Below are 72,089 nucleotides of genomic sequence, written 5' to 3'. Positions count from 1 at the left end.
ATAGAGAAGCTGCTACAAGCCAAAAGAAAGCTGATTCTTTCCTACATTTGTGTTGATTTTCAGTATAATTAATCCCTGTGGTATAAGTGGCGTGGGACTGGATTTTGTTCCTTCTTTTCAAATTTAGCACCTACCCTTGCTGAAAAATCATAGTCTTATTTTAGTTTCCTTTAATTTGGCAGTCCAATAAATAGTGAAGATGGTGTTCTGCATACAGCATGGTTCATCATTCATCTCTATAAATCTTGTTCCAAAGAATAGTAAACATCACAGTTTTTACTGTATGAGAAGTAATAAATATTACAAAACCAGAGGATTATCATTCTGCAGATTATCTGGAGTAAAACAAACAATTTCAAATTCACTTTATCCACTTGTAATTATTCTTTCAGGCTTTTAAATCTCACTCATCTCTTCACCCAGCTATTTCTCAAATACTAAACTTACTGGAAAACAACTAACAGGAACTAAAGAAGCAATATTTATATATTTCACTAATTATAACTATAAGAGAAGGAGAGAGCAGCTAATTAAATGACAATGGGATCTGTGAAAGACTTTAAAGACAATGAAGAGGGACAATGCTTACAAATTGATAAGTGAAACCCTACATTTACAAGATTTTCACAATTTTTTTGTAATCACAAAGCAATAGTTTTTTTGCACTGAAATATGAAATTTGCAGAACTCTAATTCTAACAGACGTAGTGAGAAAATATTTTTTTTAAATATAAAACATTAATTTAATAATAGAATCATTAAGGTTAGAAAAGGCCCCCAAGATCAGAGTCCAACCTTTAACCAAACACCATGTCAACAAAACTATGGCATTATATGCCACATCCACTCATTTTTTAAATACTTCCAGGGATGGGGATTCCACCACTTTGCTGGGCACCTGTCCCAATGCTTGACAACCCTTTCAGTGAAAAATTCTTCCTGATGTCCAGCCTGAATCTCCCCTTACACAGCTTGAACCTATCTCTGATTATCCTAGAGGGTTCCCTTGGCTCAGGATATTCAGTTGCTGGGAGGAGTGCTCAGTGTTGGCTCAGTTCAATGTCATGTTTGGTGCATATGGACAAGGGAAAGTGAGTAATACAGTCTGATCTGAGAGGTTAAAGGTATCCACCCATTGGGAACCTGAACTAAATGTGCCCTGTTATACCAAGGAAGGACAAATTGAACTAATCTCTGCAGGAGATATTCAGCGCCTTTAGGAAAAGTAAAGCTTTTAAATTCTCTTGCCCAAATATGTTTGGGAGCTTAAAATAAGTTTCCATAACCTGGCCAAGATGTCTGAAAACACATAAAAGGTTTCTAACACTTTCCATCCAGAATCAGCAGATCCTGACTTTTGAAAGTCTCCAAAATTTCCACCTTTTCCTTGCTGCTGATATTGCCTTTTGTCAAATTTTGCATTTAAGGGCTCTCTCTCGAAAATAATGTGTGGTTTTCTACCCTTCCACCAAAGCACTGGAAAACAAGAAGCAGAGTTTGTAAAACATGACCTGATACTGCTGGAAACTGCACAGTACAGTTGTCCTACAATCCCCTCCCCAGTAACCTCATTCAGCAAGACAGCCTCCCAGGCAGCTGCTGTGACTCCATTGCAACCATTTCTGCCCTGAATTCTGCATGTATTGAAAACCTGACTCATGGCAGGTTCCACTGCTGCTACCGGTGTCCACACTCACTGTGTGAATGCCTACTAAAAGAAGGCAGCATGTCAGATTCCCACAGCTCACATCAACACAGAGGCAGAAGTTTCACTGCAGTCACCAAGAGGAGGGAAGTCCTGCTACAGGGAACAAAGCACACCCAGCCACATTACCAACACATATATGTATATGTGTCTGAAAATAACCCTAGCCAAGACATGCCTATACAAATGAGGTTTTGCACTGTTTCAGTCAACGGCTGAAAGAAAAGAATATTTGTTTCAGCAGAATTAAAATAAAGACCAAAAAAGCTACCCTGACAATATAAACATGATGTTTAATTTTGTTTAGTTTATTTAGGCCTTATTAGCCTATCTAAGAAAAATTGTCTTAATTTGTCTTTAATTTTCCAAGCAAAATTCCATTCATTTCCTTGGCTTATAGCACTTTCTCATCACAGTATGAATGTGTCTATTTCTTTGGTCAGGACAAAAAGAGCTACCAGAAAATAACATCAATGCCACCACTTGTTTAGTTGTGACTGCTCCCATCAAAGTTTCTTCAAACAGACATCTGTTGGGGGAAGTTCAGGAGGGGAACAGTGCCAAACACACTGCTGACAGTATCACGACCTTAGTACTATTTTCTGAGATATAGCCCTACAGCTTTGATTCAACTGCCACTTTTTGTTTGTTTGTTGTTTGTATGCTTTTTTGTTGTTTGTATGCTTGTTTTCCCAAAGAACTTGCAAAACTCTTTCTCTCTTCTGGAATAAAACCAGTCATCAGATGTATAGGCAAGCAAGACCAAATGCTGACATGGTTGAGAAGCAGTACATAACACTTCAATAGCCACCCACGCTCACTGGTCTCATCCTTGTCTATCTCAAAATCAATATACAAATGTTGAACAAAAGCAATCACAAATAGCCCAGTAAAAAATAAGGGTAAAACAGCAGGCCAAGAAAGACATTCTAGTTTTCACTGCTAAGGCACACCAGTGATTCTCCTGAGAAAATGGACCTGTTCCTAAATATTGTGTTGGAAAGTGTGACCATTTCTATTAACATATTCAGATTAATGAGAGAAAAAAGAAAAGAAGATTTTTCCAATCAAAGAAGGACACAGCACTGATTATTAGAATTTGTAAGTTTCTGGTTGATATGTTTTTAATCGACTGCTTGCACTAAGGCATGAAGTAGAATTTGTGGATATTTCTGAAGTGTATATGAGAGCTTGCTATTCAAAAGCTCTGGGTGTACAGGGGGATTTTTTTCTTTGTAGAAAGACACATTACAAAAATTTCTGAGGCCACAGACCAGGGCATTTTTTTTTTCTACAACCACATTATGGCTCTAACTTCACTACTTGAATAACTGTTCTAGTTTCTGCTATTTATAAGCCTCGTTGTTCATTGCATTACTCTAGCACAAGTTGCCTTGACAAATGCAGAGTGAGAATTATTCTGAGAAGGTGTTACCAGAACCATCCAAGTGTGGAAAATATATTAAATAAAAGCATTATTGAAATAAATATACAAGATTAAAAGCTACAATAATGCCTACCTCACTGACAGGTTAACAGCTCAGTGTTTAAAGGCAGAAAAACAAGAGTGGGCGAGAACAGCTGATGGGCTGCAAGATGCCATGCTTGAACCTTTCTGTGCCCTGGACTCACATAACTCCTGTTTCCAGGCTGTACAAAGTGATGCATTGCCCTCTGAAAAAAGTGATTACTTTTCACTTACAACACAGCTGAGGAACTCAAGCCTCTTATCTCGGGCATATAATGCTTTGAGTCCTACAGCCTGCCGGGTTTACGGGTCTTAGCTCTACCATCAAGCCATACCCTGAATTTACTCTGCTTAATTTTGGTCCCCAGCATTCCAGAATGATTCCTTCCTACATGATTGCTTGTAAATGAGTGCAAGCATTTGACTCCACATTGTTGGCACTGGAGAAAAAACCTCTAACTTGTTTTGTGTGCAGCTTTTGCACCAATTTGTATCTTGACCTCCCCCTAAGAAACACAGGGAGGGAGGTTGGTCTAAATACCAACAAGGAAATGTTCTAGAAATAAGCTTGAGAGTATTTCCTGAGATGTGTAAAGTTTGCTGATGTTTTCACTCAATTCTGGCAAGAATTGACCTAAGTTCAACATATGCTGTAAAAGTGATATGTAATAACACTAACATTACTAACATACTAACATTTTAGGTTTTGGGGTTTCTTTTTTTTTTTTTTTTGTTTTTTTGGTTTTTTTTTGGTTTTTTTTTATTTTTGGGAGGGTTTTTTGTTTGTTTGTTTTGCTTTTGAGGTTTTTTTTTTGTTTGTTTCTTTTTGGTTTTTTAGGGGAGACAGTTAATATTGTCATTCATAGCACTCAAATGGCTCTGTAAGGGACTCAGGTTCAAACTCTTTATCTAGTGAGTTGAAGTGTACAGGAAGAGCTCTAAAAAGAAGCCTAAATACTCACCTCAGAACAGGCAGTACACCTGAAAGCAGTAATGATGGAAGAATAACGTAGAATAAGAATTTGAATCTGAGTTTCTGACACTGCAGAACCCAACTTCAAATTTTTTAAGGTATCCAAAAATTTTATGGGTGGGCAGAGCAATTTCTTCTCCAGACTAGATAAAGGCTGACACAGCTCTCAGTCTTAGAACATCTACTTGCAGGAGAACAAAAAGGAACTGGAAGGCTCCTACCAGCAATGACCTTGCCATACCCCCTGCAGATGTGCAGGTCAATATGGTTCAATATCACAGTCTCTAATGGATTTTGTTGTTTTAAAGCAAGAGCTGTAAAGACATTTGCTATTTGGCTGAGAGCCTCGGTATCTAATTGTCCCAAAAATGGTAAATGGCAAAATTTAGAAGTCTACATGAAACACCTCAAAGATATTGAAGTATGACCCAAATTTGGTAAGAAAGAAACATACCTTGGTGTAAATATACCAGCAGCATTGGTATTTAAAAAAGAAACACAGTAACAACCAAAAAAAGCCCAAGTCTAAGTAAATTAAAAGATAAGGTGTGGGGAAAAAAATACCAGACCTTACACTCATAGAGATGGCATTCATTCTGTAAAATTAATTAGTTATTTGAGCAAAAGAAAATTGCATATTAAGGCATACAGACTGTGAGGGGACTAAAAGAGTGAGACTGAATTGGGTATTTCACCACTGAACTTCTTTCCCAATAATAAGAGCAGAAAAATGCAGGTTTCCGGAGCACCAACCATATTGTTAATTAGCAGTATAATTTATTCTGCCTCTAATGATGGCTTATTCTGCTCTGGCTGACAGGACAAGAAAACAGGAAGAGAATTTGGAAACCTTATGAAAAATATCCACAGTTTTAGGGCATTTGTACTTGAAAAATGTACAATTGCTGATGGATTAAAACACACACACACAACTTCTATAAGCATTTGAAGAATAATAGATGGAAGCAAAATAGGTAATAAAAGAGTGAAATATTTTGTTTATAGACTTGACTGGTTGACTAGGGTATAATTATAGGACCTGCTTCCAATCCATCCTATGTAGAATAATTGGTGTGTACAGGAGAGACATTTTTCTCATAATAAATGGATCTCTTCATGATGGGGCAGAATGATATTGGTGTGAATACACTAGAATGACAGCATAATTTAACAGCAGTGATGCTGGAGGATGGACATTATTAACTTCAGCATTTCTGAATGTTCTACTCGTAGGCACATCTTACTTTCACACAGAAGGAGCACAAGGTGAAAGGAGTGGCAGTCTTATAGATCAGAAGCTTTAAGGGAGTTAATTAGATTGCACTAATCTTTCAGCTGTAACACTGCCAAGCTGTTCTAGGTGCTGCAGAAAGAAATGCGTCCAGCAAAACTGATCATGTTTGTTTGGAGAACAACAATAAATTTGGAGAATGCCCCTATATATGCTCTGAGTTAGCAGTAACTCAGCATTTGCCATCATTATATGTGGAGAATATTCTCATGGACAGGCTTGGTGAAAGCTATCCCCACTGACCCCAACCACACTCCCACAAATCTGGTGGGTACCGAGGCCCTGGAGATGGCTCTTCCAGCTAAGGAGAGTGGCAGATCACATTTCCAGTACTGCCATCACTACTAGGTGGTTTTGGGTGTTTTTCTGGAAACAGTGAGTAAAGCTAATTAAAATTGAATCAGACTGTTAGGTCTGGGCTGTGCAAAAGTGAACAGAACCCTAGGCTAGGAGTTACTGTGATGTACTGGGTTGTACAGCATACTGGGTAGCCCTCTTTGTTTTTTGGCTTCCTGCTGTATGACAGAGTCAATTTTGCCTCTCTTTCTTAGGTGTTGCAGACCAAAGAAATAGACACCATCATTATTATATTCACTGAAAAGTTAGCAGACACAAGGACTAAAAGAAATCCAAAAGTTCACTGTTCTGCAGTGTGCAATAAATAGTCCCACTGTTACAACTACTGACAATTAGTTGCTGAGCTGAGAGTTGCAAATACTTACTTCAGGGTGATATACTATCATCTATACCTATGAGCAGTGGAAACAAATAACAGGATATCTCTGTGGAAAAGCCATTTAAAAATGTAAGCTGTACAGGAGAAAATCTGATGAATTATTTATGTGACACTCTAAAGACATAAAAATGCTCAGACATAATTTATTTATTTTTGTTAAATATCTGTAATTTCATTTTAGAGGTCTTCATCCCCTACTTCCAGTGCTAGGTTGACAAATCCTCCAATGGCTGGCACAGACCAAAGCTATAACTTATATTTTAGTTAAGTATTTCGAGATACATGCTCCAATTTAAATTTATTAAGAATAATTAAAAGTGTATGTTGAAAGCTAGAGGACATAAAACACACCACAGCTCAGTCACAAGCCTTGCCAAAAGTTAAATAAAAACATTCTCTTCCTCCAGTTTTCAATGAATAAGAGCCAAATCTATCTCTGGAGCAGCTACACTGAAGTCAATAAGGTGGCACAGGGAATACATTTGGCCAATGCCACCTGGCATGTGGCCTTCTAGGGAGCATTCTGATTTATTGACAGTTTGGCCACCTTACTGTCTCCAGTCTCTCAAGTGCATCATTTCTATTCTGTAAAGGAATGAATAAAGGATGCTTTTCTCCACTGTGCCATCCCACTCACACCAGCAGAAAACCAGCAAGGTATGATGGACCATAAAGCCAGTAAGGTAAAGCAAGTAAGGTTTTAGTCAGGGGATCTTCTCTTTTCCCTATATCCCACTGGTTTTATTTCCTGGTTTGAAAAAAGAAAAAAACAACTACATTTATGTTGACATGACTGGTAGCTTCAGGCAAACTCTTGGCTCTGGTCTATAAGAAGGTCAGGTACATGGGTTGACATGTCGCTTTGCAGCCCAGTCTTTCCTGCAGAAATGCCAGAACTGCTCATGGTACAGCTCCTGAGCCACAGTAGCTTACAGTGTGCCATCTTGAGACAACACAAAATCAGTGATCATTCAGTGCAATCTGACAAGTGGCAGGGATAGCTGACACAGCACACAGCGCAACCAAGGAGATTCCCAAGACAGCACTTCCTTATTTTAGAACAGTGTTTGCTGCCTTGTTAACCTTAAACATCACTTAACCTTAAACACTCCTCCCTGAAGGGAAACACCCAGATCATTTCTTTCCCATGTATTTGTCTTTTCCCATGGATACTGCACTGTGGTTGGCTGGACGGGGACCATGGCGCCACGTGGCTTTCAGGAATGGCCACAAACAAGGATGCTCCACCCCTTGCTCACACACAGAGTGGCTGTAGGCAGCCAAGCCACAAAAGCTTTTGTAGACATGAGCAGCAGGCAAGCCCAGTCTCAAGGAGAGTCTCAGTCCAACTCATAACATTCTTTTGGCTACCCACCAAAAGTCACTCTGAAGCTTACTCTCTTTTTATGAGCAGGTGAATTAGGAAAGTATTTTATATACTCAGGTCAACAAAATGGGTTAGAAATCAGTTTGCAGGTAGCCTAAGGTGGGTTTTACCTGGCTGATGCTTAAGCAAATTATGGCATAATTCTTAACTCTCCACAAGAAACAAACTCCTTACTTAAAGTTGCACCTTTTCACTGCATACTGTATTTCTGAAGTAGATAAAAGTCCATAACACATGAGTAAACTCTTAGCTACATGAAAACTGTTTTTAGCTGTCTTTGAGTCACATGAATGTGGGTGAGAGAGAAAAGGACTTATGTTCTGAAAAGCTTCACCAAGAAATATTCTTGATTCAAAAGCCTACATATTACCCCTTCACAACAAAGAGAATATCAAGTTCAATCTAATGAAAAGTAGGAAGACACCTAAAAATTAAGGATGAGGTAAGTTAAAACTGTAAAAATCACACATTGAACTATTTTTGTATAGGTTATACAAAACCTCAGTATCTTCTGTAGTTGATCTTGGAGTAATCTGCAACATTGCCAACAACTGTGCCAATGGTGTTTACAGTGTTTACAGTGAAGGTGCTCAGATTGCCTCTGAAAAACTGTGTACAGGGATGTTGCCATTGATACCTGTTCTCATATCTTTCTTCCCACACCATCTCTTATACCAGAAATAAAGTAGAAAGAGTTATGGATAAAAAATGAGAAACCTAGAGCAACAATAAATACAACAGGAAATGCAAAAAGAGATAGCAGCTGACTCTCCATTGCTTCATAATCTATATAGTAATTTAGATCTATGCAACAAGATCTGAAAATCCAGCTGTGCTCTTTCAATTACACTGTCATCAATAATAAAAAATCTGCATTCAGGATTTATCTTGTAGTTTTGTTGCCAATGAAACGTGAAACAGCAATGTACAGCTTGTTTTGCCCTTCTATCAAGCATTCATACTATGCAAAATCTGAAGCATGGGCTCAAAAAAGAAATATTTTTCAAATAAAAAGCGCCCTTTAAAACACCTTTCTGAGGTGAAAGTTGTTTGTTTTTTGTCCTTTTTGTGTTTCAATTGTTTAGATAAGCAAAAAGGACAACAGGCTATAATAATCACTGTAAGTACTACTGGTAAAGAAAGTCCACAAGTATTGCTGTATGTACAAAAACAACCACAGCAATGGGAGTCATGGTTACTGCTCATGAAAGATTTTGATTAACTGTGAGGCACATTTCCCAAATACATATTTTCAGAGTTCTGCAGAAGAAATGCACAAAGATCATGGCTTGATCAAAGGGCTAACATGAATGCACCAGCAGGTGGGAATGGGGAAAAGACAGCTGCCTGTAAATATGCCAAGGTACAGAGAGTGACTTGTGAAAGAAATGAACCTGTAGCATGTCAGATTAAATGGGCTGAATGCAACAGAAGTTGCCTAGAGAAAGAATATCTACTGGAAGCTAGAGAAAGAGAAGCTATTTGCACAGCCAACAGAGTAGGTTAAGCAAATATCAGTTGTGTCAAGTGCCATTGAGTTAAGACCCAAGAGAGGATTGCAGGGTTAACTTCTGCTAAAGGGCAGGAGGATGGAGGCTGGGGCAGGTAACCACAGTGGACATGAGTCAGCTACATTGACCTACCATTGTGTACCTCCTTGACCCAGAATCGTAGGTTTCAGCTGCAGAATGAGCATTGTAGGAAGGTTCAAACTCAGTGATAAGCACGGAGGGTTGATCATACTCACCCCAGTCCCTCTGGCAGGGCACTCCAGGGCACGCCCTGCTCTTCAAATTACACCCTGAGGAGGAAAGTGTGGCCTTGCTGTGATGTGAACATGGGTGGTCCACAAGACTCCTGTGCAACCTGGCAGTTTCTCTCCTGCTTTGGTTGCGATATCCTCCAGATATAAATACCTTCCTCTCTCCACAGTTCAAGGAATTGCCTTAATAATGTACAAATTTCACTTGGTTATGAAAATCCTTGTAATATTTTGTGACCATGGTTATTTATTAAATACCCTGTCAGACAGATCCCACTTCAGTGAAGTGCTTTTTGTCCCTCTAATTTCCTTTGCAGTTGTAGGAATACATGGCAAATCTTGAGTTTCACCTGCACGTTCCCTGAGTGCAGTTGTCATGCTTTATGTTAATATTCTTTCACTGGTGAGTAGAATGACATGTGAGAGTCAGTTATTATTAATGAAAACTCGTATTATGCATCCCTTATCAAAGAGAATCACAGTTTATCACCTAATGATCATAAAGGCTGAAGAGAGATTTGAACAGAGAGATGCAATAGACTTACAAAGAATTGAACAGAAAGGGAAAAGCAGAAATAATCAAAATTATATTTGTTTTGAAGGGAGAACCATTTCAATTGCATTGATTGAACAGTGGATTTCAAGAGAATTATGTTGTGCGTGATAGTCAGCCTGATTGAATTGTCTTGTAATATTCCACTTAGCTTATAATATTTGATGTTATAAGAGCATCCGGAAATTTTCAATTGACAAAGTTGTTTGGAAGCCCACATACTAGCTGAAATGCTAAATATAAATATATTATAAACCAATGAATAGAAATAATCTTTAAAATCCATTTAATACTCTTTTTTGAGCACTATAAATATCCTGTGGTTCTCAGTTGGGGGTTTGAAAAACAGCTGATCCACAATTTACCAAATTTTACCTTCAATTTATCACAAGGAAACTTCATTGCTTGCTAGACACAAATTCATTTGAAGTTTCCTTTAAAAATAAACCAGTCTGACAGTCAAAGTTAACAGGGTGGGAACTTTGTAAACAAATAAAGGAGTTTACTGGAATTACAGATTCTTTGTGTTTCAAGATTAAGTATAAAACTATCTCTGTTTAAGATAACACTGGATTTTAAAACAGAATATAGAGAAAATTGAGATGGTCCCTTTAAAAATATCATGGCTTTATCAGTCTTTGTCTTCTATGAAAACACAGGAAGTTGCCAGGGTACTGCATGAAAGGGATATGCTAAGCCCTGCTTTTTCTCTTGTGTTATTTCTGAGATACTTCAGAAAGACAGCTTCCTCAGGACAGCTTAATGACTAGAGAACAGCAAAGCAGTAGAGAAAGTTCTGGATGATTTTGGCATTATAGATCATGCAGGCAAGGCATAATGATCCCTGGGTAGTTTATGTTTTTAGATTTAGAAGTGCAACTTCTAGGCAATTTTTCAAAATATAAGTAGTAAGTAAAATAAACATCTTAAAAGAGCATAAGGCATGGTACTCTTCTAGAAAACTATTAACTGAAGGGGAAAAAAGACTCAGAATATTCTTTCTCAATGAGTTCATCCTCGTATCCTGCACTGGTTTTGGAACTGCCTCCTCAGACTCTTATGCCTATGCTGGGCCTCTTGCAGACACTTCAGGTTGCTTGTATGACAATATTCTGCCTCAATCCTCAGCACTGTAGGAACCAGTGCAATTTCCTACTCTTCTTCCTCCCCAAATCTGGGGGATCCTTGAAAGCACAGGGTACTCAGCATTGCAATATGAGTGATACATTCTCGTGAGAGAAAAATGTTTTCCTCTCTGTCCCTGTTTTTTGTTCCTTAAGTTTAAATCTCTCTGTTGTGTGGGGCCTGCACTGTAGTGCTGTAAGGCAGAGCCCAAGCCTCTGGCTGAATCATGAAGTCCCAAATAACACTGGTCAGTGTGGAAATTGAAGCTCTGGTGTGCTGTGTTCCCACCTCACCCACACTGCTGGGTTGTTGCATCACCTAGGGCAAGCTCAGCTCTCTGCATGTATGAAATGATGCAGACAGCAACACGTATCCATCTTACAGGGGGGCTGCACAGGCTGATTAATTAATGAGCACTTACTTCCCACATTTTGGGAAACTTGGATGTAGCCTGCTCTCTAAAACAAATTTGGGGGATGTGTTATTGCTTTCCAGACTACTTCAGTTTCATTTCCCTTCAGTATTACATGACACCATACCCAAAATATGAGATAGGGAAGAGTCAGTTTAGCAGCCCCCTCTATAGAATCCATTATGACACAGGGATTCTCTTTGCTCAGCCAGTAGGAGTATATTTTATAACTTCATCACACACTCATTCTTTTTTTGCTGTTGCTTGGTAGGTTTTTTAAATATATTGTGAATTTATGAAGGTAAAAAAATAAATGACTTATCAACCACTTATAAATCTTACAGGCAAGGAAGCACTTTTAGAGACCTAGGAGAAATACACTGGTACAGATAAGAAAATTTAGATGTATCTACAAAGATGTCATTAAAAGAAAATAAAAAGGAAAGCCTCAAGAAATTTCAATCTCAATCCCTCTCACAGAATATCCTACTGCACAATCATTACAACTCCCTTACGCACAGGTAAGAAAGGAGACCTTTGAGTAAGATACATTGTCCATGAACTCTTCACAGACGATCAGTAAAAGTTATTTAGCACAGATGTTGCTGTAATTGTGAGATACTGGGAAAATCAATGCTTAATGGCAGGCTCCCAACTCCACCCTGGCAGTGCTCTTCAGTTAACATCACCAGGCTAGAATTTAAAACATGTAGAACAAATTTGGCTGAGTCCTCCAAAGTTGTTATCATCATTCAAAATATCCCATGTTGTTTTGATCTCCATGTCACTAAGAGATAAATAGATCATGATTTATACCCATGTACTTCTAACCTTCACTATCCACTGCCAGTTTGGCGACAATAATTTTGTGAAGTGATGTGAATACCTATAACATTATTCTTTGGGTAGGAAACATCTTTTTGTTGTGTTCATACATTATGTATCACAGTGCATGTTTTTTCAATATGAGGAATTATCCTAAATGTTAAAAATCTCAGACAGGCATTATTAATGAAACACATAATACTTCTGCAAAAGGCAAGTACAGAACCAAGCACAGAGAAATAAGTGTAAAGGTGAAAAATCTGCTAAAACATTGCCAGTGTAGCATTCTACTCATACCAATTCTGCATAAGGGATGAAGCTGTTTATAACACAGGTGACATAATGCATTCTTTGTTTTATTTAACCTAAATAGGAGAACACCCTCAATGCTATCCAAGTGAATTTGTTTCACCTCATTGTCATACATGGCCTCACTGTTGTTCTTGCTCAAACAATATGCATATAGAAAAGATATATAGAGGAAATATAATTTTGTAACCTTATTGACATTCCTATATGGCATAGAGGAGTCTTACCAAAAAATCACAGATGTACACGCCACACAAAGGGATAAAATGTAATTTGTAGGCATGATTGGCTGATCTGCACTCATTTGTATATTCAACCCAGGAAAGGAACTCCATCTGCTGCAGATGCTAGCTACAGGGGTTTTGCAACATCAGCTTTCAAGGTAGGGAGGCATCTAGAGTACACCTAAAGGGCAGGCTAAGAGAAAAAGTTACAAGGGTGGTTGAGTTGCACCCCAGGGCTTTAAGTGGATCAGCCATCCAGCTGCAGAACTGCATGACATATTCCATCTGAATTAACAACACTTAAAACCTGCATAATCAGGAGAGCACAGAGAGGAAATGTCCTCTGCTAAGCTTCACTCTTTTTTGGTGTTCACATTCAGAAAAATTCTGCTTATCAGAGAGGGACTAGGATCCTGATCTCTCTGCTCCTTTATCCCCTTGTGTTCCCTGTAGAGAAGCGTCAAATATGTATGACCTGTCTGTCTGACCTTAATTCTGCTGAATCCCTCTCCTTTTTGCTCTCTGTTCCCAGTGAATTAAAGGGCATGCTGGAAAAATGCTGGTGCTATTGACTAGGATATCTATCTGCTGCCTGGAGAGCTTGTGGCTTTACTTATTGCAACAAAGGTGGGCTCTGCTGTCACATGCACATGGAGGTACTCAGGGCAAAAAGGAGAAAAGATAGACAGAACTGAAAAAGTGCTTCAGCTATCAAATCAGCAGCTGCAGTACTGAACCTCACGGGCCCCCACTCTACAGAGTGCACCACGATGTTTTTACAACCTGGAACTTGAGCACCTTCCAACGCGGCACAAAGTGACTAATGTCTGCCGGGTGCTTTGCGTTTTCTCTCTCACACCCACGCCCACGCACACATGCACAGACTGCGTGACTCAGAAAAAACCAAACCTGGCACGGCAGAATGTCTCAAAGCTGAGGAAAAACCAACTTGGGCACATCTTGATTGGTGACCAGATTTTATGGATTAATGAAGCAGCCACTGTGACTGTATAGACACATAACATGTTATGCACACTTTTTTGGGGGAGTCTAAGACATTTCTAAAGGTGACACAAAACTCCAGACTGTTTCTGCTGCAGGGAAGGTTACATTCTTCAGTAGACAACAGTCATTGGTATAAAATGTAGTGAAAAGACATATAAGGAAAATATGCCAGTAATACAATGCTTTGCATGTGGAACCAATTCCCACAATTAAAGTCTTATTCCAAAAGGTACTTTTCTGACCTTTGGGGAGTGTTCAAGACCTAAGATGCATTTCAGTGGGCACAGTTTTTTACTATCTGGAGGTCACAGAAATATCTGGGTCATTTAGGGCAAAAATTTATAGTTAGGAAATTGCTAGTTGCTGACCTCTTCCCTGATGGAACTATTTGTATGGATAGATATAACTTTCTTGTCCATTTTTGGAGTAAGGGATTAACCAATGAACCTTGCCAGAATGTCTCCTCTAACAAATAATCTGTTCACAATCATTAAAGCTGTGGAAGAAAACACACACTTTTGAACAGTAATTTTCCTTTGTCACAACTAGGCCGCAGTGGAATGTGTTCATGCAAAATTCTTCAAATGTGTTAGGGTGCCCACATTCAGTAGGCTTCAAAAGAAAGGGAAAAAATTATTTCCTTAGCAGTGAAAAGAAAAAACACTTCAGATCTTTTAGCTGCTCTCACACACTGAGCAGTGCCTTACCAGCTGCCAGGATGAAAGCTTAGCACAAGTTCCTAAAGGGGCAAGCAGCTACACAGTGTGACTGCTGATTACACCTTCCCCAGACAGTCTCTGCATGGAAACCTTATTAAAACAGGATTATGTTGAGGCTGCATTCCCTGGCTCTCCCTAGGGCTGAGTTTATGCAGTAAAAGCTGTAGTTCATGGCAGGAGTAAGCCATAGACTGAGGTACACACCAGATAGCCCTCACCCTGACCTTTAATTATAAAATTTTAATCATAAAAATTCCAGCCAGAACATTTAGTTTGGAAATATGGGTCCCTATTACCAGATACGCACTGGTACTTTGCACTATTTTCTTTCTTTCTGCAGTTGACTTGTCTAAGTTGGACTCATGGTGCCCATCAAGCACACCCATCCCAGGGGCTGAGGAGCAGCACTGTGAGGATTGGCATCGCTCACAGCAGTGTCCCCACTGGTGCCAGGGGCCTTGCAGGGCCTGCAGGCAGCATAAGCAGCCATGCCACAGCACAGACAAGTGAAGGGACCCCTCAAAGCTCTGTCCTGACTGAAACACACCGAACCTGTCAATAAACAGGCTTTCACCTCTGATGTCCACAAATGTCTCCAGCAAATGGAATGTCTCCTTGCTTTTAGGTTAAAACTGAATCCTTGGCAATGGGGGAATTGTACAAAGTTTCTAGTTTCTCAGAGAAACTCATTAAGTTAAACCACAAAAAGTTAAAACCCTTGCAAGGAAAAAAAACAACCCAACATAATTGGAATTTTCCCTACTTTTAGTACACCCAGGCATATTGTAGGGAACAACAAGATTTTACAAAAATTTTTCTTCCCTTCTGTCCCAAATGAAACAAAAATATTGAGGAAAAGAGAGCAGAAGAGAAAAAAAGCTCCTCCCCCTCTCCCACGACACCCAGTTCAGAAAGAGTTCTTTATTTGTGGAGGGAGAAGAAAAAAAATGACAATGCCAAATCCCATGAAATTAGAGGACACTATTATCTTACTTGAGATGGTAGGTAGGACTGTGATGGTGCTTCTATCCTCCACTATAAAAGAGTGTTTTGGGAAGCTGCTTCTACATACCACTTCTGAGGAAGGAGCCCTATTGTCCAGAGGACTCCAAAATTTCTTTAAATATCTTATATTTGAATCCAAGTTCTGGCAAGGCTCAAATGCACTTATCTTTCAGAACCTGATAGGAATATATCCTGAAATTCACAAAACCCCATAATCTCTATATGTGGAAAAGACCTTGTATATTTTCTTTTCCTGTAGAAATATGCCATATGCTTAATTCTTCTCAACTCTCTTTCCAAATATTTCAAGGGATAAAGTTTTACTACATCCCTTGGGATATTGTTAGACTCATAAATGTCAATGTCAGGAAATTTTTTGAAGATATACCACCTGAACTTTCACTTGAGTTGACTCCATCCCTCCCTCTACTATGCCAAGTAATTCTTTAAATCAGGGATACACTCTTCAGTGTTTGTTTGTTCTCCATTTTCAAGTCTGCCATTGCCAAAGCAAATTACAGCTACTCACCCCAACTTTACATCATAGAGTAATCCCTCCAGTCCCGTCAGTCTTCTCAATGATTTATTTTTAATAGTTTTTGTTAGTAGTGTGCAGGGAGGTTATATGTCCTTCAGCTGTTTTCCTTTTGAGCAGAACATCAGCCACTACAATTACAGCGTAGTATGACAGAGTTTTAACTCTTTTCCATAAATAAACAAACCAACATATTTTTTCCCTTCTGTGTGTTAAATTTAATTGCACTTGCAACTGCTAGTGAGAAGCCAGATTGACAAATTATTATCATTATATTATTATTATTATTTCTTCTACACTGCTTATTTGCAGGCACACATTATTTCAGTAACTTTTGCACTGCAAAATACAGAACTCCACACTGCTGATGTGACTGAGCTCAGACCAAAAGGTTCAAAATGTCATTTCTAACCACTGCAGACTTCTCTGATGTTCCCTATGCCGAGGGGCAAAGCAACCATTACAATTTTCTACCTGCTCTGTGCACTCTTCTGATAGGAACAAACCCTGCTTCCTGACCCATAACAGAAGTCATATAAAAACTACATCCCAAACAGACACACTTACACATTCACTTTGGAGCTTGATCCTTAGAAAGAAAATGTCCAGTCTGAACTGAACAATTGCTCTGCTCAAAACCCATGGACTTTCTATTTTACATTTCTGAAACAATGCTAGCAATTCCTCCCAATTATTAACCTAATGCACAGCAGCATGTTTCCTTATGCTCTGCAAGAATGCAAATACTGCAAAGTTTAGCAAGTTCACTTACAAAATCCAGAATAACATTAAATGAGTGAAGACATGCAATAAAGAGGTGATTTGTGTACCTGAGATTCAATACTTCTAAATGAGTAAACCACAATATTTTTGAACATTTTAAAATATTGTAAGGATTCTGTGGGGAAAATGGAAGAACCTGAATGAACACAAATTACACCAGTTATACATTTAACTTCACAGAAACTTGAAAACTGAAGGAAAGAAATGAAAAGTTCATTCAGCTGTTCATTTTACTCAAGAATTGGTCTAGAAGCAAACTATAGGTATGCATATGCATTCCTATAAAAGACATCCTTATATCTTTGGTCTGCTTCTATTATTATATATTCTGTCTTGGAAAGGCCCCACTATAGGATCGTCTCTTCCCAAACCAGTCACAGCATCAAAAAAGTCATTTCATAATAAGATACACTTTCTTCTTTGCCAAAGGTAGACACAACATTTTGAAGATATTGCTCAGTAGGGTCTGGGAAGTAAAAGAACAACTATGTATGATGCTGTGAAAAGGGAGAGGAAAAAATGATCCTTACAGGAAAAATAGACATTAAAAGCAGTTTGCCTGAATTTCAGCAGCAAATCCCATCGCATCCCATCTGATCCCATCTGATCCCATCCCATCTGATCCCATCCCATCTGATCCCATCCCATCCCATCCCATCCCATCCCATCCCATCCCATCCCATCCCATCCACTGGTCAGGTTCAATTAACCTATCCTTGAAACCCCATATTATGCTTTACTATTAATTAGTTACTTATGAATTCTTGTTATTTGAGATTACCCTGCAGACACCCCAGTTCACACTTATTCAGATAAGTTTTGAAACATAAGCCCAGAAGCACATCTGAAGCCCCTCTCCCCATACATCTGCTCTGTCCAGCTTTATGGCACTGATGCAGTATTTGCCTTGACACAGTAAGGGTTTCAAAAGGTATAAACCTAAATGAGCTCAAACTCTAACAATATACATTTTAATCCTCCTCCAGGCACATTCTTGGATACTTTTTGTTGTCAAATCTAAGCATCTCCCTGGAATGTTTACTTAATGACTTTAGTATTAGCATCAAGAGATTAATCAGTCAACTGTAAACAACTCCAGACTGTCCCCAAGAGTTTAAATTTTATCAGAGAAACTAACTATAATGAACAATAGAAAATTGTTCGGGTTATATTCTAAAAGGCCAGAATTCAAAAATACTTTGGTGGGGGAAAAAAGTCTAATCCCAAATGTAGCCAACCATGTTCATTTTGTAACTTCAGCATCTCATTTAGCTTATACCTCTGATAGATTGGTATGTCACTCATTATTTCCTGCCTTCTCATCCAAATACCAAGATAGCTAATTTACTTTGGAAGAGCTTTTATTTATGACTCTCTCCCACCCTGCTTTAATTTCAGGGGGTGGGACCGGTAATGTTTTTTTTAATGGGTTTGTTTTAATGGACTACAGGATATTGTTGTAAGGTCACTGACCACACTGACAGGAGAGAAAAGACCGTGAATCTGTATTATTTTCAGGTCACTGAGTGACTAGGAGAGAATGGGTTGTGACTGGGAAGTGCCAGCTTTCATTATTCTGCATTGGTCTGCATGACCTTTCATTTCCAGTGTCCTTTCCCACCTCTGCTGTAACAGCCTCCTCTATTTTCAGCTTTTCTCTGTAGTATCCCTTTTGGGCTGTAAACTCCTCATTCCAATGCAGAGCACTGTCGGGAGTCGGAAGCAGTTTGTTCAGGGCTGGTTGTGTGTCAGGCCTCTCCCAGTGCTGTTCCCAAGCCCATCTCTGCAGTTGTCATGTATAATTTATCCAGCAGGGCTGTGACACACTGCAGCTCCAGCCCGTGGCAAACATCCATAAGGCTCAGGCTAACCCTGGGTGAACAAAACCGGCTCACACGGTTGCCTCCAAGTGCTGTATTCACTAACCCATATAAGTACAACCTATTTTTCAAATAATATGATGCTCAGCTATTGTGAAGTTTGTTTTTTAATATAATGATTGTGCCCATAAGTGCTCTGCCTAAAATAGAGAATGACCTAGCAGCAACAACACAAAACACAGTGGTCTGGCATTAGGAGACAGTGATGTGCAAGAGATTATGTCCTGCCTCTGGGTTTACAGAAAATGCCCTACTCCTCCAACCTTTTATCCATCACTACAGTTCTGCTGAGCAGCTGCTTCCTCTGTAGTACTGCCAGTCTCCACTCTGCACAGGGCAGGTGTTGCAAAGCATGCAAACTCCAATATCACTTGATAAATAACAGAGAAAAACTAGGAAAATTTAGACATGAAAGAATAGAATAAATGAAAAAAGGATGGCATTTGAAGCAGGATGAGGATCATAGAAAAAGAAACTGGGGAACTGAACAGGAGGAAAGAAGAATGAATATTGCTTCAAAATATTCTTGCAAAAATCTTTCACTCTTTACTCTTTATTTATTTGAAATAGTCTTCCTTCATCTCCAGTACCAATGATTCTTCCTTCCCTAACCAGAGTTACATCAGAAGACAATGCAATAATATTCCTGTTTCCTAATTCATAAAATTCTGAAACATTGTAAAGGCAGAAGATATTCTGAACCACAGACATAGCTGGCATTTGGGGTAGGGAGAAGGGTATGAAAGAAAATAAAAGCAATATCAACAAATAATTAAACACAGACCTTTTGCCTCTTTCCTTGGAAACACTGGCAAGTGTCAGAGAAAAAATAATGGATAAGGCGCATCACATGTCCAAGTCTCTTCAGTGTTTTTTTGTTTAAAAAAATCCAAAAAAAAAAAAAAAAAAAAAAAATCAAAAACTCCAAAGACACAGATTGAGAACTATTACCTCGAAAAATCAACCTCAAGGCTTCCAAACTGCTCTCAAGCAAGAGCCAGTTCTCAGACCTCAGCACTACTTGCAGTTTACTGTCCACCTTATCATCAGTCCATTCAAAGATAAAAGAGGCATTGCTCTGGGCACCATTTAGCAAGCTCCTAAAAATCGGAAAACCTGTTCTTACCCTGAAACACAGTAACTGTCTGTACTAACTTGTATCTTTAGAGAGTGAGAGGGTCATTTAGTCTGAGACACAGCACACGGGAAAATTTGGCTTTTTCTAACCATGAGATGACATGGTAATTATGAGGACAGCTGAGTGCCAAGTATAAATAGTCTGGCCTGGCATGCATGGGGCTTACAGCAGCAGAAGAAAGATCAACAGGCCCCAGGCTTTTGGGCCATAGGTAAGACAAGGTAATTATCCAGGGGCTGAGTCAATATAAGGGCTCACATCACAAAGTTTTATTGTTGAAAATCATTGATTGCTTACACACAACACTATTTGCTTTCATTCCACACGTTCATCACCACATCTGTCATTGGTGAATTGGTTCATGTTTTTAAGATGCTCACATATTACATTACAGCCACTCCATTTCCCACTAACAGCAATTCTACATAATTCATCACTGTCACTTCAGGCAGTGTTCCGTAGCTGACTTGACCTGCAAAAAGAAAGGCAATAAAGATGTACAGCAGTGTGGCTCTTTGAAATCTAGTGTGTCAAGCCCTGTGGCAACCTGCTTTTAGTTCTGAATTTCTTCAGTGAACTCCAGCTCAAGACAATTCTTCAGTGAAAGGCAGAGGAGAAGGAGAGGTTTCTGTCCTGGTTGCCAGTGATTAAAGTCACCAGTCTGCTAGTGACTGTCACACAGACAGAGAGCTGATTCCTACATGGTGGGCTCCATGGTTTTGAAGCATTTTAGAAATTCTGTGCAGCTCAGACACGTGACCTTCAGCATCCACCAGGCAGACTCTGTTTAAAAGGAGGAGCATATTTGCCTGTGCAAACTGAAATTGGACCAGCCCGAACATCAGGCCCCCATCTGTACACTTGGAGTTTGACAGCCTGCAACACAATCACATTTTCAAGTGCAACTATTGGGTACTAAAACATCATCATTTCAACCCAGTCACTGCAGCAGATCAGAGTGTTGTACAGCAGCTCTTCATTTCTATAATTCTGTACAAAGTCAGTCAGACTTTGCATGGATCAGTGTAAACCCATGAAAAGAAAACAACAAAAGCAAACTGTAGGCAAGAAAATACTATTTTCAAACAGCAATACCCAGAATAAAGTAAATTCTCAAGTACGTGAAAGAGATGGCTGGAGTACCTGCGCCTATTTCCTTCTTTGCTGTTATGAGACTGCTCATTTCTTCCAGAAGTAAGAGTGCACCTATTTCAAAGCTCAATGCAGCCACAAAAAGACCTCACCAGAATACATTAAAGATGTTTTTTGGTCTCTTGCATGACAATTGATATTATTATTGAGGCAATGAGGAACCAGTGATGTGGAAAAAGTGCATACAGAGTTTAAACTCACCCATATTTTAGGCAAACCACGTTAACCAAAACAATGCCATTGAGGCTTTTAGGTTTAAATTCATGACAGGAGGCAATCCTTCTTGTCTTTCACTTTAACTAGCAAGGAAAAAAAAAAACAAAAAAAACAAAGCTTCTGATGAATCTAGCTAAAACTATCCCAGCAAGCAAAGAGAATGACTCACAGAGAAAATGCAAATAATTCACTACTGGAAGATGCAAAGCAAAGCAGCAGCTGAAGTCATGTCCTGCTAAGATATAAACCCTCTGTCCTGGATGTTAGAATAAAAAACTTACATGTTCAGCCCAGGAAATGAAAAATTGGTCAGGTAAGGCTCAGGTTAGAGTACACACCCAGACAGGATTTGCTTTCACAGCCTGACATGCACAAAGGGAAATCAGTGCCTCAGAATGAGACACATCTACCCAGGAACAGCAGATGGAGAACGTTTCCCTGATACAGGTAAATAATTCCTATTGCCTGGAGTTCAATAGTGCAGTGGGGCAGAGTTTGGTAATGTTCAAACAAGTTTGGATGACTGAACGACATGTAACAATAACAACACGTTTGATTACTCTTGCTTTAACTTCAATTTTTTTTTACTATTTGGTCAGTTAGAGAATCAGGAATGCAGAAAGTAAAATAAGGTTTCCATAGGAAGAGAAATATTATCATCCCTCACTCCTATCATTTAGATAATCCAAAAATCACTTTAGCTAACTGGCTCTAACCTTAAAAAGCGTCAGATTCCCCTGGGTGTTATTCAACACCTTCCTCATGCTGGAAAGACTGAGCAGTAATTTAGTTCCCATCACAACTATTCCAGCACTGCATGCCTGACGAAGACATCACCCAGAATAACTGAATGGGTAAATAATTGTCCAGTCCTGAACTTCCATCAGTATTAAAAAGGAGGATTACTTGGAAGACTGAGCAAGTTGCTCTGCTCTGTGTTGTTATCTCCCTCCTAGACACCTGGCAGGGAGTTTTGTGCCAACCAAAGATAGTGAACCTTCAAGCTGGGATTTATATACCTTCCCACAGCCTTGAAAACCTACCTGTGCTGAAGCCTTGACTCTTTCCTAGGTATAGAAATCTGACCTGGGAAAAGAGCGTGGAGGTGGTTGGGCATGAGATTTTATTCTGTACAGACTGTGAGGACAGTGACATTAAGTACAACTCTAAAATGGAATAAAGGTCTTTCAGGGCTGAGGAGTTCAAGAGCTGAGTTCTCTGGCTCTGAGTCTTTTTGTGGTTCAAAGAGTTTTGTGGCCTGAATCAAAATCTTTCTGAGGTAGAGCAATATCTCATTGAAGGGATTTTGCTCATAATTTCTGATAGAAGATAAAGAAAAAAATCAAATCCGCACCCCATGGCTGCTTTCCCCATCTCCAAAGTGCATATAATTGGAGACAAGGAGAGGGGGGAAAGCACTATGGAGGGGCAGTGAAGTGCCTTTTGCAGTGCCTCTCTTCTGACTTCTTCTCCAGACCCCCTCTTCTATGACAGCAAACACTGCTGGTTAGCTCTTTTTGCAGAAAATTCACAGCCCAGGACCATAATATTGGATTTCCCAGTACAAGTCTGTAAGTGTTAGAGGAAATCCCCTTCTAAACACAAAATGAAAAGGGACACAGGAATCTGATTAAATAAAAACTGAGTATCAACATAGTCCAAATGTGGTGTCTGAAAAGAAAAATTAAATTTTTCAATAAAAAGATGGAGTCAGGAAGATAAAAGTTTCCTTTTTCTCCCCTTTTGCACCGAAAGAGTTTGTTTTCCTTTGCATAAAAATAACTTCATTGGAAAAAAGTGCATTGTGGCCAAAGTTCTCTAATAGCAAAAGTAGTTTGATTCAATTTTATTTCTGATGTTCAACTTCCATTCCTTCTCTGGCCCTCATATCCAATCACCATGGCAACAAAAGTGCAGAAAAATCCTTTGCCCATTTGATAATCACTTAATCATTTAACAACAAAACAGATTGGGAATGTGAAAGTGAAGTAATGGGAAACACCAAAAGGAAAATAAGCCCCACTATCAAAAAAAGTCATATTCCCCAACCAAAAATAACCCCTTAAAAATGAAAAGAGAAGGAGCAGAAGTGTACCTCACTGAGAGTAGATTTAAGCTTCTCAGTGGTCTCCACACACCATAGTGTCTTTTATTTTCTCCCCATGGGAGTCTGCATGCTGTCTGAAATGTCCTTCCAGGAGCTGAAAAAAAACCCAGAGAAAAATTCAGATCTGTGTTGTGAGTTCAAAAGATGAGCAGAAATGTTCCTAACCAGTAGAAACCACACTCTGGAGTTTGTCTTATTTCTTCCTTTATATCTAAAAAGGAGTTGTGTTGACTCACAAGTGTATTTTTTAAAGGAAATCTCTGAAATGCCAGCGCAATCCATTGGGAGGGTGCCCCAGCAAAGGTCTCTGTCACCTTTAAGTGACAGGGCTTATGTTCCCCTGATGGTGACAGCAGAGGGGTTGAGCAGCTGCTAGCCTCAATCAGAAGCCCCCAGAAAGAGAAAACCACTACAGGCAATTTCCCATCAGGGTGGAAACTCTCTTTTCCAGCAGACAGAAATTTCCTGCAATGTGTCCTTGCCCCAAACATGTGCACAAGACAAAGCCCAGTTCAGCTCAGAGCACAGGGGCAGTCCCCTCTTTGTCCCTGCTGAAGCTGTCTGTGGGGTAGAGCTGCAGGATAGGTGACTCACGGAAGTGTGGCCATCAAATGAGCTTGTAGGCAACTACACAGAGGCATTGCAGCAGCAAAACTCCAGTGGCCAAACAACTACAGGAGAAAGGCACAATGCTGGATCCCATTCCCAGCACAAGCCCTTAAAATCCACACACAGGACATACTGCTCTTATCAGTACCCCACATGTAAATTAAATTAATTTTTTTTTATTTTAATATAGTAACCCTTTCCGCCCACAAAATACCCCCCAGTAAACTCACTCAGCAAACATGCTATTTATCAGAAAATCCAGTGCAGCTTTCTGCCCTTCAGCCTAGATATGGACATGGAAGCTAGCAAGGTAAGTGATTTACTTTATTCTTTTCCCTCACACTGAGATGCAAAGCTGCATATATCCTGACAACTTTTCATTAAGCAATTTGTTAGCTGCTCGAGTTAACTCCAGGAGAAGGGAAATTATTATTAAATCTTTGCACTAAAAGTCAACAGCTCCTGTGTCAGTGGTAGCACATTTGATATGGGAAACTGCAAATGATCAAATGTTCTTGATTTACCCTTGGCAAAATGTTGCATCCCAAAGAAGGTCGTGAGAAGAGGGAAGAAATTTGTGTGACAATCTTGGCTATTCATGCCTGCCCTAGAAGAGCAGCTCTGCTCTTCAGTGGATGTTATTGCAAATACCTCATGAAAAATATCTTCTGAGTATGCCTGTAACAGAGAAATTTTTACAAGGCATTGAGCTGATAAGCCCTAATATTTTAAAAATAATTGCTATTTCTCAGATAGGAATAATGTATCTTCAGGCTTTTAAAATTATTTGTAATGATTTCTCTGAGGTGACGCATCAGTGTGGCATCTCAGCAATTATCCAAACAAGTCTGTTAGGTAGAAAAAGATACATTATTCCCACTGCAAAGAAAGGGAACAGCACATTACAAATATGTCCTTCAAAACTAACATATATGAAGGTCACTAGTACTAGGAAAGGAGGCTTGAGTCTTGCTTACATTTTGCAATCCTTTCACCAAAAATGTACTCACCTACCTTTTTTTGTTTAATGGAGAAAAGGGGAGCATTAATCCTCCTCAGATCTTATCCAAAAAAGGTGTCTTAATATATGCTTTCTCTTTCAATCAGGGAACTTTGAATGCAGGTCAATGAATATAGGTGGCTTTGACAACCCATTGCACAATAAATGGCAACATCAAGCGGGAAAATTCCAGAATTAAGAATCTTTGGATTTATCTCTCAGCCTCAAGTAAATAAGCCAAGAAGACTTTTGTTTTTGTAGTGTCTCTAGATTTGCCTTGCTTCACACTCACTCTTCTTTTTCTCTGCAACCCAAGGACGTGGCACATCTAAATTCTTGTCACACATATGGAGGTGAGAGCAGTGGCAGATGCAGATCCATGGGAATTTCCAACCTGACCTGCAGTTCTTACTCATATTTATGTAACATTGCTGTGCATAAGGGCTTCTAACACTGCTGACTTCAGTACCTATTCCTGACCTAAGGCAGAGAGCTACAGCACAAGCTTAGATAGAGGAGCTGTGTTACATCTAAAATAAAAATAATCCTTCAAGTATCTTTCTCCTACAAGCCCCCACATGTTTCACACTTCCACAATTCATCCGAGACTTTAAACTAAAAATTGTCTCAATTGTTCCAAAACACCAGGACACTGCCAGCAGCACATTAATAATCAGTTTTATGCCAGTCTGGACCAAAACTTAATTGATAACTTCCCAAGGTAGTCAAGGTACAGTGAAGTTTTAGGTTTGAAATTTCCTGTTGCAGCCTGATGTGCACTTCCCATAGTGACAGCCAGCCAAGCAATACTCCAAATAAAAAACAAGGTGGGAGGCACTGGGCTGAGCACTGACATTTTCACACACCATGGCAGTGTGGCAATTCAGGCTGGGGTCACCAGTGTTAGTAAGAGAACACACAATGCATTTCATTGTGATACAAAGACATTCCCTGCCTTTCCTTGCACACACACAGGTATCTGTTTAATCATTAAAATCTCTCCTCTATTTTTTTTCCTTTGATGATTGTCACTGTGCTCTCAGACATTTTAATTTAAGTTTTGACAAATGTAGGAATTTAACAGTTAGCACATTGAAACATCCTTATTACTGAAAAGGAGCTGGCTGTATTGTAACACAGCTGTTTACCATTTCAGTGGGATAAAACAAAACAATTAAGAGCAAAAGATTCCTGATATTTAACTAGCTATGTACTTAAATAGCTCACTACTGGTATTTTATAGTTAGACAATTGCCTACTAAAATATAATCAGTCATTTCAGGTATATAGTATTGCTACCTATAATTGAAAATGACTCTTCAGCATTTAAACCCCAACTTAATTTGAGATCCCATGGCATGAAAATAATTTTGATACAGAGCTCTACCCATTCAGAAATGCAGCCACTTTAGGAGTGATCCACTCCACAATGGGTTAGATTATGGGACAGGCAGACAGAGAGAAAATATGGAGCAAATGAAAAACTTAATAATAATTTAGTGAATAATTTGCCTTTTATATAACATCACACTAATTACACATCAAGTTGCTTCTCATAGGTGAGGAAAAAAGCTCCAGTATTTATAATCACATAATCACATAATTTTTCAGAGGAAGCTTTATTTAAAAAGTGTTGCAACAAAATTGGCAGTATTTGATCTCTTACTATATAAAGAAATCCTACACCTGTATATGTTGATATGTCAGAGACATTTAGAAATAAAAGATAAAGGTAAAAAATGCACTTTGTTCTCATTCCTTTTCAGTTAGGCAGGTTTTCAGAGAAAACTTTTCCAGTTTTATGGATCATGGCTGTGACAGATGAAACGTCTGTGCAGAATTTATTTTTCTTGCAGAAATAACATTCTACCAGTTTTGCCAGGAGATGGCAAGTTTTATAGGTTTATTTCAATTGAAAACATCTGCACTAGAAAATATATGCTGCTGGGTCACATGTTAAATAACACTACTATACGTGACTGCATAGAATGGCTGTTTTGCATCTTCTTTATAGTGGTTTGTAACTAAGCATAATTGTCTTGGATCATTAATTGCAGTTGCTGTAACATTAACCCTTAATGCTTTTAAACTTAGTTTTTCAATTACATAGGGCCGGATTCAGTTACATGCTTGATACGAGCCATTTCCAGGAATACAACATGGGAGGTACTTCTATTAATACTCAAGTTCAAAAGGCACTCTCAAAGCATCTGCTTGACTCCTAAAATCTCAGATGGCCACAGATTTTTAATTTTTTTTTATATGAGAATTTCAAAATGATCCAGCTTTCTGTTTCGAAACACATCAGCCTAAAGGGCTCCTTGCCAGAACTGTGTCCACCTTCTTTGAACTGGTAGTGTCTGGAGAGTTGTCTAACCCATTTTGAAAACCGGAGTTGCCAGAGCAGCCTGGATGGTGGATGAAATCTGCAAAAATCGGTAGATGATTGATAGTAGGCAGGCCCACTTCCATGACCGTCCACATCACAACTTGCATCTTTCCAGTTAGGCAACTGAACCTTATTGGAGCCTGGGTAATTGCAGCTTTCCAGGCAGTTTTTTAACAATTGACTTAAATTCTGACATGCCTGAAGATCTCAGTATTTGTGCTTAATTTGAAGCTAGTCCATGGTGGAATTCCAATGAATAGTTAGCATGAGTCTCATCACATTAAGACCCCCTAGGTTTGAGTAAATAATAGAGAAGGAAAATATGAAATAGGAGAGGATGTTTCATACTTCACTTGTCCTCAGACTTTTAAAATTTCACAATTCTAGTTATACCAATTAGAGGGTTGTTAAAAAACAAATCTTTCTGCCTCCCCAATCCTCTCTCACTTATGAACTAAATCTGGAAGTGCTTTTCTAGATAACAGTTACATCAATATAAGACCGGTGCATTTGGCCCTCTCCCAAGAATTTATAACATTGGAATCAAACAGATTCCATTGCATGATAACAGATTATTGGGCTAGAAAAAAATGCAAACATCTTAGAAAGCAATGTGCCTCCTCTAAACACTTGGCCACATGTTGTGGGAAGATGTTTAAAAAAGCATGACTTCTTCAACACACACTGCTAACCAGAAATCTTCTCATCATGATCTACACACAGCTGGTTTTCTTCCATTAAATGAAGACATCAATGATTCAATCCACAATAATTTGCTTTTTGGTAAGTCTCTCCTGGAGCTGATAAAGTCTAATGATTGGGAATTATTTCAGATAGGCCTATGCAATGTCCCTGCCAGGCTGCAGGGATAGAGAGAATGGATTGTCCTTTGCTTCATCAGTCTAGATCAGTCGTGTTCTAACAATTACAGGAACGAAAGGTGCCGAACAATGAAATGAGGCATATTATTGTACCAGATGGTCCATTTTAGAACAATTCACATACAGGTCTAGAATAAAAGGCAGCTTCAATATTCACTAAAAGCATTTTCAGAATGTTCCAATAGTTTCAGTCCAGTTTCCTTACTTTGATTGGAACTGCAGAATTTTTATGTTAGTTGCTTTCATGATTTAATCTCATTTGTTTAACAGCATTTTACCTTCCACTGGCAAGGCTTTATTCATTTATTTTGACATTTATGTGGGCTACAGTTGCATTTGTTTCACTATCCCAATATCTATCACAATGGAACTCACCCAGATATTCTCTTAGCAATCTCACTTTGTAATTAGAGGTATTACATCCAGTCTTCTAAGCAAACTGGCAGAAATGCAGTGGTTTCACATAAATAATTTTTTGTGCATTTCCAAGCTAGCAAGCTGTGAAGTCCAAATCCAACAAGTTTTCACATGTTTTTAGCTCAGTGAATTACTTCTAGTAACTTCATGGTATCTATTTCAATTCTGAGCAACAAAAATAGTTTTGTTTAGGACTCAGCATGGCTCTCCATTTCCTCCCTCTTCCCAAGTCACTGTGTATTAAATGATATTGCCTTTATATTCAAAAAGATAACAATATAATAACACTACCTGTCATACAATGGGATGAGAAATACTGGAAAAAATTTTCATAATTTTTTTTTCATGTTGAGTACTTGCTGCTATTTGGCTTCATCTTAATTCAAAGTTTGAGCAAAAAATATAAATAATATATATAATTCCAGCTTCTTCAGGATATCCCTCATCAAAACAGAGAGACCATTTGCAGAATCACATCCCCATACTATTTCTAAGCCATCTGTTTCTGGGATATTTTGCTTAATGCACTCTTTGTGGTGAAAGAATGTGCAAGTATCTCTTGTTCCCTTTCTCCTTATCAGTTAATTCGATAAGAAATTTGAGTGGCCTATAAACAGGGCAGTAAAACAATGTTCTGTATTAATGCTAGTTGGCAATGAGATTTCCTGTAACATTTGCATGTTCCCTGAGATGAACCAAATATGCAGAGAATTGCAGGCCAAGCCCAGGCACAAGTGTGATTAACCTGATTTAACAAGTATGATTACAGCGAGGGAGAGGTCTCTCTGATAATGGCACAAAAGGGTTCTGTGTGTATTTTAACACAGCTGCCATCTAAATTCGAAAATGCCATGGAATGACTAGGGATGGGAAAAGGGTTGATATTTGTCTCTGAGAGGGACAAACAAGCTGTCATAGCAAAGCATGAAGTCAGCAAAGATGTTGTCTGAACTATCATGGGCTGGACCATGACAAGGAAAGGACAACACAGTTTATTGGGAATCAAATGCAATTCTACTAACAACATTTTGGCACTGAATATGGACCTTTTACCACATCACGCTGATTTAAGAGGAATAAATTGCACCACCTAATTAAAAAGAAGAGAGATAGTACTAAAGGACAGAGGCAGGGTTAAGGCTGACATAGGAGAGCTGTAATTTGCAACAAAAATCTGGAAATCAACATCCTGCTGGCAAGACATCCACTGAAATGAATGAGGTGACAAATCCATGCGTTGTCAAGAGGGCGTCTGTACATCAGCTTGTGTTAGAGTCTACTATTTTATTGAAACAAGTTTCCAGGATTAGGTACAGAGACTTCAGTAAACTTTTTGTTGGCTTATGAAAACTGAAACTTTTTGCAAGCAAAGAATCCAGTTTCTATGAGGATCCTCACTCCTGAAAGCTGTTTCTTTATTATTATTTTTACTGTAGAGGTATACTAGTTCAAAAAGACTGCCTTGAAATACTGAAGCACTTGGAAGCTTGATGTGAAGAAGATACTATGCTCTGAGTTCCCAGGAAGTTAAGACAAAATTCTGCTGACCAAGTCCTTTCCCCTGCCCAGGTTAGTAATTTAGAAACATTTTTGAGAACTTCAGCATTACATCCCTGTTCAGAATAAGAATTAGTCTGAAACCTTTTGGGACAGGAAGCCCACTTTTTTTTTTTTTTTTACTAAGGATATTCCACTGTTGCCAGAAAGTCTGTTTTCACACACAATTGTTTTTCTTCACAGTCTGCAAGTGACTAAACACTGCACAGCTTTGTCAGAACTGGTTTGAAACAGAACCATCTGAACAGAGCTGCTGTTAACACTTCAGAGCAGTATAGAAACTAGTTCTCTTGCACAAAATTAGGGACTATTTATATTTATTTTTTTAATAGAAAAAAATTATAAACAGGTCAAGGATATAGCCAGGACCTTTAAAAACTTCTCGTGGGAAAATGAAGCAGAGAGAGAAAATGTTCTTGCTCAGGAACAGCAAGCTCAGGGTAGCAAGAATGGATGAGAAGTCAGGTTCAGATAAGGAACAGATTTTGCTCCTCCTGCCTTTGTTGAATCTCCTTTCCAACATTTATCTATGGAAGGCTTTTCTATAGTAAGCACAAAATCAGTCAGTACTGGGCTGGAAAGGACCCAAACAGTCGATCTGGTAAAATTCCTCTCTCCAGGTAGGATTGGCTCCACCTGCATGGTCCTCCTGGCAGCTGCTCCAATGTGCAGCAACTAAATAACCCATTTCCTTCAATATGTTCCAATTAATGGTTTTCTTCACTTTTCCCTGGATCATCTTCTCCTGATTCAAATCTCTGGTGAACCACAACACCCAGGATTAGACTGAATTGTTTTGCTGTTGCCTCATCAGTTCCAGTTAGGATGGCAGAACTACACCAAGAGTACACGATGTAACAACTATTACCCTTGCTTACATCTTTAATATAGTATTGGGGTTTTGTTTATTGTGCCATTAACTACAGCCCTTTATTTCTTTTCCCTTGTAACAGGCCAGTGATAATGGGTACAACAAGGAGACAGAATCTGATCCCCCAAAACTTCTATTGACAGTACCTGTGAAAGAAAAAGGTGAAAGGATGGATTAATTTTCAGTGTCTGGTATAGCAGCAATGTGATCTCTTGAACAGAAAAAGTTAACTACCAAGTCACTGAGTTGCAGAAAAATGGAAATCCCCAAGACATCATTTTTTTGTAAATCGCTTTTCAGAGAATAACAGTGAAAAAAAAAGAATTTATAGGTATAGTAATTTTGTCCTTGATAGCATAATTGCCATTACTATCCTGATTCCTGAAGGGTCTGACTGTACAGAGGTACTGAGCAGTTGCAGCTTTCATTGATCTCTGGTGGAACTGCATATGATCAGGACTTTTGAAAAATCCATACCCAAAGTGATTCAATTCTTACCAAAAAAATAGTACCCTTTTTCATATAACTTGAAAGTTATTTATTTCCCACAATAGGTATTTCCAATACAATTCCACAATAAATAATAAATCACAGACAGAACATCTTTCAAAACATTTTCAAAATATTTGATATCTAGGAAATTATTTGCATGTCTAGAAAATGCCTAGGTTTTTTAATCTTTTGGAGAGTTGTTTTCTAGTGTCAACAGTCAAAGATTTGTTCTTGGATGCAAGCTCTCTCTGTTATGTATCTTGGCAGAGCTGGTAGATAATAGCATGAAGTCTGAACCTGCTGGAGCCCTCAGAGTTTTTAAAAATCACTGGGTCACATCTCAGGAGGCTGTGCAATACCCTGAAGCAAACACCATATGCAACAGGTTTTAACACTAAAACTATTTATGAACTTCAAAATGGTAATTTTTTAAAATAGTTTTAATATCTTAAACCAGCTATCAGGAAATAATCCCAGCCTCTCCTCTGCTGAGCAGATTGCTTCTGAAGTCATATTATTTTCTGTATTTAAGAAATTAAAGTTTGGATCTAAACAGCTGCTGCTTTTGTTTTGCATTTGGAGGGATAGGATGAGGACAGCGAAGTGACATTCTGACGCAGGAGAATTAAACATGCCTAACTCCTTCATTGGCAAAACTGTCATGGTGCTATTAACTCCAAAGGAAGAAAGTAAAGCAGAAATGAAAGCAATAGGCCATCATTTGAATAATGCACATTTGAATGAATAATTAGGCCCAAATCAACAGGAGCAAGCAAATGTAAACACCAAAGGGGACCTCAGTGGAGTTTTAAATCAACACCATCATACAAAAGAGGTTGCACAAACACAATTATAAAAATATATTTACATATTTTACACAGGCCCATAAAAAAATGTACCATGATAGATGATTAATAAAAAATTATTTTATCATTAAGATGAGATTTTGTTTGTTATAAAGTTACCAATTCCTCACAGAAAATGTTCTGAGACCAGATGCACACTCTGTTCACCATTCTGCAAATAAGCCTATTGGACTGAAGTATTTTAGCGGATTCAACTTTTTGGCGGCTTTTTTTTTTTTTCCTTAGGTGGGAAGGTTGTGTTTGTTTTTTCATGACTAAAATGTGCTGGTCTTCCAAACAAGTTGCTTAAACTATGCTATATTTCTCATAGTTCAACATCAATAATGAATAATCTGAAGGCAAATAGTCCTCAAAAAGACCCTTAAGGGGTAAGTTATTCATTGAAAACATTCAGAGATTACTGACAAATAAAAATGGCATTCACAGAAATCAGGACTAATTCATGAATGATTCAGAAGCAGACGAAACAGCAGAATTCACAGTTAATAATCTTTACTTCAATAGTTTAACCACAAAGAAAAAATAACCCTAAATGAATGAAAAGAAGTGACCTGAGTTCCTTACCAAATAACCACAAGACACTATATAATAGTTTGCAGTATTTTAGGAAAAATAAGACTAAGGATATGACCAGATACATTGCAAATTGTAACCTGTCAAGTAAGCTGATTGATATGCTTTTGCTCCACACTAAATTGTTCTATATTTGCATTCTGTGCATTGTTTTCTGAGGTTTTCTGTTGGAACCTCAAAAACATAGTTTTTAAAATAAGGTTTGGAACAGAATTAAAGACTGACTAAATCTTTGGGAATATAAAGAAAAACCTTTTGAACAAGAACAATAACTAATCTGAAATGTTCCAAAATGTACCCTAGCACTGATCTTTCCTAAAATTGAAAAAAAAAGAAATAAACATTGGGATTTTAACATTAATTTTGCATTTTACTTATTTATTATAAGGAATGCAATTTGAAATAATAATTTAAAAAATCAGAATGCTTTCCTTCACAAAATAATAAAAAATAATAAAAAAATCACATTGATCAGCTTAAAAGAAAAACATTGAAATCTTAGAATTTTCTTCAAATTAGAGCTGTTCTCACCAAATCCACTTATATGAATAAAAGAGTCTATAGAAATGCCATACAATTTGTGTTGCTATTAAAAATTCAATTTTAAAATTCTTGGCCATTTTAAGTTTAGTTGAAGTCATCAATAAAAGTTGAAAGAAGTGGAAATAGAGAGAGATAAATAAAAGAAAAACAAGGAATATTTTCCTTCAGGAAACAGATATTAAAGATGCTAATTTATTTCAAAATACACATTTTCTCTCTCTAACTAATTCCAATAATACTTTACACCATCTCTTCCCCCATCATTGCTACTCTTTGGAGCGATATTGTAACACAGAGTGTTGCTTTTGGCAGGGGCAGGGTTAATTTTCCTCCCAGTGGCTGCTGTGGGGCTGTGTTGTTTGTGCTGAACGCAGGGCTGATAACACAGAGATGTTTTTGTTATTGCTGGGCAGGGCTTGCACAGAGCCAAGGCCTTTTCTGCTTTGCTGCTGCCACATGCTGAGAGGGCTGGGGGTGAATGGGAGTTTAGGGGGAGAGACAGCCAGGACAGGTGACCCCAGCTGACCACAGGGATATTCCAGACCAGGTGGCATCATGCTATGTGTAAAAAGTGGGGTGAAGAAGGAGTAGGGGGGGACATTTGGAGTGATGATGTTTGTCTTCCCAAGTAAACATTACCTGTGATGGGGGCCTGCTCTCCTGGAGATGGCTGAGCACCTGCCTGCCATGGGAAGCAGGGAGTTAATTCCTTGTTTCATGTTGTTTGGGTGCATGTCTTTTGCTTTCCCTATTAAAGTACCTTTATCTCAACCCACGAGTAATCTCACTTTTACTCTTCAAGTTCTCTCCTCAGTCCCATGGATGGGGAGTGAGCGAGTGGCTGTCTGAGGCTTGGTTGACACAACAGTTATCCAATAACATTTTTTTCTTCTTTATCTCTTCATCTTTCTATTATCAACCATCAGAGTCACTACACTTCACATTTTTAGTACCAACCTCTATTCCAGAAGTTCTTTGTGAAAACCCAATAACGCTTAGTGTTTTATGTTCCCAAAACCCCAATAAACTCTGCCTTAATTCCTGAGGAAACTGCCAAGCCTGCAGGTGCCTACAATATTTTCAAGGAAAATGAAATGAAGGCATCTTAATGAAATTGTTTGAATTTTCAGTTGGAGTAGAAATAGTTAATACTGAAAGCTGACTGTTTTCTTCCAGAGAAAATACTGTAGGGCAGATGAAACAAGGTGTTTAAGAATTTTTTGTGATTTGTTTATGGCAGCTCGGCCTTCAAGTACACCTATTTTTTCAACTTCTATATGTCTTAATATAGAATCAGTATCCCTTCCATCCAGAAAAGTTGTTTTTAATAAATAAAAAGCAAACCATAGTGGACCTGGCATTGCCATGAGGTCCAGTCTTCTATGGTGAAGTTTCAAAAATCAATCTGAAAACAAAAACTGGGCAAAATGCAAAGTCAAGCCTCTGCAAAGCTTGGGATAATTCTGATGCAGAATAAGGGCATTGAACTAACTCCAAGAAATGAAATGCATTCAGAAATGTCAAGAGGTGCCATTTTGACATATTCAGTTGAAACATCTAAATTTCTTAGAAATAAGTGGTTTGGTTACTCAGTAGCATTTCAGCAATAAATTTCATCTTTTTATTCTCTCAATCTAGTTGTCTTCTGCTTCCATTGCAGGCTGACAGACTGGCATTAGGACCAAATTAATCCATCAACAGCACACATTACCTAAGGTGAGTCATATGATTCCAAAAAATGCATTACTGAATATGTTTGACCAAAAACTCAGCTCATAAAAGAATGCAAGTTCTAGAAAGGTAAAATTTATCTATGGCAAAATGCTATTTTATATTATATTTATTTAATATTGATCTGAAGGAAAATAGTTTAGATCACTGTCAAAACAAAATCAATACTCATATTCAGGTCAACTAACATAAAATAAAATAGCAATTTTAATTTTAATTCTCCATCAGAAAAGTATGACACCTAAAAAATGTTATCCTACTCTTTTTCCTGTCTTGGAAATTACACTTCACAGTGGAATATAATTTTAGTGAAAAATTCCCAACTATCTTGAGCCAAAATCCATGTTCAGGTACTTGAATATGTTTCTTGATTTTTAAAGAGGCAGAATTTTCTGTGCTTCCACCAGCATAGGTTCATACATAGTATTTGGGACATTCCTATTCATTAGCCTGATGTCCCACACAGCTGAGTTAATAGAGATGCCCTGAATTATGTTAGATCTGGGTTAAAAAACATATTGCAAGGATTAAAAAATTCACCACACTTTTTGGTAACAGAAAGTTCTTCTGAAGGTTAAATAACCTCACTGCTAAATATTTGTACCTGATTTCTTGGTCTAAATATATCCCATTTCCAGACATCAGCTCTCCTTATGCATTCATGTGCAAAGCTGATGAGCTCTTAATTATGACATTGCTGTTCCCCATGTAGTTAGTTACAAACTGTGATTAAGTTCCCCCGTAGCTCTGTCTTTGTTAGGGTAAACAGATTGTGCCCGCTGGAGTCTGACCATAACGCGCGTTTCGAGTGCTTTATTCATTCTTGTGGCCATTCTTTGATGAGAGCATACTGCTGCTGGCAGGCTGGATGCACTGGGTCCATAATTTGGTCACAATTTTGCACATGAGGCCAGCTACAGTGCCCCCGGAGCTGAACAGGAAGCTTCCACTTGGATGCGCGGAGTTTCCATCAGCAGCGCGCAGTCCATGCTCTTCTGGGGAGCAGAGCCAGCTGGGTCCTGCCTGCTCCTCAGGATCTCTGCTTGTCAGAGTGACTCTTAGATACGTACAAGCTTCTTTTTTCCAGCTTGGCAGTCAAAGAAGGAGTCAGGATACTTTTGTTCTCATTCTCAACGTTGTTTATTGTTTCTTATCTACAACAGTCTTTGTCCGACCCGCCGTAGTCTGTCTGGCAGGTTGGGTCGAGGCACTCTGCCCGCCCTTGGGGTGGTGCTATCTTTTTTTACTAAAAACTATGTGTACATTACTTACCATAACTCCCCAATACCTATCACCTATGTTAGACAGTGAGCTTCTACTCTGAACCAATCTAAAAGTGCCACCATCACAGCAGAAGAGGGAAGCCAAGAAGAAGGAGAAAGGCTGGACATGCCCAGATTCCTCCATCTTGTCTCCTGAACCCCCATTCTAAAAACAACAAAAATCTATTTTTCACCCCGTGACAAACCAACTATTATTCTACTTATACTCTCTTGACTTGTAATTCTTCATATAAAGGTTGGTAATTTTTTCCATGGGCCAAGATTAAAGGCACCGGGGTCTTGGGCTCTGTGCCAAGGTCTCTGTGCCCCCTGGCAGGGTCTCGAGTCCTCCAGGGCAGCCAGAGGAGTTTTCTGGGTTCCAACACCTGCTCACCTGCTTGCCTTCCACCTCCTCTCTCCTTTCTCTCCCCCTCTCTCCTGAGAGGTTCTCTGCATCCATTTAGGCTGCTCCTATCACACCAAGACTTTGCCCTTAACAGGATTCCCATTAAGTCAAAATAAAAGCAATACAAAATGTATAAACTAAGCCATGTCCAATGTACAGCTTGTGAGTGCTCTTTTTGTTGCTGTGATTTAAATTGAAAGATTTGAAATTCGGAACTGAGAATCTCTCTCCTGCCATATTCCTTTTTGGGGAATCAATGGGTGTTCATTTCTAAATGCTTTTGACAATCAAAAGTTCAACATTATTTGCTGGTAGAATAGAAGTATTCAATAGTTATTTAAAGATCTTTAACATGGCTATGCAGTTTCTGAGACAGATAACAAAAGATTCTGTTTTAAAAAAAAGTCTTATGCTTTTGGCACAAACATTTCATCTCAAAGTTCTGCAGTTTCAATGACTGATTCCTTGAAATGCAGTCAAAGTTCATTCACGTAATTTTCATTCAAGGCACTGACAGCTGTATTGCTGTTTTCTTTCTGGATTTTATAGTGGCTTCTCTAAAACAAACTTCAAAGAAATGGAATTATTATACTGTTTGTGTTTGACAAGAACTCATTTGCTGCCAGTCAAGGAGACACTTTTGCTGGCCAAATGGTAACAGCCTAAGACTGACTTTGTCAAAAATCCTCATGTCAGAGAACAACCTATTGGATAGAGAGGAATATTTCAGATATTTTTTGGTTGGTGAAACAGCCAGATTCCCAAATAAATAAAATTATATAAAGTTTCTCACCATATATATGCCATTTTAACTCAAAATCTGGATGTCTCTTCATCACAGGGACAAAAAATACAATATTTTCTCTTCCAAGTTTTCAGATTCTTTTTTTTTTCTTTGAAAAAACATTGCAGCAGTTTTCACACCAAGTGTCATGAGACACACGTGTTTATCTGCCTGGGGTGAGTAAACCAGATGAGCAATCTGATTCCCTCGGGCCCTGGTCCCTGCAGGAAGCTTTGCACAATTCTGTGTCTTTTCCACAAGTCAGAGATTTTCCATCAGCATTTTTTTCCTACTGGTTGCTGGAACATGCTTTTTGAAGTCAACTGAGTATTTGAATCCTTTCCTGTTGTCTGAAAGCTCTGCAGTAGCTGAGCTGTTAATCATGAAGCAATATGAGGTAACTTCACCTGTATTTGTAATCCAGTATGTTAACACGACATCTCTTAAGGGCTAAGGGTAACTGCCAGTCAAACACCTAATTGAGTCTAATGATCTCACAGGCATTAAGAGATCTCATTAAGTCAACCCTCAGGGTTTTTATTTTACATTCATTTCTCAATGTATCAAAATGAAAATTGTTTTTCCATAAAGCAACACATTCTCACCACTTCATGCTTAGATATCCTTATTGATTGTGCATTTTTTTTCAAACAAACAGCACCGTCCAATCTCTTTGAAGTACTCTTTGTGGCCAGGTTACCTTGGCAATAGAGCTATGTGGAAAAAGGAAGTATTCTCTCTCAGAGAATTTTCATATTTTGAAATCTCTTTGTCTACAGAAGCAAGTCCCATCTACAAAAAGAAACAGAGCCTTGACATTCTATCAATAAGGGAAGTAACCTATCGGTTTTTCAACAGCCCTGAGATGACAAATGAAACATCAATTAGTTTTGTTTTTTTCTTTGGCAGACTGCTGAGAAGGAGAGAGAGAAACTGGCAAGAAAATACTCTTTGCTTCAAGAAAACCTTATTGGTGATAAATTTTAGCTTCAGAAAGTGAGACAATTCTGACACAAGTTGTTTAGTCATGGTTTTGCCAGCTAGCTCCACTTGGCTACTCATCAAGTTGAAAGGGCACTTATTGAATGCTTAGATGGTTTTAATTTTCTCTGTAGCATTTTAGATTTTAGCCAGCATCTTTACTTGTCATACTCCACAACAAATAGCACAAATATAAAACCATATCTGGAATAAGCACATTAATATTAAGAACTACTATGCACAATGTATACATAGCAGGAATGAAGACGCCATATCATGACATCCTTTTTTAAGGTTAAAAACTCCCAAAACTCGATGCTTAGCTTAAGCAGTCATTAAAACTAAGGTTATTTTGTGAAATTGCAGAACTGATACTCGTTCTTTCATAAAAATTTAAAATATAGCCATTTACCTAAAGACTACAATTCAAAATTCTACTTCCTTTATTTACTTTTATAATTCTAAATGTGCTGGCTTGGCTTGTGAAAATTTTAGTGTGTCCTCCCCAGTTCTGTTCTACCCCTGTTGTATGGTGTAGACAGAGCATGCAGCCAGAAGATGATTTAACTGGGTTATTCAGCTACCCAGAAAGATGCACCTACTCAGTCAAGACATTGCCTTGCACAAGAAAAAATGTTCTACACAGTCAATAGAAAAGGCTTCTGTAATAAAGTAAGAAAGGCCTAAGTTGTGTTATATTCATGCACATCTACATGTAAAACATCAGGATCAATAAATTCTACTAAAAAATCAAAACTGCCTTAAAAACTTCATGTCTGGGAGGACAGAGAGGGATCCACTTTCAGCTGTATGGCCCCCAAGATAAGAAGGGCATGGACTGTTGGATTAGGTCTGCAGGAGGCCACAAAGCTGGTCAGAGGGCTGGAGCACCTCTCCTGTGAAGAAAGGCTGAGGGCTGGGGATCCTCAGCCTAGAGAAGAGAAGGCTCCAGGGAGACCTAAAGGGACATACAGAAGAGCTGAGAGGGACTTTTGATAAGGACATGCAGTGATAGGACAAGAGGGTAGGTTTAAGTAGGGTATTAGGAGGAAATTCTTTCCTGTGGGGGTGGCGAGTGTTCCTGTGGTTTGTGTGCCTGCCCACAGTGGCAGGGAAGGGGAAGGAGTTGGGGGGTTTGTTAGAATTTGATGATCTTTAAAGTCCCTTCCTTCTCAAAGCATTCTAGGGTCTATGATCTACAGTCAATCCAGGTGAAAACGCTTTAAACAGGCTTACATGGGGATCCAGCTGTCAAATAAGTATAAAACCTTCCTTCTCATGCCGTGGCCTGGGTGGCCAAAACACAAGCTCAAATTTTTCATTCAACTTCTGAAACTCAGCAGGAGGCACAGACATTGATTTACACCTACAAACCTGATGTAAATTGTTTAAACCTGGGTTAGACAAAACCAGACTGAACTCGCCTGGTGACTTTTCTTCAGCCAGCTGGATTTTTTTCAGTAAAAGCTGTCCTGCTAACTTGTTCTAGAGAATCTGAATGATCTGAGATGATTCTTGAGTCCAAACAGCCCAGAATTGCAACCATGTCTTTGATAATGTGAAATTCATAATGGTCAGCTTGTTTTCAGAAATATCCACAGTACTGCTCCAGAGATGCAAGACATGACAGAATATTTTGGAAATAATTTTTGTGTACGCTGCTATTCTGTAATAGTTACTCCAGCAATCATCAGAACAAGTGAGCCTTACCTTATGATGGAATGATGGCAAGTATAAAAACAACAAATTTGTTTAAAATGTCAGTAAACAGGAAAAATACATTTAAAATGAAAATTTATCTCTCAGTTAACATTCAAAGGAAGAAAAATTACATCTACTGCAGAAGAGAGGAACAAAAGTAATGGAGTATGTTGTAGTCTGTGGAAAAAAAACTTGCTGGGTACCTAATCCAGGAAGAAAATATTGAATCTCAGCTGAGTCAGGGTTTATATAGAACAGTCAAACACTGAGGATTAGAAAAAATATGAGAAAACACCGTCTTGTTAATGTTGCAGAACAGATGTATGTGGACTATTCTAAACAGTAAGGAGTGACACCAAAAAGTAAATCAATCACAATATGTTTTTAATTTAATTTTCTTGGTAGTCAAGACATACAAACACAGATACCATGAAGACGAATGCCAGCTAGGAATGAGGGCTTCAGATCTGTGCTACTGTTCAGATGAATATCACTGCTCAGAGAATCTCCTGAGGAAAAAAGGATGTCTAAAATAAAGATATCCTTCTCCTTTAAACGTTCACTGGGTTTAGATCGATGGGGTTTCTGTGGTTGGGTAAACTGTTTCTCATGGTCTAGTGAATTAAGCCAGTTTGGCATGAGGACAAAAATCAGCATTCTGCTGTTTTGTCTTTCTGGCTTTGAAGGTGTTTCCTGTGGTCAAGAATTATATAAGTGACATCACCACATTGAGGTGTAAGGAAATGTTTAAGTAGCACACAAAATCTTCAGCTCACTTGTCCAAAGTCTTTAAGAAAATTCGAGATAGAACTAAGGCCAAGTATCTTAATCCTAATTTACTCATTAATAGACCTTGCCTTAATAGACCTTGCCATCTGAAAATTCTATAATCAGTGTTAGTTATCCAGTTAAATACTTTTTTTGTCTTACCCCAAAGTGACTCTGTATGCATTTTGGTGCCAAATGTATTGTTACCAACATCAGTTTTGTTATTAAGGTGATGAACTGCCTTTGCTGTTTTGTGAAAATGAGATGAAACTGGTACATTCCCATTAGATACTGCAACTAATATGATCTCATTAACTAAGGCTTGTTAAATCCTATAGTTTGAATATATACCTGATGAAATAATTTGTTAAATAAATAATTATGTAATTAAAGCAGAGCCATACATAATATAATAATGTCTGAATAAAGTCTCAGACATTTTAACAATATTATGTGAGTAAATGGCTTGATGTTTTTGCTACCTGCTCAGTCACCATATCTTCCTGATTTTTTCATTGTGTTTTACAAGTAACAAAATACCTCACAAAAGAGACTATTCTAGAAAACTCACAAGAACTGCTTATACGGTGCCCAAGCATGATCTGTAGGCAAGGTAGAAACCTAGTGTAGCTGTACTATATGAGGAACTTGCAGCCTGTAATGTGAATGCTTATCCCATTTTAAAGCCAGGAAAGTGAAGCCACAGAGAACATGAAGAAAGCCTTTGCAGCCACTCATTTCAAGGTATCCATTGTGTGGCTGGTTTTGTCTCCTTACTTTCCCTCTTTACAGTAGATGTAGGAAACTGGAGAAACTCTCCTGAGCAGTAGCATTGCAAAAGTATGCAGAAAGTCTGAAGCAAAGAAAGATGGTGAATCCTGGTTCTTAAAGAATTGAACTGATGCTTTACTTTTGCCAGCTGTAAGGTCTCATCCAGAATGAAAATTTACCTATGGATGCAGTTCGTGTTTGATTGTATGTATGTGTCAAAGACTGGAAATAGAAATTAAAATAGGTCGAAAAAAAGCACAGTTGCAGTTGTGACATAACTTAAAGCACATGTAACGCTCAAGAGTTTACCTTCCCCACCTTTTCCTTCTCCCTCTACTCACAAATCCTCTTCTGTAGTCAAACAAACAAGAACGGGACTAGGTCCAAGATATTCTCATTCTGAGGGAAAGTTTATCATCACTAGGTTGAGGAGCTGATGATGCTGAGTCTCCCATTAGCTCACTAAAATTACAGTAACACCAAGCAATATGAAACAGCTCCAAAGAGAAAATGTGAGGGCTCCTTCATTTCACAACACGTGTAGGCAGAGTTACAGAGTTCTCCTTCTAGGAATGAACCGCGGTCTTGAACACTGGACCAGAAAATGAAGGAACAATGTAGGCATGGAGCCATAGAGGTATTGGATAACTGAAGAAATTGCAGAGGATGAGGATAATACTTTCTCATCTTTGGGAGAAAGTTCAAATCTTCTTCAGGTTTAGCCTGGCACATGTAATTCTGGTAAAATTATTTTATGCAGTCATGTTCTTGCTTGTCAATTTTTCTTTTCGTGACTGCTTGAAGGTGGTCAATTTCTGCCAAATTTGACAGGGTAACAGTGGTTTCAAAAGTATTGAGTTCCTACAGGTTCTATGCAGACAAGCAACAGAACTGCAGCACATTCACCCTTCTCACTGAGGGAGGAGCAGCAGTTTGAGCTCTCTCGTGGGATCCCCATGCACAGAGAGGGGATGCAAAAGACCCTGCTGTGCAAAAAGCCACAAAGCAGCTTGCTCAAGCTGGGGGAAAGCGAGCTGCCAGCACTGAGCCTTCACACTGAAACTGTTTCACAAAAAGTGCTCAGGTCTCAGAGCTGGGATCTCCAGGGGGAGTCAGGGAGCTGCCAGCAGGCAGAGCAAGGCCCTGCAGCCCCAAAGAAGAGAGGAGTTTGACACGCTGCTCCTCAGGAACAGCGTTTTGTTATCTTTGCTTTAGAGGCAGGTGGCAAGACAGTAAAGGTAGAAGGAAAAAAGGAAGCAGATAAGTAAATTAGCTCCAGAAAAATAGTGATGTAATCCCCACTGGACAGACTATCATAATATGTCGTTAAAAACTGCTGGGAGGTTGAAGGGAATTAATTAGTTTAGAGTTTCTATAAATATATTCTTGAGTGACAGGTGTTCTGGCATCCATATGCAAAGCTGACTGCCCAAATACAATTGCAAAACCACCCGCTGGGAAAAAAATCATGTTTATCTGCTGAGAAAATAGATATGTTGCACCAATCTGTTCTTCTAAGAGAAGCACACATGGCAAACCTCTTAACTCTGTCATGTCCATGTAATTACAGAGTGAAATGTGGAAATAGGAAGAGCTAATATCCCTGCACAGAGGCTTAGAAAGTACTTTTTTCCCCCACCAACATTCTTGGTATTGACTTTTTCCCACCTAAAAAAGAGTGATAAATAATTTACTTGCTCATCATAAGACACTGAAGAGCAGATTGCACTTTCTACAGTTACTTCAGTTTTTCAGTGATGTGAGTGTGAAGTGATTCAGATCCCTTCTCAAATATTTGCAAGTCCTTCCCCTTGGTGAAGTCTTTATATTTGAAGTTCTTTATATTTGTATATTCTTTTGACTTGGACTCAGTATTCCAAGGTAGAGTTGAAAATTCTAGCCTTTAGCATTTAAGCCTGAAAATGTAAACAATTAATTTACAATGCAAAAGCCTGCATTCCCCTGTACTAGGGAGGGAATATAAATCCATTCACTTGATTACAGGACCACAGAATAGCTGAGACTGGACAAGGTCTTTGGTGGTCTTCCTGTCCAGATACCCCTGCTCATACAGCATCAGTCAGAGGGAGGCTTCACAGCTTCTCTGGGCACCACTTCCACTGTTTAGTGAAAATATTTTGGTTTTTATTTTTCCAAATATATATCCACTTGGAGTAAAAAAAGAAGTGTTCTTTTGCTAAAACAATATTAATTACTAGCAAAAAGAAAGATAGTTCGCTTGCTATGAACTGTATCTAAAGTATGCTCAGTTGGATAGCTGAACTCAGAGTGACTGTACTGCTTTCCACCTTGCAAATTTGTTAATAATCCAGTAACAAATTTTGGAAAGTACAAGGACAATACCTGTCCATACACATTACACAAGCTGTAGCAAGAACTTTCCAACCATCTGACCAAGAGGTGAGCTGCAGAAAGTACCAAATGTTTCCTGACTGGTGATCTTCACCAAAGCCAGCAGCTTTCAGTTTTTATCACTTGTCTTAATCACTCTTGCAACATTCTCTGCTGCCAGCTTGATTTTTTGTAGGCAGTTGAATACATACAGAGGGCAGTGCAAGGAAGCTGGGCTAGTACTAAACTGTAGAAATGCTTGTAATAAACAACACTTATCATTCCTATTTGAAGAGAACGTAGTCTTCCAAACAAAGTAAGACAGGATATGACTGCTCTGGGATGTCATCCTCCCAGGCTTCCTTCTCACATGGTTTGGTTTCCTTAGCTTCCCTCAGGGCAGGGCTGCAAGGTAGGGTGAGCCACCATCTGAGTCACAGGAATCCAGCCCTGGGCCCACAACTTTTGATAAACATAAATCCAGCCAGCTCTGCATAAAAGACCTCTCCATGACGCTCCTATGAGAACCTCTTTCTTACTTGCCGAGCAAAGGAACCCATCTCTGACAGACATTACCCATGCAATAAACTGTCTTAACTGCTCTCTCTGCATCGTGCGACTTTCCTTTCCATCCAGACTGAGCTACCCTGCTCTGAGCACGGTGCCTGGAGGAAACACCCTGCCAGGAGGCACTGTGCTTTACAGGGCTTCCTTCACAACATATGAAACACATTTCTCTGGTCACGACTGATGTGACCTTTTCTGGGGGTTGAAGGAAATCATAGATAATTAAGATTAAGCTAGGTTGAGGTAATATCAGTTCATCACCCTAGAGAAATCAAAATGCATATTTAATGAAAGACTATTTGTCCTGATGCTGAGATCATAAGAAAACAGACCTTGGAAATCCATGGAAATCTGTCTCTAACTCTCATTGGTCTGTACCTGTTGTTTTGTAGCTAAGAGGCAGCCTCGTCCAGTTTCATCACTTCCCTTACCATTAATACAGGTCCTGCAGGACCCACAAAATTTATTTTCAATTAACATATCGAAAAATACTTATCTTTGGCTCCAGGCTTCTATAGCACCTTCGAAGACTGTTCTGTTTTGGGCTCCTTTCTACAAGAAAGAAATGGAAGTGCTGCAGCACATTCAGAGAAGGGCAATGGAACTGGTGAAGGTTCTGGAGCACGGGTCCTATGAGATGCAGTTGAGGGAGCTGGGGATGTTTAGCCTGGAGGAGAAAGATGCCTCAGGGAGACTTTTTCTCTCTTCAACTCCCCTGAAAGGAGGTGGTAGCCTGGTGAGGGTTGGTCTCTTCTCCCAGGTAGCAAGAGACAGGATATGAAGAAACAGCTTAAGGTTGTGCCAGGGTATGTTTATATGGAATATTAGCTAGCATTTCTTCACCAAAGAGCTGTCACGCACTGGAACAGGCTGCCTGGGGAGACAGCTGTGTCACCATTGCTGCAGGTCTCTCAAAGCTGTGTATGTATTGCACAAGGGGACTGGGTGGAGTGGTGGGCTTGGCAGTGGTATGTCTACAGTTGGACTTAATGATCTTAAAAGCCTTTTCCAACCTAAAAGTTCCATAATTATATGGATTTGTACAATAAAACAAAGTCCTGCACCATGAATCTAATCATTTCAGTGGGAATCCAACAATGTACAGATGATACTTTCTGCCCCATGATTCCTGTGAGAAGTTTATTCTTGACTTTCTCCAAATATTCTTCAAATAGCTGGCTTCTAAATCAGCCTGAAAATTCACCACAGAATGGCAACTTTTCATCTCAGGCCAGGCAGCAATGTCAGTTTGCTCTTGCACAATGAGAAAACTCCGGTTTAATGATTACAGCTTCTACAGCATGGCCTGTCACAGCAGTCACAAGGGTTTTCAGGGTGAGAGAGAGGCGAGAATGTTGACCTCATGTTCAGAAGGCTTGGTTTATTATTTTATGATATATATTACATTATAACTATACTAAAAGAAATAGAAGGAAAGTTCTCAGAAGCTAGCTGAGCTAAGAATAGAAAAGGAATTAATAACAAGGGTCTGTGTCTCAGCAGAGAGTGAGACCCAGCTCTGCCGTGAGTGGTCAGTAAATCCAAACATCCACCCGAGACCAATCACGCATCCACCTGTTGCATTCCACAGCAGCGGATAACTTGTTTACAACATTTTGTTGCTGAGGCCACAGCTTCTCGGAAGGGGGAAAAATCCTAAAGAAAGGATTTTTATGAAAAGATGTCGGTGACATTGGCCCATAGGAGAAATTTTCCAACGTATTAAGTCTCATTTCAGAGCTAGCAGCCTCAATTTCAGCTCAAAGTGCCCACAACTTCCAGAGCACTGGGATCACATTTGCCCGTGCAAAATATTTCCCATAATAAATAGCTGCATTCCTCATTTGCTGAGATTTCAAAATGATCTAAAATGATGGCCCTTTTGCAAAGGGCAGTGCAAACATTTAGCATTAAAATGACAGAAGCAGAGGTAAGTGCACTAAGGGCCAAATCCAAAAGGAGAGGCTGCAGTCTTCTAGGCAGCTGATGATGGTAGGGTGGCAGGAACAACAGGAGAATAGAAATGGCAGGATGTACTGCTTGCACTGCAGAAACATTACTGTAAACTCTTTCCACTGAGGACAAGCTCCACTTGTACTTGACTTGCCACTGTAGGTGGAAAGTCACTACACTTTTGAATAGATAAAAGGTGAAAGGGTTGGAGAACAACCTTCTTCTCCTTTTTGTTGGAGGAAGATTAACCTTTGCAAGGCCAATTTAACGAAATATTATGCAAAGTCCTAAGCAGAATAAGCACTCTCATTTCCATCAGAATCTAGGCAATTTTTCATTCTCGTGACTTCCCCTACTGCCCTTGAGAAACGGCATTCAGAAGTCCCAAGGCAGCTTTTAAAATCCATTGCCCAGGAATTTAAACTTGCAAAATACATGTTTTTACAGCACTCAAAAAGCCCAGACTCTCCTGAATATTTAAATATAAAGATACCACCCAAGTATGCTCAGATGGGACAAAAATGGCATTTGAAGTCCCTTTATCTTGTCAGAACACAAGCTAGACTGACAGTTGATTTCTACAGTATTATTAATTTATATTTATTAGCACAGAGTTCACAAAAATTAATATTTTATAGCATAGAGGAAGAAATATCCCTTCTCATTATACCCTGACCACACTGATACTGTCATGGTTATTACTGCAAATTTAAGAAAAACAACAACAACAACAAAAACTTCAACACTGTAACTGTGCTTTTCCAAGGCTGTAGATTATTCTCTCTGTTGCCAATAACATGACAGAGCCTTAGAGAATAGACTCAGGAAACTTGCTTATGGGCAATTTCTATGTATCTTTTAACTTCCCTCTAGGCAGAGAAACAGAGACAAGGGTAAAAAAGATTCAGGTGGTTTATTTCTGTCCTCATGGTGTATCCTTTTTTACCATTCCCCTCTTTCTTCCTTTGCATCTCTTCCCGTATCTTGCTGTGCACCAGTAAGCATCTGTGGCAGGTAACTTGCCAAACAGAAGTTCTTCCATCCAGGGGCAGAGCTTTTCCCAAATAGAGGCACACCAAATACAGAGAAAACCTTCTTTGATTAACTGCAAGTCTCACAGCAAACAATGTATGATAGCTGCTGAAGGACAAACCAACCTGAATCTGTAGGAATGATAAAAGCCAGTATGTCCCTTCTGATAATTTTCTTTTCTACTTCTAGTATTTCTCACTTGAGGTCAGCCATCACATCTGCAATAAAGTAATGAAGGCTTACTCCTTTTCTGTACAGTGATCTTAGGCTGTCAAAGACAAATAAATGTAGGAGAAAAGATATAATTTTTACATTTATAAGAGGAATAAATTTATTCTCTGCATGTAGTAATTAGTGGTGCAAATGGTCAGTAAGCAGTACTTCCATACCTTAATAAAATAAAATCTTTGGTTAATTAGGAGATTAAAACACATAATGAATATGTGAACTCTGCCAACTGTTCTAATAGAGGCCGTCAGCTCATTTATATTGTTAATTGAACAATTAGTATTGCTGAATTGTAAACCCACAGGAGGCAGGAATGGGGAACATGTTCCTGAGACACTGCATCACTCTGCTGGCACCAAATATCTGTGACCACAGGAGACTCCGCTGCCCTCCAGAGTCCTTCAACAACACGGGTGGATTTCAACCATTAGGGAGAGAAATTTAAGTGCATAAATGTTTGCATTTTGGTGAGACTAATTACAGTCCACTTCTTCAGAAATCTCTCAGCACATGAAGAATGACAGGTAAGCAAACATAGGAAAAAAAGATGGAATGGTCAAGAGGAGTAATGTACCATGTCCAGAACTGCCAGGCATCAAAGACACCCCTACCCATGCCTTCTTTTTAGTTGGCAGAAAATAACACTGTCCCTGAGATTACTCAGATTTTTGTGCATATATATACACATACACTTAGTTATATGTGGCATTGGTATACTTACAGTTGGACTTAATACACCTATGACTATTTGGTGCACAGATTTTAAGCAACTTGCTGAAATACAATACTTCTGAACTTGCTGCTTACTGCAGAAAGAAAAATAATAAAAATGCTTAGAGAAGAAGCAGCAGATTTAGAGCAGCTGCTGACTGATGGCACACAAGAGGGACTCTGCAGGGAGAAGTTTCTACTGGGTTTCTATCAGCCTAGAATAATGCATGTGTTGGACTGAAGAGATTCATCTATAAATAGGATCAGTCTTTCTTCTGCATTGATCAGCAGACATAGGCATAATAACCAAGGAATTAAGGGTGGATGATGCATCCAGCAACAACAGAAACAATGTTTTTTTGTCTAAATTAAGAGAGGGGAGAAAATGCTCAGGAACAAGTAACTCATGGAAAAGGGTTATTGCTGAAGTGTTGCTAAGATCAGTACCTGCACTGAACTCTTTGTTTCTCACTCACAGTTCATATTGGGCACATAAATTGAAGTCACCTAGGAGGTAATTGAACTAATTTTCTACTGTGTTCTTGCTGTTATATACTGGGAATGTCAGTTTGATCTGAAAAATAATATATTCTTTTGATGCTCTGTCAATAAAGCATCACCACACCGCTGGAGAACCATGAATGGAGACATGTTTCCTTCTTAGTATGAAGGCAAAAAAAGGAAAAGGAAGGGGGAGAGGGAGTAACATGGTCTCTCTTGCCTTGTGACGTGGACCTTGGAACTAGCTGTTCAATGCTTCAGTTCCAGTGACTTAGTAAAGCCACCACTGAGACTTTTCACCTGAGCCAAATGTGAGTTATTGATGTCCTCTTCAGAAGATGGTGTCTGGTAACTTTAGACAAGCCTCTTTCACTGCACAACTGCATCTCTGTTGATAATCCACTGTTGCCTGAGCACTCTGTTGATAATCCACTGTTGCCTGAGCACCATTTTCCTGAAAAGCATAATAATATTTTATTTTCAGTGCTCTCATGTTACACAGTATTAACATGACGTATTACCATGATGAAACATGGCAGCTGCTTAACAGAACACAGTTATAGATGAGTTCAGGAAATTAAAATTATACTGGGTCAAATTGGGACTCTGTTACACCTAATGAAACAACACAGAAGTTACTCTGTACTGAGACAAATTTAAACGATGGAGTCTTCAAAACCACTGCATGAAAAGTTGAAAAACAAACTGTAAGCAAGTGGAATACCATTATCCATGGTAGAAAGTGCTCTATCTGCCTCTTCCTTAAAGCATAGATAATGTTTTCATATATCTCTTTCTGGGAGATCTCATGTCAAACTTCTTAGGTACACAGGTAACTGAAGGCTAACTGGGACTTGCTCAGAAATAATTGCTATGCTTTAACATTAAAAATATTGAATGATTTTTCAGTGGGAGGGTGTGTGAAATTCAGAGTTGTTAACCATTTGGCACACCATGCTTTAGTTCAGGGAAGCAAATCCCAAACAGAACTATGTTCCATGGAGAATGCACATAATTGTCACAGGATATTGTGCATTTTTTAAAAAGTTCACACGATTTCAAAACAGCAGTTAGACAAATGCATGGAACAAAAACCCAACACGTGCTATTCAGTACTGAAGTGAGTACCTCTGCACTGTGGTACCTGGCCTAGAGAGAGCTGTGACCTGTGAATGTATATCAGGGAGTTACTGATACAGTTTTGTGCCAATTTTCTTTTTTTTCCTAAATATCCAGTTAATCACGGATAGTGGCATGATCCTGGATGTTGATCTGTCTCACACAGCCACTCTTCTGCCTTTCCAGGAGAACTCTGCATTTATTGTTATAGACATAGAACATTTAGTGTGTACAGCTGATACAAGGGATGCAAAACCTTGTAAAACTAGGCACCATTAGTGAAAATGCCCTAATCACTAAGTCAATATTTACCTCTACAGTACTTAAATTTGTCACTGTATTTTAAGGGGAAAAAAAGCTTGCAAGTCTAGAGCAGCAAGTGCTGATTACTGTACTATTAATGATGCACACCATATTACTGCAGTTGTTTCTACCTTACCACACTTTAACTAAAGCCATACTTTAGAAAAACTTCAAAAATTTTATTTCTCTTCATTTCTCTTATAGTGTATTGAAAAACTCTAGAGCAATACAAGAATTTAAACTAGTGTCTAAACAGAGAAACAGATAGCAAGTTTCATGCTTCACTGAAACTTCAAACTTTTTCCTCCCAGCCTCTGACAACAAGGGATTCAAAACAATCATAGTTTTGCTTCATTGATATATTTAATGTCAGTACACACTGAAAATTTTACATGTCATGTGAACAGTTGTATTATTCTCTTGTGAAAGAAGACCTACACCCTAATCTCAAGGTAAAGCAATCATGACTGTTTTTATTCATGCACACAGCTGTGATGCATTTGTGAGAATTATCTGCATTAGTATTAGTCAGTATGGATTTGAGTGTTGAGAAGACCAGTGATGAAATCTACAATTACACAATGGTAGCACTCGGTGTTTTACACTTCCCCATACTGAGTAAATACTAGGAAAAAAATTATATGTACTGAAAAGTTAAAGAGCTCTTGGAAGCCAAAAAAAATGTAAAGTATACCAGTCTTTTAGCTAGTCTGTTAAAAAAAATCAATCTTTATGACTTCTGAAAATTGAAATGTATTAGTTATGAGTCTTATGTGATTTCTACAATTGCTTTTTGTAAAATTTGCCAAGTTTTTTTTTAATAACTGAAGCTGCATATTTTATGTTAAAATTAGAAACTCTTCCTTTGTGGCCTTTTCAACTTAATTATACATCACAATAGTTTCTGATTTTAGAGCTATCACAGATTTAACCTCTAATCTCTCTTTATTACTAGCTAACTCTTTACTATCTAGCATAATAATGAAAATACTAGACAAAGAAACAGCATCTCCAAGTTTCCAGCTCAAAAGCATTAAAGTAGCTTTTTTCTTAAGATTCATGGCTAGATTTGACAGTATGTATGAGCTTTATTTGAAGACTGGGCTTTCAACATTGCAATGCCTTTTGAGTAGAGTTGGACACAATCAGACATCTTTAGTTGCACCTAAGCCTGGTATTACCTTCATTTATACAAACCTGGAATAAATCCAGTAAAGTGGTTCTATAAAGTGGTTGTATAGAATAAAAGCAGTGTAAGACAGCAGCAATTCCTCCTCAGCCCCCCCACCTGTTTTGTACCTTTTGAGACTGACTTCACTCTTTCCTCATTTTATGGCAGCCCACCATGTGCTTGACAACTGTGCTGTGTTTCTTTCTGGTGTTTTCCTCACACACCTTTGCCATGAGAGCCATGGCTGCACCAGGGAGCCATCAGTAAAGAAAGAACGCAGGCATGGCACCTGAGGTCTAAATTTCCATTGTATAAATAAACGTCAGGTGGGAGTTTACCAGCCAAATAAATTGCATATGGTTCAGCTAAATCCATCATACCTGGCAGAGAAATAATCACATTGACAAAACCTTTCTCAGGTGACTGAAGTGGCTGGGTAGTCACTGGTGTGCTGCTGACCCCGTGAGCCTTTATTTTGGCCAACAAAGGAGAAGCAGGGTGTTACTGGAAGGTTTTGAGAATGGCTACAGAGGAGTGATCTTCTTCCAGGAGGCCAGAAATGCCCTTTGCCATGAACCAGTAGCAAGCCCCCTCCTTCAGCCTGCTGTGTTTGCCACCTTGTATTAGGGTTGTGTCCTGGCAAGCAGAACACAAGAATTTCAACCACTGCAGCCTGGTATACCTGCTAGGTTTTCTGACTACCACTGAGTTGCACAAAAGCCTGGTACACGGTGTTTTGCTTTAATTTATTTGCTTCTCTTTGTTCTTAATTACTTGTTTTAGGAGAGGATGTATTTCCTGCACTTTGATTTCCATGGGTAATTGTGTGGCATGTCTCCCAAGCAGTCAGGCACCACCAGGGTGCCTCTCTGCCTTCTCCCTCACCAGGCAGGGCTGACACCCATCTGCTGAGTCTTTCCTGCTGTCACCAGGCAGCTGCTAATAGGGACCTGCAGATCCTTCATCAGACACATCCAGCTGCAGTGGACAGGGAACTGAGGCACTCATCTTTGACTTTCTGATCTGCTCAGCTTAAGCACCTAAACCATATATACCTTATATATATATATATATATATATATATACACACACATCATATATATATATATATATATATATATATACATCATATATTACAGTTCCATATAACCATATATACCATATATTACAGTTCCACAATGCCTTGAGGTTCCAGTTTTGCCTGGGGATGATACAATGCAAATATTAAAGTTTTTCCATCACCTGCCGGCAGTGTTCTCTGGAGTACTGCCTTGTCCCTTCTCAACCAGCAATTACAGAAGTTTTGTATTGTAAAATCTCAACATGGTAATAGCTCTTAAAGAAATGCTGTGCTCCTGCAAGCCCATCCATCAGGGACGTGAAAAGTGAAGTCTCTTTCTTTTTTCCACGTAGGAGGGGATAGCTGAAAGGAAGTTCCCTGCTAAAAGCACTCTGACATGCACTTCAAAATAGCCTGGATTTGATGAGTTTCCGAATGTGATTCAAATAGCTGATATAATTAGCAAAACCAAATAAGATACCATGTACTCAAGCCTTTCTCCAGGTCTGAAACAGAAATTATGGAAAATAATGAGATTTTCCTGCCTTCCGTGTAACTCAGGCTTTTGTTTCCTCTCTTTCCTCATAATAATACCTGTTGATGCACTAAAAGCTCATATTTCTCCTTACAAAGTTTGTCTCAGAACTAAGAGCAGTCTGAGAGGGTTTTTGCTAAAGGGAGTTTGTGCACGTTAGATAATGATGGCAAGAAGAGGCCAGCTGGACAGCTGGAATGGATTTTAATACTACTGGCACAGAATTTCAATTTATTTATTTATTGCATGGTTAATCCCACTGGCATACCTAAAACAATAGACATTCTTATTTTTCTAACAAATAAATAAATCACATTATTACTGCAGTCTAAGCCAAGTGAGGTATAAAATCAGGTTATTTAAGGTTATCCAGCAAGAATCTCCTTTTCATGTTATCTACCTGTTTTGCAAATGCTTATAGCTAAGTAATGGTTGATGTTTGGCGGCCATTCTCTACACAGACATTCTTTCTAGCAGGACTATTTTTCATCCATTTTTTACAAACAACACTAATAAAATTGTGGAAAATCTGTTGGCTTAACATTTTCTAGCCTTTAGGTGGATTTACCTGTGATTCATGCAGTTCAGGAAGTCGGGAGAAGGACAGCCTATTTTGAGAGAATGTTCATCTGAGTACTTTTCAGGAAAACTTGAGAAAGACAAATTTTCCTTACTGCCATATATATACTTCTGTGCACAATCAACAAGCATTTTGTTCTGAGCCTTGGTGATGAAGACAAGACACTCTTCAAAACATCAGGGGTTTCCTCTACATGTCCTTGGGCAAATGGCAGATCAAATATCTTCTCACTGAGGGTGAGAAATACTCCTCAATTTCATATTCTTTTACCAGTGCAATGTTAAACAAGTCAAGCCTGGCTTGAAACAAACACTGCGTTGTCTGCTGAGATGCTCTGAGGAACTTCTCAGGGATAGGGATGTCCATCAGGAGCTCACACAAATGAGCTTGCCCTCCCCCAGCAACTTGCCATTAATCCTCCTTCTTTGCTGCCACTGCAGGACTCACTGCAGTAAAACCATGATCCGAGCCTCTTCTGGGAGTGTGTCTGACGCAGAGACAAAAACAAAACCCAGGAATATTCCAGGCTAGCAGCCCCAGGTAACTGAAATTAAAGGCCAACACCTCTCAGGATTTCCACAAATAGATTTCAGTCCTCTGCCTATCCCTGTGGTTTCTAAAAGCCCCGTCTCTCATAATCTCTCACACATTTTTTTTTTTAAAGGGAAGCAGGAATCTACTGTTACCTGCCTTGTACAAATGGGAATTGATGATGTGAGAAACTTGCTTAAAATCAAACATCAGCATTGAGACAGAGGAAACACATAACTCCAGAATCACAAATTTTCATCCCAAACCTTAGGAAATCATTCCTTCCCTTACATTAGGAGTTCAGCATAGGTGTAATGGATAATTACTTCTTGAGTAGGGTGAAACCAAGCAGCAGCACACCGTGCTCTGCTCCTGACTCTCACACAAGCTTATTGGTAGTGACTGAGTTCAATATCAAGACAGAAAACTTTGAAAATAGGGGTCCCTGTCTGGATTTTGTACCCTTCTCAGCATAACTCCACATATCCCAGCTGCACTGACATCCAGAGCACACTACAGCACACCAGCACTCAGCAGTGTTTTATTTTCCCTGCTTCTGCGCTGGAGTGCATGATGGGAAAATCAGTTCTCTCCCAAGATGCCAGTTAACTCTTACTTTCCAAAGTGTCCTTATTTTCTTACTGCGCTTATTTGGGTAATCACACTTCACCCCTGGGGCAGAGATTTGGAGTGTGCAATTCAAGCTGTGTTATGTTGTATTATGATGCAATGTAATACAGGATAAATGCTTGCTTCCTCTGGGATACTGCATTTTGAGGCACACTACTGCCAGCACATAGGTTTCTAAAACACCACTAATGACAAAATCATGAAATCCAAAGGTACAGGTTCGAGCTTGGTAAAGGATAAAAAAATAGAGCAAAAAATTATAAATACTGTAGACAATTTCAAATATAAAACTCTTTTACAAGTATTTCTTGAACTTTGGATATCCTTTGGACTTTAATACAGCCAATTCTAAAGATAAAATACAGACTCTTCCCCCTGCCTAGTCTGCTATTTTGGCATAGTATCCAATTTCAGTATCTCTAACAAAAGCATAATTAGACTCACAATTACAGATGTGGGACATCTACTCCCACTACGTTTTAAGTTGAAACTTTAAGACCCATTTTCTCCAGCCTACTGCAACTGCTTTTATTTTACAGAAAGCTTTCTCCTTTGTTCAAAATCTTCAACTGTTTATAAATGTTTAACTATAATGCAATAAAAAAACCTGCATATTAATCTATATAAAAAGGAAAGTCAGAGATAAAAAAAAGACCGGCATGTATTCTAAGATGATAAGAAGAACAATCAAAAAACCCCAAAACCTACACTCCCAGTTGGGTATTGGAAATTAAATCACTTTAAAACAGGTCTCATTACACAGGGATTCCTCCTGGGCCTTTTGTAAATTTCTTCCCTAGGTATTTATCAGTGGAAAGAATCACTGTTGAGATGGATGGCATGTATTCACCAATATCCATGTACCCAAGCATGCAGTGGGTAATTGGCTTCTGTCACATTTCTGCATTTAACTCCAGAACCCCATGTTGTTGTAATGGGAATAAATGAATGGCTGCTATGGAGGATAAACACTGCTGCTTGGTAAGAAAATTGTTCAAAATTGGACCAGCCTGAATCAACTATACACTGAGCTTTAGTTTCACTAATTTCTTTGTGTGGTTTAATATCAGGCTGTCACCACCAGTACACTGAAAACATGGTACCTGTGGTACTCACACAGGAAATTATCAATGGGTTCCATCTCAGCCAGACACCTATCTATCTCCCAGCTTCTCACTGAAGATTTAAAGACTGAAAACACAGAGGGAAGGTAGGCATTTACTAGCAAAGGCAGGCAGAGGTAGGATTAGCCCCACTATACTCAGCAGGCCCCCTACTCTGATCCTTGCCAAAATACACCTGCTGATGTGCTGCTTTGCCCGTGGTGCATTATACACCACTGTGTAAATGGGCTCATCTCTTAGCCCACCACATTACATTTATTTGATAAAATAAAATTCTACAGAAAAGTCACAAATAGGTTTGGACCACTCTGGTTCCTGCTGTGTGCAGTTCTGAAGGTCAAATTTTCAGGTTACTATTTTTGCAAGCCTTAGCTGTGTTGTCTGGATCACCTAGTTTACATCACATGGTGCAGGGAAATTAAATATCCAAAAATTCATCAAAGGCTGAGGGCACACAAATGTCTCCTAAGTTCTTCTCCTGCTGTTGCTCAGGGACAGAGTAAAGAGATGTTTCTGTCTGTGGCATCTGGCTTGTCTGGCAATCTGAATCAAATGCCTAGAATCTGCAAATCTTCAGCTTTTGAAAGAAGTAAACATTGGATTTTAATGAGACTGAAATAAACAGATTGAGGAAATGCTAAACTGTAGTCTTGGTCCTTGAAGGAACCCAGGGGAGTAGCAACAGGAGCACACGAGTGAGGTAAAAAATTACAGCAAGCTAACATCAAGTAATCCAAGATAAAATAAATGTACTCCTATCAAACAAAACCTGTGTGAGGTGCATCCCTCTGCTGGATACAATGTCAAAATATCTGTGTTTTCCATCCAAAGACTGACTGACATGTGAAGGCAAATGCTGTGTTTCTCCAGCTGTCTGGGCTATTGAGAAACAGAGGCAGCAGACACTTGGACAAAGGATCACTTTATTTATGAAGTCAAAATGTCTATACTTCATAACATCTATCCCAAATGCAACTGGACTAAATTTGCTAAAAATTTCTCCTTGTAACTCTAGGAATTTAATTTATATTACAAAACATTTACTGTCAACAGTGAAGCCTCTTTGTATAAAAAGACTAGTTATGAAAATATATATGTTCATATGAAATAATTAGATATATGAATAGATATATGAGTGGGTTACTTTCTTTTCTCTATCCATGTGAACAAGCAGGATGAGCCATTTAAGATAGATTAAAAATTATGTTCTTTTTTTGGCAAATGACAAAATCTCTCCAAAATACCCCAAGGTTTTGACTGATTCACCTAATTGCTTTGTCTTATTTTTTTTCAATCTGTTGAGTGAGAATATTGAAGTACATACTGCAATTCACTCTTAGAACTACTTAAAAAACTAGCATTATATTCAATTCCTGACAAACCTATGCAACATCCTTGAAATCAAAGGCTAGCTTCTCCCATCCATTTCCATTTCTCAACTTTTTCACCACAGTTTGTTAGATGATGATACACTTTTTAATTTGCTTGTTGTTTACCATTCACATAGGGAAATGGTAAACACGTAAATCATATATATGTTAGCTATAATTTCATCACCAATGATTCACTACCTGAGAAATTCAAAAGTGATCACAAACCTAAGATTAGAGAAACCCAATGATTCTAGTGAAGTACTTCAAAATATTTTAAGTGTCTTGAATTATTTGTGTTTCACACATGTAGTCCTTTTGGGGAAGTTTACAGAATATGTTAGGTAACAAACCAACTCAATAGGTCATTGGCAATCCTGCAGCCACCACACTCAGCTGAAAGGAGTTACTTTGGGAATTAGCAGAATTTGGTTCAGTATTTCTACAGCATTTGAAACTGAAGAATGCCACATGGACACTTAATATTGCCCATGGTAATAAGGAACCTTGACAGCCCCAGCTCAGCTTATCACTGCAGTATGTGCTTAAACCAGGCATGTTCTTTGGATGTGAGGGGTGGTTATGGTCCCAAGCAGTTGTGCCGTGCTGTGTATGCATGGAGGGAAAATATCCTTCCTGACCCCCCGTGGGCAATCATCTCAGCTCCTGAAGCATGAAATTAGAGTGGCCTTATCTTTGCTTGCATACTGTAACTACAAATGTTATTAGTGATCATAAATTTAACAAGCCCTATTTTAAAATCCATCCACAGCATTATTGCATGACTTTTGAAGACAGTCCTTTTCGAGAACTTACAACTTTTCCCCTTACATCTTTTAATTTCATTTGAGGGAACTGGGGGAGGGAGGTCACCGTCAAACCTGCTGAAATGTAAATATTAACAGTAGTGCTTAGCTCCATTTCTGCCACCTTAGAACAAACAGAAACTTCCCAATGGGTAGAAATAATAGCATTAGAATAAATACCACTCTGTGCTTCCCTGGAGTCTATGAAAAATCTTTACACCTCAGGCAAAAGAACCCTCAGATCCCAAATTTTGAAATGTTCTGGTCTCGTTGAAGTTTGTACCACTTAGATACATAAAACCAGTTTGCTTCTTTATTTATCCCTTCTTTTAATGAGGAAGCCCCACCACAGCTCAGCAGAAATGATTGATCACCAGACAGAAATCACCAATACAGGCAAAGATAATTGGCTGTATTTGGATGACAGCAGAAAGAGCAGTGAAGGTTAACTTTTCTGTTCAGAGAGAGAGTCTTTGCAAGTATTTCTACTACTTGGAAGGAGAGAAAAGGTGAATGGCAGTGCTGCTTTCCACACAAGGAAAACCCATCTCTTATGCACAATGAGCAACATGTGTTTTTCAGTCCAGATGACTTTGTACTATAGCCTGAGGAAAAACAACAAAGTCACAGTGAAAACAAACCCTTCAAAACCTGGGGTGGGGCAGAGTATTTTTCTCACTTGACCTTTCTTGAAACCCTTCCTCCAGCAGATGAGCTCCCACTGAGGCTGAAACCATGAACAGCAGACAAGCAGATGTTAATAGCATCTTCACTGAAACACTGTGCTGGTCCAGAACTCCTGCTGAAAATGCTACTGGGCTTTATCCTCCCTCCTGTAGGCATCTGTGCTAACGCAGGCTTTCTGAAAGGATTACAGTTTTGCTGCAGGCTCATGAAATAGGGAAACCAGAGCTGTGAGGAAGAAAGACCTTTACTGAACTTCTCTCCAAAAAGCTTATTTAACAGTCAGATGGGAAAAGGCTGGGCCGTCTTTTCCTTCTTGCTTCCAAGCCTTTTGAATACTCTGTGATTTACATTGCATTCAAACCTTCAGCACTGTTCACCCTCTTGGCAAACGCCCCCTTCAATTCCATTCCCAATCTCCATGTCTGATTAAAGTAAAACCAGTATATCAGAAACCTGCTGAAGCAGCTGACTCCAAATATCTACAACAGAAAAAAAAATCCAAAAACCCAAACCAACCAACCAACCAAAAACCACAAAAAAAAAAAAAAAAAAACAAAAAACAAAAACAAAAAAAAAAAAAAAAAAAACAAAACAAACCCAAAAAGCAAATCAAAAAACTCTGGTGCAAACCACTGGCAATTAACAGAAATAAAGCTAAAGAGAAAAAAAAATTATGGGAAAAAGCATCCATAAAAATAAAGAAAAAGGCCAACTGAAAATTTGAATAATTTCTATTGGATTTCAAATTCATGTGTATTGGATAATGTGGCAAGAGTTGAAGAAAACGAGTACTTGCACCAAAATATCATCAAAATTAACTGTTATTCCAGAGGAAGCAGACGAAGAAGAAAAGCAAATAGAGAACCTCTCTGCAGTTCTGCTGGACCTACCTCCTGGTCAAGGCACATGGAACAGATATGAGTGCATGTCATGATTTTCTGTGCCTTGGACTGGAAGTTAAATATCTTCTTTTAAAAATATAATTCTATATGGCTTTTTTTCCTTCAAGGGAGAATGACTTTCTAGTGTGAAGAAAATGCAAGTGCAACAATGGCTCCTAAATGTGCCAAAATGAGGTCTCCAGTTGGTAAATGGGTGACAGCTTTTCTTGTCTTATTTTACCCCTTTGCTGAAGCTTCTGAACATTATTCAAAAATAAATGCATTTTAAGTGTGTGGTTGAATTTAGGTGGAAAGTGCTATTGCATCTCCTTTTTCTTTTTTTTTCCTTTTGCTCTTCCTTGCTCCTAATTGCTTCAAATGATTTTGAGCTGCAAGGCTTTTACATTAATGGCTGCCCCCATTCAGCTGAATTCAAAATCCTCTTTACTATGAGCACTGGAGGACAACACACACAGCACTAAAACCACCTGGATGGTTTATTTTATTCAAGCACCAGTTCCATTAACATGGGAAAGACATTACTTCATGTGCTTAAACACTTAAGAAAAGAAAGAGGGATGGGTCATGCAGGAATATCTGACTGGAAAGCATGATGTCAACCAAAGAGACACCAGACTGGCAAATCTAAAAACTATACATCCTTTGTGCTGGTTTCTAAGCATCACAAAGCACCTTTCTGCAGCCTTTCCTGACATATTAAGAGCTCTTTTGAGGCTTTAATGTCTTTGCATCACACCCTGAGGTGACCTATACTGTTATGATCTTATGATCACTACTACTTTTAATGCTAATAATGGGATTTATGATATTATTGCACAGAGGCCACAGGAGGAGAGGTCTCTTCCTTCACACCTAGAGGTGAGAAGAAAGTACAAAAGCATGCTGTATCTTGTGCTGTTTTGTCCCACTGGTGTTCATTTAGTTGGATGCAGGGACAGACAGCATTAGTACACAGCCTGGCAGGTGATGATGGGGCCCATGTGTGGCTGGAAAATGGGACTGCTCAGATCAGGAAGGCTGCTGGCCTGATGTCTGGTAGAGGTTCAAAGCCTAAATTAGGTCTTGAGGCAACATTTCTATCCTTGATGTAGTGGGGAAATGAATATGACTCTAATTTGGAGACAAGGCATCAGGGCTATGAAGGTGACACTTAGATGCTGTTTTACACAGAGGTGCAAAAAAACCACCTTCAAAAAATTAATACACTGAGAGATTTCTTTTTCCTTTTAGTGCTTAAGTCAACTGTACATTACATTACCCAAGAGTACAAAACCAAAAATATGACAAAATAAAAATGGAAACTAAGGCCAGATGAGGAATAGGCATATTACTTTTTTTTCCTCCCATATCTACAGAAAGGCCTCAGCAGGATGGAATGCACTGGATGTAGCTTGTGATTTGAACCATAAATATCCAACAAATATGAACTTAAACATAAAAGGAGGTATTCAAGATGAAGCAAAGTGGCCTTTCTCTCCCTCTGTCCTTTATAATTTGAAGAAGACATCATTTCCTTTGGAATACAGTGACCCTAGTGCTCTGACCAGTAACAGAATTTGGTCTGCTGCTGTTGCACAGAGCTCTTCTGAGGTTGCCTTGATGAGTCTTCAAGCCTGAGAATGAAATGGTTAAACTTCTTTGGCTTTCCAGGTGCTTGTCCTTTTCTCTCTTGCTGCAGGCTAGCTGACCACTTTTCAAAGGTGAGCCCAGGAAGGCAGAGCATATGGAAGGGAAGGAGGGGATATTGGTCTCCAAGCATTCCCTCAAGTTGCTTCTTTTCAAAGGTTTTCTTGTTGAGCATGGAACACAACAAATTCCCTCACAAATACTTTCAGAGCCACCTTATTTAAGATTTTATTCCATTTGTTTGTTTCTTCAAAAAGACTGACATTATTATGGGAAAGAACATTGAGAGAACAAGCGAAATTTAAACAACATCCTGCTCTGAAACATTCTGGTTATGGCAGAGAGCATCTGTGCCACTGTATTTTAAATAGGCTTTTGGAAGAGAAGTAGCTTTGACAAGATGTTAATTTAGTCCTTTTGACTCCCTCACTTCAAAGTGAATCTATCTGGAAATTCTCAGAGGAAACAAAGTTTTGCTGAAAAATGCCAAATTCTTGACCCTGACCTATTTTGTTTGTAACAACAGGGGTGATACAAACTTCTGCCAGAGAAAAGTAGTGTTTCTAGGATGTCAAATAGATTCATCCCTGTTTCTGAGTCACTGGGAACCCTGCCTGGCAATTTCTGTCATCAGCTGAAGAATAAGGTCGTTCTCAGTTTGCCTTGTTTTTAATTGGCCTTCAACTGGCAAGAACAGTCTGAAAAATGAACTAATAAACATACAAAATCTCACCAAATAAGTAAATAAACCAACCTCAACCAACCAACTAACCAAAAATAAAACCCCTCACTAGCAAGCAAAAAAAAACAACCCCTCACAAATACAGGGAAAGCAAAACCTCCTTTTTGTGAGGTGACCTTGATTTCTTTCTCTCTCAGTAAAGAAAATATGACTACAGTGTCAATGCTGGATGTTACTGATCTGAGATCATTTGGGCTTTATCTACACAAGGGATTTGCACACATTTTCCCACTGAGCAGGAAGCAGCAACAATAGATATTGCAGTGAATAAGTTCTGGAGGCACGACCTATATTTTGCCTTTCCAAATGACTTATCAGCTTTTCAGGTGCTAGAATACATTTCTTGGAAAAGAGAATGGAGGAAAAATCACTGATATTTCCACCTCCACTAAATCCAGGCCAATGTTTCACTTGGGAAAAATTGGTGGAAACACATTGAAAGCAATGAATTAATGTTTATTCACAACTAACCTGAGGATCTGTATTTTCCTACATGAACACAAACCCACAGAGGCAGGAAGACCAGGCAACAACCGACTCTAGATGGATTTTTTAATTTCCTGAGTTTGGCAGTATGTTACACATCCCAGGAACAGATTTGCCACTGGCCTAACACTTCCCTACATATACAATATTTCAGAGGATGCTACTGAAGTCTTTGCCTTTACTAATTTAAATATTTGCCCATTTCACAAATCTCAACTCAGTTTCTCCTACTTCACTGCCTCACCACTCTATGGCACACAGCAGCTTATTCTATATGAAAAATATCAATCTTGCAAACTGGCAGATGCAGAAAAGATCTATGTTAAGTTATTTTTTCTTAAAATTGAGTTAATCCAGCCACTAACTTTCATTGACTCAAATTTTTACAGCCTTGCAATGGCATCTATCCCCTGGTTAGTTTCCACTGTTTATCTGTGGATTGTAAGCTTCTTCTCTGATAGTACCTGTGCTACTCTGATAATTTCTGAGCAATTCTTGCTCTTGGACTCAGCACTGTTACTGACATGCTGCAAAAGTAACAGTGAAATTAGCACTCATATTTTATGATTTCTGAAAGCTTCCTCACATGAGTTGCTCAAAGGAAAGACTTCTCTTTTCTGCTTGTAATGACTTGAATGAGAAAAGAAACAAAATTGGCCACAGCTACTCAGCGGCTGATTAACAAAATACATGCTGCTCTGGCATGCTTGAAGGCTAGTAATTCAATTTAAAGGTACACATTAGAAGCACATGTTACAGCTGATTCTGTGCACTTTTAAGTGGCTTGACTACCAGGTTTCCAGAGAGGAGTTGGAACTCTTGCTGAGGTGTTCACTCAGAACAGAACAACACGCTACGACAGACTGTCAGTTATCCAGAATTAACTGGAGCTGTACAGTACCCTTTTTTCTCAATGTTGTTTTATAATCAAAAACATTCCCCTTGTTCTCATATCCATCCCCCCAAGTACTAATGGAAGCAAACTTACAGCAGAAGATTTCATAATTCAAACAAATTTTAAAAAATGGACAAAGCGTTGCTCATTTCTGACATTTACCAAAAACTTCGGTTCCAAAACTGCACTAATAATATCCTTTTAAGAAAAAATAATTAATGTCTATCATAATTTAGCCATCAATAACAATATCACAGTTTTGCTTGTTATCTCATTAACCTGGTGTTCCTCATGCTTCTTTTCATAAACACTACTGAAGAGTGTTATAATAACCTTGCTGTTCATTTAATTGCTTTTAAAAATCATGATGATCAGAGCAGTCTAAATAATTTTTGGCAGCAGATTCCAAGCTTTCTAACAGACTGCTTTCCACCTGGTTTCACTTCAGGATTCATAATTTCCCTGTGGCTGGCAACCCCCACTGTTGCAGCTGCATTTCTGTCAGGGTCACAAGCTCAGCTGGGGCACAGACATCTTACACAAGGAACTGTGGTGACTTGACCAGATCATCAAATCCAGATTTTTTCCCCTCACATTTTTTGTCTATCCAGGAAATTCAAAATAGCAGAAAAAGACAGGGGCTCTGCATTTTAAGTGACTTGCAAGATGTGTTTATTTTTTCTTAGAGTAAGAGATTTCTACTTGTGGGAAGCTACAGAAGTTCCACCAGCCAAGACTTTCAGGATCAGCTGGAAGCAGAAGTGGAAAAATGTAGCATCTGTCATTATTTCCTCAGAAGTACGTGTAAACTATGTAATCAAATTTTATCTATCTACCAAAATCTGGAAACACCAGGAAATCTTGGTTTCAAGTTTTCTGGGCATCAAGCTTAATATACTTGCCATATAAGAAAAAAATTACATGCAAAAAGGCATTTTTAATCTATTTCTAAATTGAACTTAAGCTAATACTACAGTTCATTTTATTTTTAAATTTTACATCTGTAAGCAACACATATGGAATGTTACAGATTAATAGAAGTTTGTTCAGCTTCACCACAATCCTGGACTCTGGAAAGTATTAATATTTGCCCTGAAATTCTGTAATATCCTTATGGTATGACCTCCAAACTCTGTGGTATATAGAGACCTGAACTGTAATTAATAAGACAGTATTGTACACAGCAGTGTTAATTACTTTGAAATGTTCCAGATGCAAAAGTAAGTCAGACTTTGTGTTTTTCTCTGAATATTTAAATAAAATTACTTATATGAGAACATGTAGCTGGCTGTGGATTATAAATCAAGAATCCTGAAATCTACAATTATGCTTCTGCAAACGAGGTTTGCTGGTGGATGTAATAAAGAGATGAAGCTTTCTGAAATGTGGATGCAAGCCTCTTCCCCAGATCTAGATATCAAAGGTTAAGGGAACTCTGCACCTTCAGTGTAAATATATATCTGAATATATGTAACAGACACTGCAGTGGAACTCATCCAGATAACAGCACAAACACTCCTTTGAATGAAAAGGAATCCTAAGCCAAGTACAAACTTTCTAAGATGTTCTGTAAGTGAGCAGTTATTTCAAAGGAGGTTGAAGGTGTTCAATAGCCTGGAAAAATCACAGACCAAATTGTGCAGAGCACATAGCAATACAGGTACTGGTATTATTACTCTTTTCCTCAAGAGTTTTGAGAGAATCCCCAGCACAGACTGTTTCAGATTCCAGCCAATATTTCAGGCTCCAGCCCAAACAACTGTACTAGTTACATAAGCTACTTTTCCAAAAACGCATTACCAGTCAATAATTTTGCACTTACAGATATACATTTTCTACTCTTTAAAAGCATTGTCAGTGGAATTGAGGGGCTTTCAGGGAGGAAACATAGCTTCAATTATTTCACACATAAAAATATTAAATAAACATTGAAGTTTAATGATAAACTTTTACCATTCTTTTTTTTTCCCATCAGTTAAAAACTAACCTGAGCAGTTCTTCCAATCAAAGAATGTGCCTTCAGAGCTCTCCCATTCACCTGAAGCTTCCTAGTGTGTCAGAACTTGCATCCTCTGAACCACTGCAAGGGTTTGCAATGCCATTTCCTTATTTCACAGTCTTCTGTGAGGTGACAGAAACAATTCCTAAGACTTTACTGCCATTAGAAGTGATGACTGTCAAGGACACAGAACTGCTCAGTTAGAAAAGGAAGGAAGCAGAAGGAACAACCCTCAGTAAGATGTTTCCCCCCAAAATGAGCATAAAAGCAGAAAATCCAGGCTTCAAATTGGAATAATTCTTTGTCTCTTTTAAATCTTTTGATAAGCCAAGCTCTTGCTAATGGCCAAATTGAAAATAAGGGGGTAGCAGTCTTCTAAACCAGGTGTGCCAGCAAAGTGCACACAATGGTCAAGGAAAATAAATACCCACCCACTGTGCATTCTTGCTCTCTCTCCTACTACTTTGGTCTAGTTGTGGGCGGCCACTCACACCAGCACTTTCCATGCATAATCATTTAGTGACATGTTGAATTTTGACTGTATTTTCCAGAAATGAAATGTCACATATGAACACAGAATTAGGGTTTAAATGGAAATAATTTTACAGCTCTAATTACATGGCATGCTTGGCACAGCCATCAATAATGAATGCTTGCTTAGTTACTCATAGAATTATTATTCAAGCAAGTAGGTTTTGCTACTTCCAAATAAGTTTTTAAAAATCAAATCCATCTTACCTGGTATTTTTTAACTCAGGAATTAACAGACCAAGCTATCAAATGTTTATATGATGAGGATTTTATCCTATGAAAAGAAAATAATCCAAACAGTTCAATGTATCATTCCATAAAAGTCAGAATTTTAAGTGCCGTTAAACCAGATTAAAAGATGGTTTGAAAATCACCTTTCTACTCCCAAGTAATAATAATGCCAAAATCTAAAGCTATATTTTTTTTTCTTGCTCATTTAAAATCAGAAAACATACATTTATAGATATTTCTAGCAAGCATGGTAAACTGAATAGAATACAAAATATGCTAAGTAGAATAGCATGATAAAAATGCTTTACTGAATTCAAGATATTTTAGGGCATGGATCTTGACCATCTTTTTGTTTTACATATGGACTCAACCCACCTCTTCCACATGAAGTGATGCAAGTAGTCTTTTTGTGGGGAAAAGTAGAAATATACTAACTTTGCTGTGTAACTTGAAAGATATATTTCATTATGCAGATATCTATTTCCTTACAGGCTTTAAAGTCCCAGCAAGGTTATCAGAGATCTTTAAACACATAAGTCCTTCATTCAGCTTTTAAAATTTCTGGCTTATTTCCTCATGCAGGAATTGGCTACAATAATTCAGGTACAAATGAAACTGCCAAGAGGCAGCTGCACTCTGTGTACTCAGCCAAATACATACTCCAACTCCAGCTTTTTACTGTTATGATTTTGTTTCACAACATCAATAAGGCATTTCAGCTGTAATGGTCTTTAGGGATTATTACTGAACTCCTTGGGTGGTTATAGCTACTCAGCCTCTGGCTCTGTGACTCCACACAGGCTGAGCAGAATTGTGCAGCATTCTTTGTAGGTATTAATTTCCATGGACCACACCACACACCGCTGGCTGAGGCAGGCAGCCCACAAAAGCAAGTTTCGTCCTTGTCTCTCAGCCCAAGAAGAGAGTGGATGCAGACATCATGCCTTACACCCCATGAAATGTCTTGTCTTCCAGTATTGTCCCATCCCACTGGGCCACCACAAGAGGGAATCAATTCATAAACTGCTGAAATCAATCTCAAAGGAACATCTTTTTGCTTGTGTTTGACCATAGTCCTAGAGGGGAAGATGGAAGGTGACTGACTACTCTTAGAGTTTTCTGAATGTAGATGTTGCAAACAAAAGAAAGACGATTCATTTTTTGCATGGATAGGATTTAAGTATCTCATACTTTAACAGATGAGAAGTTTGTTAAAGAAATTTCTATACTTAACCTTCCTTTGGAGTAGTGGATCATTCCAAATTGGGCAATTTAAAATCAGAATTGCTGAATGGCAAACAAAGTCCTTCTTTAAATGGAAGGTATTCAGAAATCATAGACTTGTTCGAATGCATCTCTTCTCTAAACTGCTTGAAGGTGAAAGCCATCTCAAAAGCAGTCTTACTCATGCTCACAGCAAGATTAAACTATTGCTGTTTCACCACTTCTGCATCTTTTATCAGGTTCATTTACATTACTCCACTTGGCTGCAATGTGTTAAAGAATCTATTGGATTTAAGTATTTATTAACAATTTACTAGAAGTGTTCTTCAATTGGTTTCTCATTCTCTGTGTACTTCTGAAAATTTTCTCACATCTGTGTAAATTAAATGCATGTTATCAGAAATTCAGCATTGACCATTTTAGCCTGATCACCTGGAAGTCATGTAACAGCAGAATAATCTTAAAGGGTCATATGTGCGTCAATGAGATGAGCCTGTGGTTTTATAAAATGTTTCCAAGCTCTGATTTATCCCAGCTGCAGAGAAACCAGGTTAAGTTTTTCTCTTTCTCAGCTTGGTTCTGCTCACGAGACAGAATCTCTATCTTGAATTCTCTTATCTTCAGATAAATAAGATGAGGTATTCCTCAGGCAGAATAAATAGGAATTAGATCTCTACAAGATGACACACTGCTGCAGCCAGATTGAGCCCAAGCCCTTTCAAAAATTCCTCATGAAAATTCCCTGTTTACTTCTGAGTCTCTGTCCTACCTCTGGGCTTTTTGTCTACACTCTTCTGGGATTTTTTGTTGTTGTTGTTGTTGCTATTGTTGTGGAAGTGTGATAACTGAAGTGAGCACATCTTCCTTTTCCTCACCCAAAACTTTTGCTGTAAATTTCCAAGACTACAGATATGATAGAAATTAAACTGCTTGTGGCAAGAAAACCGTTTTTATTTTCCATTTTCCCACAGTTTCACTGGGAGTTTTTACAGTCTTGTCAACAGACGAGTATAGGTAGGCCTATTTATAGGTAGATATCACAGGTAGTATAAATTATGTAACCTCTGGAATTGGCTTTGATATGCTTACCACATTAAAATAAAATAAAATAAAATAAAATAAAATAAAATAAAATAAAATAAAATAAAATAAAATAAAATAAATAATGGAGAAAGAGCATTCCTTTGAAAGACGTCAGTTCAGCATTAGTACTATCTGTCTTTAATGTGGTTTGCAGGTAGCTTAGTCAGAAAAAAATGAGTTTCAAGTGCTTTCTTTTCAGAAAAAAAGCTGAAAATCAAATGGGGCAAATCTTTCTGGGAAAACAGTTGCCAGCTTGTGAAATTGATCAGAAATTGATCAATAATAATAACAACAATATACTAAACTTTAAAATTTTTTAAGTGGCTTGGAAAGATACTGTTTCCTTAGTTCTTTTGTACAAAACCAAACAGAAACAATCTGATGGAACTCACACACTTGTAACTTGCAGAACAAAAAAGTGGGAAAATGTTGAAACAAATTTTATTCTGAGTTTTCCCCTAAATAGAAAGAATTTCAGATGTGAGATTTCTCATTCTACTTCAGTTCCATCCTATGTAACTTCACTGGCAGAAATGCCCTCCAGTCAGATGTCTGAGGCAAATCAAGTGACACAATGCCAAAAATGTCACTGTACTCTGACCCTCAGGGCAGATACAGCCCAGGGAGCTTTTCTGCAGGAGAGCCCAAGATATATCAGCCCAAGTGGTAACCCAAAGGTCTAACAGGGAAAATTGATACACATGCTATAGATCTTTCCGGTCTTGAAAGTGTAGCTGAAATTCTGAAATATCTCAGAGAAGAGCTTGTTCAACTTCCTCTGTGCCATTGATATGCCATCCCCATCAACAGGGCACTGAGGCAGGACAAGGTCTGTGCTCAGGACCAAGGCACTGGGTTGTAGCTCTACAATCCCTCAGATCCAAGTGCCCCAAGTTACATGACAGAGCCAGCATGCTGAGAGAAGATGGCAAAAGGACTTAGACCCTGGCCCTGTACCTGGTCTGTTATAAACTTTACTGTTGTCCCTATTCCTTTTTTTTACACTAACCAGGTATCTCCTGATTTTATTACTCCAGATTCACACTTCATAACAATTGGAAGTGGAAAAGTTTATTATCACATTTTAAACAAACTTATCTTTAAGAGAAGTTGATTTTCTTAAAAGAGAAATCAAACACTTTTGATTAAATTGTTCTTATTGTTCTTATCTCAGCATACAAATAGTTTTTTAGAACTATTGGTTCAGGTTCTTTTGTTAAAAAAAACAGACCCTGTACAGTAAGGAAAAAAACCCCTTATATCTCAGCAACAAATTTGGAGGGGGTTGGAATTAAAAGGACTACAGAAATTCAATTTTGTTTACTTCTATAATATAAAAATGCATCGGGCAATAGGAACAATCAGACTTTGGTACTGCAGGGTTCTCTCCAAAAAATGTTAAAGACAGAAGCACAAAAAATGCGTGAATTTTCTTGTGGCCTATCCTTGTGTTAGATAATCACAAAGGATAACATAAGCCTCATTTTCTAATTTGACATGAGCATATCTGACTGGGTAGATTATACCAAGGGAATGAATGAATAACAGACATCCTCACCATCCTAAATCTGAACTTGTGCCATAGCTTGACTTACAGTGAGATTAAGTCAAATCTACAAATATTCAGGACACATAAAAAACCAAATTAATAAGGAACCCAGAAAACAATAGCATTGCAATAATTCTACCCAGCTACCTTCATTTTCTCTAGATTTAGCTTCTATCAGAGTCTCCTTAGGTGCTCTGCTGTGCTCATTTTTGTTAAGAACTTGTTTCAGAGTTGGGATTCCAGAAAATGAGAAAGATTATTCTTACACAGGCCTCACAGCACTGCTGGGTGAAAGCTCTGACAGGAATGACTCCGTCCCTGAAGGACCCAATTGCAATCAGGCAGAGCTCCAAGGCAGCAGGAGACCTAACACAATGAGTGCACACCACAGTTATGCAAGAGGGCTTTGTTCCTGGAAAGGTAAAGCTGTGACAATGCCCAAATTGCTCTAGGACAGCAGCCAGAGACTGCACCAGTAGAAACACCTGCAGGGTCATATAAGAATATTGAAATGGGAGAGGAAATAGATGTAGATGTGGCTGGGGGTTTCTCTACTACCTGGCATCTCTCTCTACCTTTTCACATGTAGGTACTCAGAGGCAATTAGCAGCCATCAGTTAGCGGGTGGCAAAGAAGAGGTGAGGGGCTTGGGAAGAGGCAGTCAGATCCCGGTGCTGGCAAATGGAGCTGCTGGAGCTGCAGGGACATTCTAAGACTCTTTTGACACTTTGTCCCTAAGCACCTGCCACCATGATCACTTGTTTGCTGCAATCTCCTCGGCAGGCCACCTCTTTCACCCCAGCCAGAGCCTTGTTCTCCTCCTTCAGCTGCTTCTCTTCCTGTTCCTTACAAATGATCCTCTCTCGGGGAGCAGTTACTTCAGCTGTTCCCTGGATCCCTCCTCTCCTTCCTTTGCCTTCTCATCCCTCTCTATGAAGTCTTTGCATGTCACTCTGCAAGTCAAGCATTATCCTCTTCCCTAAGTTGCTTCTCTTTAATTCTCCTTCAGCTGCTCCAGGACATAGCACTTAGTCCAGGTTTCTAAGGTACCAAGGTGGACAATGGCCCCCTGAAATCCCACTGACCTCCCAGTTTTACAGCATGTCTGTCCCTGGTGATGTTACAAGACTTCTTTTCTTAGTATTCTTAGTATTGTGATATATTAAATTGCTGCCACCCACCACCGCTGCCCAGCCTTCTGTTAATGTACATTAACTGGAGAACACAGAAATATCACTAACAAGATTTTGTGGTGAATGTGAGGGGTTAAAAAAAAGCTACATAGTTTTGGGGAAAACATATTTCTGGCTATTTCACTAAACAGGAAAAAACCTACTTTATTCTTCACATACTAAGCTGCCCATGTGCTACAGAACACATGCACAGCAGTTTCACATGCTATTTTTAAATGTTATAAATAGTTCTCTTAAAATACAAATTGATGCAACAAAATGGCATGGCCTAATAAAATGGAGAAAGAGTAAAATGCCACATACAGAGGTATATAATCACACACTCTTGTGTCATGTCAAATCATTCTAAATATAACTTTATGGTGATGTTAAGAGAGGCACTGACAGGAGATGGAAGAACCTGGGGATGTGTAGATCACAGGAGGAAGTTCACAGCTTCTCTGCCAGAAATGCTGG

The sequence above is a fragment of the Ammospiza caudacuta genome, chromosome 2 (genome assembly GCF_027887145.1).
Source record: "Ammospiza caudacuta isolate bAmmCau1 chromosome 2, bAmmCau1.pri, whole genome shotgun sequence".
In the NCBI taxonomy this organism is placed as follows: domain Eukaryota; kingdom Metazoa; phylum Chordata; class Aves; order Passeriformes; family Passerellidae; genus Ammospiza; species Ammospiza caudacuta.
This window is presented reverse-complemented; position numbering follows the sequence as displayed.